We start from the raw sequence: 72089 nt of genomic DNA, 5'->3' as shown, positions 1-72089 counted from the left end.
GTAATATAATAATATTAATTAGCGGAATTAGGATTAATGCTTCTTCTGCACAGAAGGTGAGGATTCTAAAAAAATGTTAGTGCGGTTTCGCGTTTTCTTTGTGTGACCCTTGAATATAACGTAAATAAATTAATCACAGTACAAAATTGCTATTATCAATACTGCGAATAAACCGCAACGGAACAAGATATCGATTCTTTTTATCGTATTTTAAAACGATTGGTCAGTTCAGTTCAATTTGTTTGCGTATGTGTTACGTCTCAAGAATTTTTTGACATCGATATCTAAAAAAGTAAAAAAGGTAATGTTTACTTCATCTGTGGTACCTACTAACGATAATTTTCTTAATACCATCACATCATATGCATCTTAATGTAACGACAAAGGGCTCGTTTTAAAGATATTTGTTTGAGGGGCGGTTCTTAAAAAAAACTCCTGACTAGGTCAATGCTTCCTTCTACGTGTTTTTGTAATCGAGAATGACTTGGGCTGTATGGAGGAATACTAGATTCGAGAAATGACTAACCGATTCGCCGAGATACTTTACTACAAGATCATGGACAGAAATTTAAAAAAATGCAGAAGGGCGTTAAATTCTTGTTTTTACAAAAATAAATCTATAGCCAAAAGTCATAATTCATCGCTCCAATCGACACAAAACAATGGAGGATGGGTTCTTTTCGGTTTTTGTTTTTGTAATTGTTAACCACTTTTTGATTTCGTTAGGTTGTCATGTCCGTTCAGTTCAAAATCAAAACAGCTTGCATGAGTAAACATACCGAGGTCCCTTCTGGAATGGTGCTTTTGATAAATGTGGAAGGTATACTGACCAGGTTACAGCATATTTTTAATGGCTTGTTCAAAAAATGTAAACCCAATTCTTTTCACACCCACGAAGAAATAATTCTAGCTAAAAGGTCTGCACCGTATTTAGCTTTATTTGCCAATTTTAGTTAAAAAATGCAAAAGATGTATAGATAAGCTAATGTTGACCAAAAATGGGTTTTGTAATTAGTTTTTTGACCCAATTTTTTCGATAACCTGCCAAAGTCTACAAGGTGAAGTAGGCGATGTTTGGGCGTTATGTTTTGGTTGTATTTCGGTTGGAAGAAGAAAGTGTATATAAGTGCGTATACCTTACCTACATGTGCAATCACAGCAAAGTTGTTTATTATTGTTGTAATTACCTACTTATTCCTTCAAATAGATTATAAAACTTACACTTTACGTATTTCGTATCAACCTCATTAATAACTGTTTTATTGCACACGCTTTATGTAAAGGTCAGTAACATTATTATATTTTTTATAACCACTTATGCCTGTAAAAGTACCATTTTGGTATTCTCAAATTAGGTCTTAGTGAACGTATTATATCAAAACCGGTCAAAAGGAATAATCTTACCTACTTATTTTTTGTTTTATTACTTACTGGTCGTAATAGCCGGTGGTAATCGGATTTCAAGAGGCGATAAGCACTGATTCACACTGATTGACGGCACTGTAATTGTCTACGCATCAATTGTTAACAGTGTAAACAATGGCAGTAGGTTTTTACTTCCCAATCGAGACGAGTACGCAATTTTCTTTTGCTTCTCAACGCCAATGGTCAAAAATGAGGCAATAGCAACAATGTTTCCAATTCGTTTTTCTAGACAAACCCGGAAGACTAGTACTATTTTACTTTCTCCAAAATTAGGTACATTAGAGACGAAATTTAAATGACGCCGTTTTCATTGATTAAACTTTCATTGTTTGGCATTACTTTCTTTTATATCTATAATCCATTATGTAATGCCCATTGTCTATTTAAAGACTATAAACGAAAGTAAACAGTATGGGTTACCGCGGTCTTATAGAGTGCAGGTCGCTAATATTCAAAATAAAGGCTCGAATTTCACATTATTAAAATCAATTCGTGTGGTAGGTTGAAAAACAGGTATTTAATTGAGTTTAGAATTAATAATTGTTACAGCCCACACTGAGGTATGAATGAAAAACGGCTGTTGTGTATGTCAACAAAATGAAAATGTATATGGGTAACGTGCCGTCAATTTATTAAAAAATTCCTCTCCGTCCGCCTATGCATCACATTTCCCAGTCTTTTCTTACAAATATTGCCTTGAAAATGATAATTATCAGAACGTGGGAAGCACCTTTCGTTATTAAATACGGAAGCAACATTTAGAATGACAACCTGTGCTTTAAAATAGCCCAGAATTAACGAAACATGCGTACAATAATTGATGGGTGATTTAAACTAACTGATTGTATATCTTTCCAGATTGATTAGACAGTTCCAATGGTGATAGAGGAAGAGATGTTATCACTTTCTCGGCTACAATACCGGAAGTATAAAAAACTGATGATTTGAAAGGTTTGTTTCTTCGACTTGCTCTGGTGATTATTGAACTCCTTCTGCAGGAACTCCAAGAATAAAATGCGATTATTTAAAAGACGATGTTCTGACCCCAATCCTCAGTTAGTAAGTCTACAACCAATTTCCGACGTAGCAGCCCCAACCAGAACGGATTCGAATTCTTCTTTAAATTCTACTGACAGCGAGATAGTAAAACCAAAACATAACAACGGTAGGCTGTTAGTGTATAGACGTTTTTTTATCTAACACTCCCAGTACAGGTTTTACAACATGGGGTAAGAAAGTTGGGCGCAAGTGGGACCAAATCAAACGTAGTGATTCATCTGAAATCCTATCCACGTCAGGACGGCGTCGCCACTGGTCTCCATTGCGATTTCGCAGCGAAAGCACCCAACACCACGATGGAATCAACAATCGAAAAGTTTCACGAGTCGACTCATTGCGGAATATGTTTTCGCGAAACGACAGGCATTTTGAACCAAACTCAAACTGTCTAAGCTCTGAACTGTTACCAATTGACGTTAAAAAAATTTACGAGGTTTACAAAGAAGCCAGTAACCGAAAATATGACGACAGAACGACCAGAAATAAAAAACGAACAAAATCCCTAGCAAATAACCTTGAACTAAACGAGCAACAATTCTTGGAGTACTTACTTCTAATTAAACCCACCACTAAAGAAGAGTTTCAGAAACTCATTAACGAGTTATCCGAACAAGATCAACAATTAACCCATAAAATGGAAGTACTAACTGAAAACAAACCGACTTACAAGCATTCGCGAAAATTCAAGGTGGTTAAAAACATATTTTCCAAGTTTTCCTCAAAATCCGACGACGAAGGTGATACTGTTTGTTCAAAATCCAGCAAAAGTGGCAGTCTAACCAGCTTAAGCGAGCTCATTCTGACCAGCTCAAAGAAGGCCTTCTCCCTTTCGGAAATTTCGCGGGTGCTACCTTCGAAACCTGCCGTAATCAAATCTGACGAAAGCGGATATGGCAGTGACGGCACTCGAATGGATTCCCCTAGAGGCTCTATCAAATCCCAAGTCAGTAATCTATCAGAAGATGTGCAAAGCAGCGGATCTTCTACAGATACAGATACCACCATATCAAATTTATCAAGCGACTACAAGCCGACTTCATTGAACGCTCTAATATTTCAAAACCCCAAACCCTTACAATCTCCCGATTTAGGCTCAACCAGTGATTACCATTTTAACGAATTTCGAAGTTCACATCGCTCCAGATACTCCAGTCGGAAAGGCAGAAACTCCAGTGCGGATAAGACAGAAGTCAACACTTCATTTTTTAGGCCATTAGACGAAGACGTGCTGTTTAATACTATTTCTAATTCCTCAATAGCGTACCCAACAGCAACTCTTCAATCCTACGGCAAAACTTGTGGCGCATCCGTCGAGAAAGAGTTTAAGTGCGCCCGTCTAAAATTGCAAAATAGCGAATCTAGCGGAATTACAGTCGGGATTAAAAACGACACTATTAACTCCGGCGTTTACGTAATTACTTGCATTTCGCCGAATTCCGTAGCGGATCGGTAAGTTGCTAGCAATTCTAGTAGAGCTTACCCCTTGGATATCTTTATAGGAATGGAAATTTACGGATTGGAGATGAAGTCGTGAAAGTAAATGGAACTAGGTTACGAGGAATGCCGTTTACTTTCGCTACTAGCTTGCTATCTCCTCTGAACGGAGAACTGGAAATAGTTGTCGCTCGGTATAATTCTGCTAAGATCGAAGACAATCAAATTCGATTCGTTACTCCTTTTCGAGCCACCTTAAATGCTAAATATAATTCAGAATACGCGACGAGAGAGCTATCCAAAATTTCACTATCGGCACTCAACCCTGAAAGTAGAGTTACATTCTCCGAGCTACCTTTACTGCGAAGTTCATCTTCTGTGAGCGAATTCAAAAAAACTGTAGAAGAGGGTAGAACTAACCCTAAAGGTGACCACGCGGCCGTGACTGGAATGCGAAAGTTTTCAATATGTCAGGAATCTTCAACGAGGACGAATAACGGAAATAGTACAAATAATCATAGTGTTCGTCGCGTGATCGCACATTTTCGGAAAGGTCCCGGTATGAAATCTTTGGGATTTTCGGTGGTCGGGGGCAAAGATTCTCCGAGAGGCCCGATGGGACTCTACGTGAAAACGATCTTCAAGTTAGGACAAGCAGCCGAAAATGGTTGTCTCTTTGAAGGTAAGTTACTTAGATCAATTACTCATAACTATTCTACCACTATTTCAGGAGATAAGATTCTTTCTATCAACGGAATGACTTTCGACGGTTTAACTCATAAGGAAGCCATCGCTCTGTTCAAGAATATTAAAAGTGGTGATATCCAACTTGAAATAGAAAGACGAGAGAGCTGTTCCAGCGAGAAATAAAACAATGTTAACGAAAACGATTGCTATTGCAGATGATAATGTTCTAAATTGTACTTATGACTTAGAATTAAAAGACTTAATATTTATTGTAACTATACCAAAAATTAATGTACTGACAGTTTGTGCAATATTTAGCTGCCGTTGTTCAATAAGCGTACCACTAATAAACAGTACCTATAATTGACACTTATTTGTTAGCTACTATTCCTTATCCCACTGTTAAGTTTAGCAAATCCTTAAAAATTATTTTACATTTTGACGAAACAAAAAAATACTCATTTCTGATCCAGAGCTAATGCATGACTTAGATGAAGTGGGTTCCAATTACAGAGGGTGAAAGCTGTACAGAGTTCCAAAATTTGCGATTTCCTTTAATTTTCTTCCCAGGATCAACGTCCAGAAAGATGGAGCGTTCTGCATTGTCTACGTTTTTAAGTATGCCCTTTCTCTATAAAAATACATCCAAAATTCTAATTCTTTGATATCCCGAAGTGAAGGTGAGAACAAAAACTCTGATCTCAGTATGCGAATAACGAATCCAAAACAATTTTTGTAAATACAAAAAAAGAATTCCAACTGCGTTATGCTTGACCGGATAACAAAAATGCTCAGAACTTCATTAGATTTAGTAGATACACTCTTTATGTATTTCGGAATAACAGTTTTTGATACGAGCTTTAGAAAGCTGTTTGATATCGATATTTTCACATTCAAAAATACCTGGACACCAAACTTCGCCGAGATTGTAATTTATTCGCACGCTCGTTTAGGGTAGAAATTTTAGGAATATTTTTGCAAAATTAGAAGGGGCATACCCAAAAGTTCAGACAAATCCGTTAGTTTCATCTTGCACGTTGCGATTACTGGGAGAAAAGAAAAAAACTCAAATCCGAGAATTTTGGACGTTCAGCCTAAGTGGAAGAACTTCCTTAACACCTCCCCCACTCCAATTAACGACAGCAAAAAATACATACACTCGTTGAACATAGGTTGTTCAGTCTGTATTCAATTTTTAACAGGCCAGAGGTACAATTTATACGAAAGTTTGTCTCATTAAGAATAAAAATCAACGCTTTTAACGCCTATGGTGTACAAGGTGCTCCTCTCTCGAGTGGAAATGTAATTGCAAGTCACAACCAAGCTCTTGTTTTAAAAGTCCCGCCCTGTGCTTGCAAGCACCAAAAGCACTGTACATCTGTGCATGCAGTGAAAGGATAGGAACTTAAGGGGAGGTTTGTATTTTACTTTATCACAGGAAAATATTAAGTCCATGCTCCATTTTAGGCTAGCTATAGAAATGTTGGGAAAAGTTTTGCAGGATTTTGGATACGCGAGAACTCGTGTAAAAAAAACACAAGTGGAGAAAATACATGTTAAATAATAATAATAACTTCTATGAATCGGATTTGTATACTTGATTTTGTGACAATGGAAACTTTCCCTAAACATTTCTAAATTGTTCTCAAATATTTGAATAACTTAAAAGTACTGCCTTTTCTTAAGGCCGGAAAAAAGAATGTCTGATATCGACCGGGAAAAAACATTTTCTTATAGAATTTGGCCCGTAGAATCCATAATTTCAAATAATTTGAACATTGGGCTACTAGAAGTTACAGCCCTTTGAATTTTTTTTCGAAATTTGTTTTTTGTACATAACTTTATATTGAGAGGTCTAATCGAAAAAGCACGAATTGTTTTGGATTCTAAGCACCAAAATTAATAAGAAAAAGTATTTTCCCGAGAAATTTTGGTGCAGTCGATTTTTGGTAAAAAAGGAAGGTTATACACTGCTTTTCTTGAGGCCCGAAGAAAAAATTGTCTCAGATCGAATCGGAAAACAAATTTTCTTATAGAATGTGGCCTGTAGAATACATAATTTCAAACAGTTCCAAGATTGGGCTACTAGTTCAAAAGTTACAGCCCTTTGAATTTTCTTTCGAAATTGGTTTCTCGTCTATAAATTTTGATTGAGAAGTCTGATCGAAAAAGTACGAATTGTTTTGGATTCTACGCACCAAAATTAATAAGAAAAAGTGTTTTCCAGAGAAATTTTGGTGCAGTCGATTTTTGGTAAAAAAAGAAAGCTTATACACTGCCTTTTTTTGAGGCGCGAAAAAAAATTATCTCAGATCGACCCGGAAAAAAATTTTCTTATAGAATGTGGCCTGTAGAATCCATAATTTCAAACAGTTCCAAGATTGGGCTACTAGTTCAAAAGTTACAGCCCTTTGAATTTTCCTTCGAAATTGTTTTCTAGTCCATAACTTTTGATTGAGAGGTCTAATCGAAAAAGTACGAATTGTTTAGGGTTCTACGCACCAAAATTAATAAGAAAAAGTGCCGAGAAATTTTGGTGCAGTCGATTTTTGGTAAAAAAGGAAGGTTATACACTGCCTTTTTTTGGGGCCCGAAGAAAAAATTGTCTCAGATCGACACGGAAAACAAATTTTCTTATAGAATGTGGCCTGTAGAATCCATAATGTCAAACAGTTCCAAGATTGGGCTACTAGTTCAAAAGTTACAGCCCTTTGAATTTTCTTTCGAAATTGGTTTCTACTTTCTAGTCTATAACTTTTGATTGAGAAGTCTGATCGAAAAAGTACGAATTGTTTTGGATTCTATGCACCAAAATTAATAAGAAAAAGTGTTTTCCCGAGAAATTTTGGTGCAGTCGATTTTTGGTAAAAAAGGAAGGTTGTACACTGCCTTTTTTTGAGGCCCTAAAAAAAATTGTCTCAGATCGACCCGGAAAAAAAATTTTCTTATAGAATGTGGCGTGTAGAATCCATCATTTCAAACAGTTCCAAGATTGGGCTACTAGATCAAAAGTGTTTTCCCGAGAAATTTTGGAGTAGTCGATTTTGGTAAAAAAAAAGGAAGATTAAGTATTCAAATACTATGCGAAGTATTCGAATACTTCTCAAAGTATTCAAATATCTTGCGAAGTATTCGAATACTTTACGAAGTATCCAAATACTTGCGAAGTATTCGAATACTAAATATTTGTGAAAGTATTTGAGTTACAAATACAAATACTGCTTCCATAAAAGTATTTAATTACAAAGTATTTGAATACTAAAAAGTATTTACAAAATCGAATACTGCCCAGCTCTGTAGAATACATACTTGGGAGTGGTCACACCAGGTCAGATCATAAGTGAGGATAAAGAACCCACCTTTCGCAAGGTACGTGTCATCGATTCACTACTGAGCTAGCCGTGGTATGAATAATTTCATTACAAAAAAATTAATTTTTACGAGATTTATTAATTTATTACCACAAGAGGGGTTTCTAACCCTTGTAAACGTAACTAAGCCGTTACAATAGCCGCCCCTAAACTTAACACCTCCGAAAAAATCTTTGATCCGTCTGCTATTGGCTTGATTGATAGTTAGGAGCGGACGACTAGTTGAAGAATTTGAAACTAATTAATTAGATTAGTAGTGATTGTTATTAAAAATATTTTTTTACCATCATTCTATTTCTGCACATTCCTTCCCATGATAAAGCAACGTAAAATGCAAGTGGTAGGTATTATTCACAAGAAAGTGAACAGTGGCGAGGAAATCATGAGTAAATCACCTACCTATAAACAAATGGGAGGAAATCAAGAGGAGATATAGACTTCAACCCTTTACAAAAGGATTTATGAGTGTTAAATTCAGACTACAAGCTATCGCCACACTAACACTTTAGAACTGGTTTAAGTGTCTTGTAGGAATCTAACTAGGTACTTAGGATCCATACCCTCCACCCCGCGATTAGATTTTACCATTTAAGATTAAATTTTATTTTAAAACTGTTTAAATCATAACATGAATGTGCCACTCGGTAAAATGAATCACCTATTACAATTCACCAAAGAACAAAATTTTTATTTTAATACGTTTGATGAAACTGCACGTGAATAGCCAATAGCACCTTGGCTTAATAAGAACCTTGAGTTCTTTTTAATAAAGCTTTTTTGATCACTAGATGGACAGATGGTTCAGAAAGAATATGGTTATGCAGTTGTAAAAATTTGAAGATTGTGCTTAAAAATCCATGGCAGTAGCCTATAAAATGAGTATAATTATGATAGTATATTCAAGAAACTTTTGGAACACAGCGTTTCCAAAAAATTAAACCAGTAACTTTGCGACATTAAGGTATTGCCTCCCGTGTTTCAGGTTAACATCGCAGACAGTGAATTTTCATGGAAAACATTGTTTTCACATTGTGTTGAATTTGAATGAAACACATGCTTCTATTATTAGACAGCAATTTTCAGTGAAATACCACAGGAGATCGTGACTCAGCCTAACCTTTGACTGAAAAATTTCATTATTCAATGACCTAACACAAAGGAATTCATAATTACGAATGCAATATTCGTTATGTTCGTATTTAATTTCACTTAAAATAAAACTTACTCAGTTAATTTTGTTAGGGGTAGTTCGCCAAATTGAGAAAACCATCTGCACTGCAGCACTGTATCACATCGAATGGTGTCTATACAATTACTAATTCGGCATATTTAATGCGAAAGATAACGTTTTACCTGGACTGGTTTATCGCATTGCCATTAGTCATAACTTCAAATTGAACAGAGAAATGTTATTAGAATTTAAAAAAAACCTATATACCTATTCGTTTACCAACGTTTTCAGTAGACCAAAACGGTTTCAAAGAGAAAAGTTCTTAAACGTGTAGTACCATTTATGGGAAATGCAGATTGAATGCCAAAATAAAATCCAGAATTGGATATCTACACAAGTTTTTAAATGTTACTTTGAGTTGTTTTTAAATTTCATCCAACGCTGCTCGTCGATGTTGAGGAAGACTCAAAATTTTGTTAGTTATTATCTACTGCTACAACGAATGTGCCCATTTTTCTATATTTTCTAAGTTGAATAGAAGTAAAAGTGAAACAATACACCACGCAAGAAACAATGGTATTACGAGTTAGTTATAAAAATGATCTTGGAAAACTGTTCGGTTTTACATTCGAAGGAGATTGTTTAATTTTACAAAATCGGAGATACCAAATACTTAGTATTTCATTCGGAAATTAATCTTGACTTTGTGCATCCAAGTTTACAATGTATTTCTTATAGCCATACTTCCATGGCCGTGTTGATGGACACTATGCCAGATAATAAACGAAAAATGTTAAATAATTTTAAGCAAGCGATGGATTTATTGCTATAAGAAATACATTGTAAACTTCACTGCAAAAATTCAAGATCAATTCCCGAATAAAATACTATAAGTATTTGGTATTTTCGATTTTGCAATTTTTTACTCTATATCTAGCGACGTAAAAATCCATAAGAAATAAGAAAGTTGGCGTAGAAAGATGAGAAAAAATCAGTAAGGGTTTGTTAAAATTATTTTTTGATATCTTTGAAAATAAATGGCCGCCAGGTCGTTAGCATATTCTCGAAAATCACATCTTTCGGTTTTTTGGTCAGAATTTGTGGCAATTTGTGGAGTTATAAGAAATTTTGAAGCGCAAATTAATTAGCAGAAAATTCTGCATAATTTTGCCTATTTGTTCTCTCTCCGGTTTACGAGAGCTTCATAGTGGAAATGATAATCAGGAAATTCTTGACAAAACAGCTTCCTAGCTCAAACTAGATATAAAAAAAGTTTTTGACAGTTTTACCTCTAATATGAACACTGCCAAAATTTTAACGAAATCAAAATAACCGTTTTGCCAAAAAAATTTTAGTTTGGACATTTTATTCTCCGTTTCTTAGCGCATTTTTGCAAATTTATTTGTAAAAGGCAACGGGTGTACGTGTATCTACAAGGCCGTGTAATTTGTCAACCTTATGGACAGGGCTACATGATGTGGGGTTGGCGACATCTGGGCGTCATTTTCGAGCGTAGAATACTAACGTGAAGGTTTTTCAGTTTTTCCTATCTTCTACTACAGTTTTAGTCCGATTCTTTTCAAATTGGTGTCGTCGGAAAGATGTAGTAAACGCGCACAACTCCTGCGGAATTTTGTTTTTTGTCCTAGAGGCGAAATTAACGACCTTTTGCGCGTGGGCACCTTCCGTTGCGAGTTTTGTCACGAATCGCTGTCTCTCTTTCTCGTGTCGCCAATAGAAGCTCGAGCAATAAGAAGTGCCCCAAAAATTAACTATCTTGTGGAGGGTTTTTAGCGATATCTACCAAAATGTGGGTGTAATATAAGTATATGCACCGAAAAAAGAAATGTGGTAGCCTCCGACAAGATCTAACTGATGGTGGAGTGAAAACTTCAAACGCGAATTTGGGGCGAACGGGGCGGCGTCGGAAGTGGGTACCAACAAAGGGAATGTGGTAGCCCCCGACACGATCTTACTGATGGTGGAGTCAAATCTTCAAACGCGAATTGCGGGTGAACGGGACGTCGGAAGTGGGTACCGTCAAAGGGAATGTGGTAGCCTTCGACAAGATCTTTTATTGATGGTTGAGTCAAAAGTGGCTAATAGAATACTGATCTGCCACACAAAAATGCGCTGAAGTCCCTTCGATCTCACACGAGGACTTTGATAATTTTTTTGTAATCAAACCAACCATAATTTATGTAGGTTGTACACAGAACAAGAAATCCTTCGAATAATTTAATAGAAATTTTGCGTTGCTATTAGAAAAATAAAGTTCGATGCCTTTACGGCGCTCCAATTTTTATTTGAAAATCCGGCCCGTTGACAAAGAAAGTCGCTGGGGGGTCGTTTCCACCCCACGCCACCCACACTTTCGTGTTTTTCCCCATAAAACCCCCTCCGGAGGGAAACGGTAAAAGTTACGTGGCCGCCGCTGCGTTTTAGAGGGGTACCGAGGATGGGGGCGTCTAACAGGGTATATGGTGCAATTTTTTATGGAGGGGGGGGGCTGCTGAAAAAACGGGAAAAACACTTATTCGAATCTGGGCGGGAAGTTATTGGACCTACGCGGTCGGTACTTTCGTAATCCGTAGAGGTCAGGGGCGGGCACTTATCGAATTTTTTTGATCTAGCTTGCGTCCCCCCTCCCACCTTCCACGGAGGGCGAAAAGTGCGACCGCTACCTTACACATTCGTAGCGGACGGAGGAGAGATACGAAAAAATTTGACTTTGCGCGCGATTAGCCTGCTCTGTGGAGCGAACGAATGAAGGGGTGTTCGGCTGGGAATTTTTCGAGAAAAAGTGCGCTTTTTGGGGAGAAAACGGATTTTCCCCCGCGAAAAATAGGAAAGGGCGTTACGGGAAGGCACCATACAACCCGTGTAAGTATATGGCTTTGCTGCGAGAAAAATTCATATACCTCTTACGTCACTATACAAATTCAGATTAGCAATCAGAAAATCAAACACTATCCTTACTATTACCAGCTATAAACGCACTAGGGGTCGAGAACTAGCAGGTCTAACAGTTTTATAAGAAAACATACCGCATAACCGCATAATCTTTGGCAAAAGGTTTCAATAGATTAAAAAAAAACTTCATGCAAAGAATCGAACCCGAGTTGCCCGGTTGCGAGCCGAATATCCTTGCCACTAGAACATTATGGCACACATCTAATCATGATTAAAGTGAGGTCGCATTCCAAAAATATGCAACCGGGCCATTTTGTTTCAAGATGGCGGAATTGACTGATTCACGAACTTGACCGAGATATCATCAACCCTTAAAGTTTGGTGAAAATCGGTTCATATGTGTTTCTTGGAAGTGATATATACCTAAACCTATAAATATATTGGTACCATTACAATAGGTAGATAGATAGAAATCTACCTAATATTATTACAAATTAAAATTTACAATGATAGTACCGATGTGTGCCAAAGAATAACGTATAGCTAGGTATATCGTCTATTTTTGTTGTGTAATTGCACTGTTCACAATTAAAGATTTATTCTTATTGTTGATTGTGTAATTGCTCTGTTTGTTTATTTACTTTTAGACTTTGGAAATATTACTTATGGCCAAAGAATACTTAATTACTCTTTGCTTATGCGTTAGATGACGATTTCTTAAATTATCGTTATTGTTGGTTGCATAATTGCACATTAATTTAAAATTTTTAAAAGTAAAAATTTGACGTTCTAAACTACTCTGGCTCTTGAAGGTGTAACAAACGGAAAACCACTTGTATTAAGTACAATGTGCTGCCACCAGAGGTTTCACTGTTAATCTGTATCGCGAATATCTCAAAAAGTTTGAGCGTGAGGTAAGTAGTAGCGACCTTGCATAGTAACTACTTAGTAAAGATAGAGACAGAAGCTTCACATAAAAAATTACTCCATTGAAATGTTTTCTTATTAAATTCTGACTGGGACAAGACCCCAAAATTGGGACTCTAGCGAGCTTTCACATGAAATTTTCCAGGAATCTATTATCTACTCTATAGAAGTCTTTAGTACCTACATTACTTACCTATAAATAAATGGGGACTCAGATTAAATCCACCCAATTTTGTAAACGTCTAAAGTTCCAAGTGCCATTTTACTATTACCTATAGTAGATAACTAGTTTTTGTTACTGATTGCCGGAAGTTGGAGCTAGTTGTTTCCAGAGGGTTCTAGAAATCTCCTGAGATAGCATGGTGCGCTGCTATTGCAAGTTACTAGACTTAAAAAATAGATTTCACATCAAGGACCAAATTGTACGCAAGCGCGATTTTTTCTGAATATAAAAACACTCATTTTTGCCATCATTTTAATATCCGTTATTATATAATCAACAGGATTCTACATCACATCCTCCGAGCCCATTTTCCATGGAAGACCTGTATTTAATCTAGCTTCAGTCTCAGTGTCAAGAACTTCCCGGTTCCCATATCCAAATCTACATTTAAATTTCAATGGTTAAATGGAAGAGTAGTGCATCATACATGATTACCAAATTGAAGTTGATGCAGTATCCTCACAATTAAAATAGATGGATCCTTAGTACACACATTGCACATTTAAAAAACACACAGCTACATTGCTCATCTTGAAGAAAACTGTTAAATCATGCAAATCAGACCACAATGTTAAAAACGTTCACTTTATTATTAAGTCGTATTAAATATGTATGACAAGTTGAGAGACACAGATAAACAACAGCCACATGCGTGTTTCTTGAAATTAACTAGACCTGTACTAAAAATTTGCTAAAATTATGTAGATAGATTCAATGGTGCATTCACATTAAGTAGAAAAATATTCAATTGCCTATTTGTTCGTTACTTTCTCGTAGACGAGCATAACTAAACATATATTGGGTGTTACATGCAGTAAGTAGGGTGCCAATCCTTTATAGAATCCTCGAATTCCCTCGTATTTAAAAGTTTTCTTAATGCAGTCCCACGAACCGGTGTAGCTATGGTGTTGATCTTGTAGACGTGCGCGAATCACTTGATATGGATAGGTTGCCGCTGCGGCAATGAGTTTTGATGTGGCCGCACAAAATAGGTACTCCTTAGTGGTCTACAACACAGAAAGTAGCGTAATTAATTAAGTAACGGGGACATACCAATTTAGTATCAAACGGGACGCCTCGATATCTGTTGTAAAACTCTTTCATTTCCTCATACGTCATAAACTGCAAAGCCCCATGGGTAACGCCGAACATTCCAGGAACAAGGCCCTGTAAAGAGCGTATAAACAAATCCGCATATTGTATTCCACTGTCAATGCAGAGTGGCACTGACCCTGTACAGTCCACGTAACCCTTCGGTTTTATATATCTTTCTCAAGCCATCTAACATGCCTCTGTACGTATCGTTTGTCGAGGTCGATACTCCCGATTCGTATTGTAAGCATAATCTCGTTTTCACAACCCAAATCGGATTCGTGACGAGTAATGTTAGTATTCCTGCTTCTGATGCAGCTAACATATGTAAAGTTGGGCCGAGCTGTTGTTGGGCGTCTCCAGCCTGAATCCACGTTTTAATACTATTGTAGCTAAAAAAAAAAATCGCAGATTGACACTTTGATCGAGTGAGAAGATGGTAATGTGCAATTTTGAAAACTTATCCCACTAACTTTTGATTGTAAATGGATATCAAAAAGGCGCTGTATCTAAAAATTTGGCGGGTGAGAGCAGAAGAGGACAGGAACGCAGCAGATAACAAGAGCAGGATAACCAAACAGAAAAAAAAGACACGAATGAAGGGAAAAAGAGCAACACTGAGAACAAGAATGAGTATGAAAGCAAGACAGCAGGAGATAACAGTGAGAAGGTAAAAAAGTGCAGTTGCATCAAAAGGGAAAGTGCAGCAAAATGTATGTGGACAAATAATGACATGTGAAACCACAGAAGCATAAAGGCCATTTTAGTGCAGCGGAGAGCCGCGAAATCGCACAAAAAATTTTTTCGGAGTAGAAAGAATTGGGACCCACACCATTTTGTTCAGAAATGTTTGAACCTTCAGAATCTCGCTTACGAACATTTTCCCGTGGTCCTGACAAAATTATAGGCCGCTAAAGTTGAAATTTACTCATTTTCCGCGCGCGCGCGACTAGACCACCGAAAGTATTTATTTTCTCGGCAACTAAGCGATATACATCAATAATCCTTTTGTAAAATGAAAGTACATTTATAGCAGAATTCTAAAGCATTCAATTTACCTACCTTGTTATGGACAGTTTTTTAGAAAAATGACCGTCAACTTCCAAAATTCGTGTAGCAGATGAAAAGTGCGCACTTTGAACTCTCATACTTTTTATTTCACGATATCGATTTCCATATTTATAGCTCATTCGATGCTCCAAAGCATTGTGATTATTTTATTTCTATAACATGCCGTGAATTTTTCATAATAAAAAAGTTACGGTCATTTAAGTAAAAACCTACCGACCTCGCCGAGTTGGTAATCGCGAGTGAGACGGAGAGGGAAGATAGTCAGCAGCGTTCGCTAAACAAGAGCGATGCGTAAGATTTTACTTTACTAAGAAATTTTCTCTCCGAATACCAAAACTAGCTATTTAGGCCGTTTAGTTTACAAATGCATTCCGCCGAGTTGCATTGTAAAATCTCAAACAATTCATTAACTCCATGTATCTCAGTTCTTTGGTGAAATATATAGGTACAAATAGGTACCTTTCCCTGTAAATTTTGGGGGTTACTCCACATTAGGTATCTCTTGTGCTGTGCTGTATATTGCAAGATCAGCAGTGACAACGGTATGATTTTGTCCCAAAGATTCAGGCTTGTTTTTTGATTTCACTAGACGATTCATTCATTCATTTTTATTTAATTTCTTCGACAAATAACATTTGTATGGAACAAGTCAATATAACATTAATTAAACAAACGAACAGTTAAACAAACAAACAATTAAATATTGGAAGATATAAAAAATTCTTGTATGTTGTAGAAACACCCATTGACTAGATAATCGTACAATTTCTTTTTAAATTTTTTCCATGTAAGGCAAGTTCGATGGTTAGGATGGTATTGTAGCTCGCTGCTGGAGAATTCAAAAACGGCATAGGTATATTATATTGAATGGTAGATACCGGAACTTACTTAGGAGGATTATCAGCAGGTACTTAGGCTGTTAAAGTCAGTTATCTGGTCGTTATCTAGTGATAGGTAAACGAGGAATTTGGATTTCTTCTGTCGATGTATCTCGCTTTTGAAAAAAGACTGTGCGTTGAATTTTTTTCGTCTGTTTCCACAGAATATGGCCTACTTATTCTTATTCTGTGACTGTTTCCTCATTGATGTCGAAGTTGCTCGCTGTGATAAAATTATCATTTTTTATTTGACAAATTTTTGTGAAATGTAGGTAGACACCCTTAGCAGAACATGTAATATTGACGTTTACTGTACTTGTTATGCCACTGTCGGAGAACATTTTCTGACCCGAAAGACCAATTTGCAAATGAGTGTAACTTTTGTTTGAAAAATGACCTTAAGAAAAACTGTTCAATAAGTTCCGTAAGTATGTACCTAGACAATAAACTTCGTGGAATTTTGTCAATTTTCGTTGTCCGGCCAAGAATTGCAATGGAATTATTTTTTTCGAATTTTCAAAAACTAATTTCAGATTCAAAAACCACCAGATACCAAATTTCGTCGAAATCAACATTTTTTCGCACCCCTATTGAGGGGTGTGTCCTTTTGCGGTAGGAATTTTGAAAAATTATTTGCAAAACCGGAAAGGGCATACAGCAAAACCTATTCAAAGACTTACCACCAGTCTCTGTAACTGTTGCTGAGAAAAAAAGAAACTTTACCACTTTTTTGAGGGTGGCTCCTAAACGAATACATGGATTTTTTTTTTTGGTGTTTGGATCCATCGTTCCTCGAAATGGGGGTTGAAATATATTGTGTGATCAAAACTCTCTAAACCTTCCCCATATAGTTTTTATTCGTTGAAGTTTTTAAAAATAAAAGCGACTATAGTTTCGGCGTACTGCCATCATCAGGCGATGTGAAATTTAACAGGAAAACGGTAAGTTACAAACGTTGAAGACGAATAAGACGAACATGTTGTTTTTTAATTATTAACTGGCCGAAGCCAAGTGAAAAAACCTGAAGGGTGGTTAAACCGGAAAGGTTGTCCTAAGTTTCAAAACGAATTATTATCAAGCCTTGTTAAGAGTTAAGACAACCAACCGGAGGGTTGAATTATTACATTAAAAGTTGACAGTTGAATTTAACACATTTCAAAAGAACCGGGGGGAAAAAATAAACTCCTAAAAGTTTTGAAACTATTGAGATGACTACATATTTAAATTATTTAAGTTAAGTTTAAATTCGAGATCATGCAGACGGCATGTCTAGAAATGATTGACCACCAGGTTTACCTATCACTAGATAACGACCAGAATACTGACTTTAACAGCATAAGTACCTGCTGATAATCCTCCTAAGTAAGTTCCGGTATCTACCATTCAATATAATATACCTATGCCGTTTTTGAATTTTCCACCAGCGAGCTACAATACCATCCTAACCATCGTCTAGTGAAATCAAAAAACAAGCCTGAATCTTTGGGACAAAATCATACCGTTGTTACTGCTGATCTTGCAATATACAGCACAGCACAAGAGATACCTGATGTGGAGTAACCCCCAAAATTTACAGGGAAAGGTACCTATTTGTACCTATATATTTCACCAAAGAACTGAGATACATGGAGTTAATGAATTGTTTGAGATTTTACAATGCAACTCGGCGGAATGCATTTGTAAACTAAACGGCCTAAATAGCTAGTTTTGGTATTCGGAGAGAAATTTCTTAGTAAAGTAAAATCTCTTAAGCATCGCTCCTTGTTTAGCGAACGCTGCTGACTATCCTTCCCTCTCCGTCTCACTCGCGATTACCGACTCGGCGAGGTCGGTAGGTTTTTACTTAAATGACCGTAACTTTTTTATTATGAAAAATTCACGGTAATGTTATAGAAAATAAAATAATCACAATGCTTTGGAGCATCGAATGAGCTATAAATATTGGAAATCGATATCGTGAAATAAAAAGTTATGAGAGTTCAAAGTGCGCACTTTTCATCTGCTACACGAATTTTGGAAGTTTACGGTCATTTTTCTAAAAACTGTCCATAACAAGGTAGGTAAATTGAATGCTTTAGATTCTGCTATAAATGTACTTTCATTTTACAAAAGGAATTATTGATGTATATCGCTTAGTTGCTGAGAAAATAAATACTTTCGGTGGTCTAGTCGCGCGCGCGAAAATGAGTAAATTTCAACTTTAGCGGCCTATAACTTTTGTCAGGACCACGGGAAAATGTCGTAAAGCGAGATTCTGAAGGTTCAAACATTTCTGAACAAAATGGTGTGGGTCCCAATTCTTTCTACTCCGAAAAAAAAACTACCTCAAATAAGGGAGTTAGCGCCGGCTCTCCGCTGCACTATTTCTTGAGCATTGAATAATCGAGTTTGGTCTTTTTTAAAATTTCTGTATAAATAATTAATAATCATCAACCATGTCACATAGGAGTCATAGGAAATTCTGGTTTGCCTCAATTTTGTTCCACCGTTTTCCCAGTTGCCATATTTGGTTGCAATTTTTACTCTCTTTGCACAAGATTGGACTGGCATATTATTTACGCAGTAAATACTAAATTAATTACACATGAAACACCCAATCAAATGGACGGATGAGCATTTTGCAGCTTTCCTATGTCTCTGCCTGTATAGCTAATATAAATTACATGATCACTAAGTCGCTTACTACAACTCAAATGAAAGGATCACATAAGATGGAGATGGAGGGGAATTTTTTCTTCTAAATTTACGTAAAAATTCAATATGGCGTCCATAAGAAATAAGGAAGTAGTAGTCTGTAACTTCTACATCTAGTCACTAGTGTGTTATGGACGCAAGCCTCTTGAGGACCCAGAACAAGAGAGGGATAATAAATAATAATAAAACAATTTGTCATTTTTGGTTTTTCAGTGATATCTCAGTTATTTTCAACGATTTTTCAAAAATCTCAAATGCGTTTTTTTTAGTCACAAAAAGGGGTAACTTTGCCCCCATTAAACCTACACTGTATCTATCACCGTTACTGAAACCCCAGTGGCGAGCCATGAATTTGAACCACCCTGTACTATTGTGTTGTTTCATTATGAAACTTCTCTGAATTAATAATGTCCTGTGTAAGAGTTGAGGTTTCAAGAAAGCGGGCTTTGTTGGTTAATAATCACTCAAACTCAAAAATATTTTGAATACCAAGCATATATTTAAGACTATCCAAAATATAGTCATTGGTCATGCAGGTATGCATCTAGAAAATTTCAGATTACCAAAGCTAGACTTGTGTACAGGGTGTTCCATTTTTGACACTGGATACAGAGAAAAATAAAAAAACTGGCAACTTCAGAAGGACTATATTTTCTTAAAAGAAATGCAAAAAAGTCTTTATCGTGGTTATTGAATAATCTGCTGTTTCCTATACGGGGTCAGGTGAAAAAGTGATCGGACCTAACCTCATTTTCTTAATGTATATTTTAAGTTGAAAATTGTTAAATTTTATTGTCAAAAGTATGACACGTCACGGATGCTGTTCAAAAAAGATTCAAAAGGATTAAAAAAAATCTTTTTTTAATTAAAATATACAAGGTGTTTCATTAAAAAATTAGTTAGGTCCGATCATTTGTTTACTGCACTCTGTATATCCATTTAGGGCACATTATTCAACAATGATTATAAGGAAATTTTGTAATAAACATTTTCCTGTATTTCTCTTAACTAGGAAATATCGTCATCCTGAAATTTCCCCTGTATCACTTAAGCGCGCGAATATTTTGAAATTTTGATTTTACCATTTTGATGACAAAATAATTAGGTAATTCATCTGAAACAGTGGTTCTCAACCTTTTTCAGCTGGCGACCCACTTTTCCTTATAGGAATAACTCCACTGTCCATTGGTCCAACAATTTGTTTTTCTTTAAAGTTAGTGGAGATCACAATATATAGGCACATTATAGTATAACAGTAATTTATTTAACACTAGATATAAGTTGGCAAAATATGCAACAAGTGAATTCTTAGGTGAAGATAAAAGGACAATCAAACCACTTTCTAATTTTTACTAATTTTTCAGGCGCAAAAAAGATTGTGAGTTAATACTCAACTAGATGGTCCCGTCGCCCTCTTGCGGCCAGTGTGGACTGATAGATTTTGTAGTTTTAGATAGGAATCTGCAGTTATAGGGACTTTGAAACCGGCGACCATGTTGCATCAAGTTTCTGTTACATGTATAATATGGTCAGGTTATTGTGTCATACGTGTATTGTGTGTTGCCTACACTACACTACAACGAATTTTCGATGCAACATGGCGGCTGGGCGAAGCTTTCAGCTTCAATTGTCGCCACTGTCTCGGAGAGGCGGAAGAGTCGACCAACCGCATTTTAAACCGTAGTAATACTCTTCGACGTCGCCCAGTTATCTAGAAAAAAATTCGCGATTGGCTTTCAAGTTTAGGCAAGTTCTGGTTACTCGCAGACAGAGAAAGGCCAGACAAAAAACCAATCAAACCAAACCCACTGAGGAGGCTGGGTCCTCAAGGCCTCTGGTCGAACACTTAAAAGCAGAACCCACCAAGTTGACTCCAAAGGGGAGAGCTCAACTGCTTCAACTAGATGAGCAAGCCCTGGTCGTGGCTCATCCGAAGTCAAGGGAGAGGTTTCTGCTAAAGTGAAACACACCGGCAGGGTCAGGAAAGCGGACGTAACCCCTCATCTACGCCACCGTCCCGGTGGACAAAAATAGTCCCAAAGCTCAGGAAAACCAAAGACTTTTTAACAAAGCCAAGGGGCACTGGGTGCTGGGCTGAATACAGAACGTCCCTCACTGAGGCGATTCGGAAGGCAAAGAGAGCGTCTTGGGAAAGATTCTGTCAGACGATAGAAGAGATTTCCATATCCTTTTGTCTACGGAAGGTCCTCACAAAAGAGAAGAACAACCTGTTATGAACAATGGTAGGGCCAGACAGAGGACATCATAAAGCCGAATTTTATGAGGGTGAAATGAGCTTGGTTTAAGGAAAAATTGAAGAAGAAATTAAGTGAATATGAAAGTAATTTGAGATATTTAAAAAAATGTAAGGGAAACATAGAGGGAATTAGGATTTGAGGAGAGGGAACTTCCAAAGAATTTGAAAGTAACTTCCAAGACAATTAAGACGAGATTAAAGCACATTGCAGGTTTGTAAAGTGACACTATGGGTGATATAAAAAATTAACGATCTATCCTATCATACGATAAACTGATATTAATTAATTAAAACAAAAAAAAAGTCTGAATGTCCTCCTGTCCGTTCGCATAATGATTAAAAAGCGCTATGACATAACCTCAATTTTGATACATAGATTGGTAATGACTTTGGGAAGTAGTGAAAATATTTTGGGCTACGGGCGGGTTAGCTTTTTGGCTCGTTAACCTGCTTGCCCGTTATTCTTTAGTTTCTATTTCAAAAATTTAAAAGATTAATCCTCGGATTAATCTGTAATAAATATGTATTTATAATACAGTCAGCTCCACCTAGTAGGCAGGTCTCTCATTATGCAAAGCGACATCTATGCGCATCCCCAAAGCAAATGGGGTGACAGTGCGATATTAGGTGTAAAAAATTACGCTCCCAAGGTCACAATTCGACATCAGTCAGTCCGTAAATAGCAGACGCGTTATCCCTTTGGAAAACCCCGCGGCATTTTTGTATTTTTCAAAAAACAAATAACCTAATGTCCAACTGTTGAATTAGCATAAGTACGCAGTTTTGTGAAAAAAAAATAAAACAAGAAAGCTTTTTATGCAAATGAGTCGCCCGGTTGCAAGTAAAACAAGTTGTAAATCAGCATATGCATGATTAAAGCGCATTTTTGGTAATGCAGGTCAGTATTTTATTAGCGAAGTTTAAAATTATCGATCTCACGAGTCATTTTGGCTGCGTTAAATAATTAATTTTATTTAATTTCAATTGACGGTACGTCTTCATTTTGTAAAACAAATCACAAAGTAAATAATAAGTTTTTATATTGGTAGCGCTATATCTAACGGTAAAATTATAGCACCTCCGAAACCCATATCGAAATTATTTTCTTCAATTATCGATTTCACAAGTAATCTAACTCAAAATAGAGTAGTGCCTGCACATCTACACTATAGCAGAAAGCTTTTAGTGAAAATTTGAAGTCTCTAGCTATTGTAGTTGTGGAGATCTAACGCGGACAGCCGGCCTGCCAGCAATGACGAATATAATAGCGTATTTTTTTCAAAAATGCGCTAAAAATCTATGCCACCAGACCATTATGGCACACATTCAATCATGACATTCCAAAATAATTGTGGGGAAGGGTCAATTTTTGCATGCATGTGGACGCGTGTGCCATTTACAAATATGTTTTCTTGTCCAGCCAATCAGGATAGCAGTTTGTTGTGCATTCTATCTCACTTCACATTCATATAATGCTTATTGGGTTTCTTTCTAGCTTATTATAAGCCAGACCTGCAATAATTTTTTTCCATCCCTGTATAATCTATCATGTAGCACACATCTTATGGTACCGTATAAAAAATAAATCAATTGGGGGCTACTCAAATCCCCCAGTTAGGACATACCCCATATGTCCGTTATTATGCTTTTTTTTATACCTATATGGCAACCCTAAACAAATTTGTGCACACCTGGGGGACAAAATGCATGCTCTCGCTACCTCCCTTGTTTCCTACATGGCAGATTCCACCCATAATTTCGTAACCCAACCGCACAAACAACAAAATGAGTAAAGTACCCCCATTGTTAAGCTATTGTATGGGCTTAAAAAAATGTGAGCCCCTTAAAATACTTACAATAAGAAGTAACAGCCCCATCCGCTTCCAGAGCCCCAAACATTAGGAGCGACACCCTTATATAATCCTTTTATACCTTCTTGTTTCAGAACTGTACGGAATGCATTAGCCAAACTACTATACTGCGGAACTTTAGCGCTTCCATCGTTAACTAAACAGAGTATTACTAGACTAAAACGGGTAGTGTTTTTAAATTGCGATCACGTACCGGCAAATCGAATTTTCATCAGGTCTAGTGGATGTAAAATGAGCGTCGAAATGGCGCCCCCGGAAATTCCGGCTAAAAGATGTTCATATTTAATACTACTTAATACGCTGGATCCTGATCCAGTGCTAGGTGAACGATTCTTCATTTTTGGCACTTAGATGTACGATTCTCTGTTACGAATTGCTAAGATGCTTGAGTTGAATAACGAAAACTCATTTTGAATTGTTTCTTTACATCAATCGTGCAAGCAGTCTAAAAACGAGGCAAATGTCAATTACTTAGTAAACCACAATCGTACTTACATAAAACATATTACAGAGTGACTAGTAGGCCTTCCTTTGTACAATTCCTGGACTTAAATATCTTGCGTCATCCAATATTTACCTGTCTTCAATGTAATGTGGGTCCACAATGAAACTTGCTTTTTTATAAAAAAAATGAATCCTTAAACAAAGTTTGACGTAAGTTTCAGCGTTTTTTATAAATAAACAATTTTAGAATTGTAACAGAAGGTAATTATTAAGAGCGAAATTTTGCTCCCATGTCAAACTCGGATGTCAGATGACAAAGGGTAAACTGAATTTGGCAGTGATGGATGGAGCCATTTTAAAGATGATTAATGGATCCCTGACGTCACGTGGGAATACAGTAACCTGTAATATTTAAAATATGTACAGAGTATTTCAATTTTTTACTGTATAAATAAACAAATAACATTTTGCTGACGTCTTAGAACGATTGCTCTTTAAACTCTAATAATTGAGTTTGTCCACAGCACAACAGAAACAGAGTAATTTGAATTTGTTTATATTTTTATAAACAATATAGTTGGAGATAAGAAAAAAAATAAGTAAATTTGATACCAATTCCGCGTGAAAATGTTACAAAGGGTTAGTTTCAAGGGACCATTTTTTGCAATGCAATAGATAATTTAAAATGGTCATTCTTATCCTGGGAGACATTCCGGGCACAAGAGCTCTAAGGGCTGAACGTTTTGAGGGTTAACGTAGCACCATCGCCACCCCAACACCCCCCGGAAAAAGGACATTTGATAACACTATCCCGAAGGCAATTAGCATAGTAGCCATAATCCCACAGACCCACCGTTACTACGCCCTCCCCCACAAGATTGAGGACACTCACTATGCTTATGATTCTTTCGTAGGACGTATCATATGGAATTTCTCTTTTCTGGAAGATATTCCACACACGAGAATTCTGAACCTTTTCGGGAGAGAATTTTACAACTAAAAGTTTATATAAACATAGATCTACAGGGTGTTAAAATTTCAAGATGTTTCAAGTTTTTTCTTTATATCTCCTGCAGTTTTTGAGATATTTTGCTCAAATTTAAACTAAAAGTTACGCTGAAGAGCTTATATAATTTGACCCTTCTCCAGCGTCTTCAAATACGGACACGTAGCTAGTGGGCTCAAAAGCAAAATAGGAGGGCGCTATTTTTTTGACACAACTTTTATGTAATACAGCAGCGGTTTATTTTTGGATTATGGGATAATGTAAATAAATGTAAAATAAAGTAAATGTAAATAAGTATTGTACTTCATTTACACATTACCTACACAGAGCGAGTTTTTTAGATTTAAACACGACAGTATCTGAAAATAGCAGGATCGGACTGGAAACTGTAACGGGTGGCCGTTTTAAAATTAAAAGAATAACTTTTTGAATTTCTATTTTGATAAACATATGGAAATTTACTCATGTACCGCTACATGTCGAAGCTGAACGAAAATATGTATGGCGATAACAAACCATACTATTTGGATACGTTAAAAAGACTCTTGCTCGAGTTCGCGAGCCGAAACGTACTATTTGAGTTAAAAATTAGTTTTAAAGAAGAGCGATCGCGTATGTACACTGTTTGTGCGTGAGATTTATTATAAATTGTGTACAATTTTAAGTGTTAAAATTGAATTTTTTGCGAAGTTATAAGAGCAGGCGCGTGCCAATTTATGTACGAGAGATTTCATTCCGCGTATGCGGGAAGATTCGTGGTACGATTTTAAGAATTGGCACGTGCATTTTATTGAGTGCATTTTATTCGAATAGTAGTAAAGAATGAACAGATTAACTACGAGTAAAAACATATTAAGTAGCCAGGGCTCCTAAAATTCGAGTTCGTGATAAATGGCTAGTTATCCGTAATTTTATACATGTGGACACACCCTAATTGCAGTAGATTGTGGGACGAAAAAACATTTTTAGCCGCTTGATATAATAAGATTTTTTAATTTGTGTCTTGCTCGAACTTCTGAACCTAATCCATTGGGCAAAATGGCCAATACAAGGGAAAGTGGCATGTTATCACTGTGCATAAGTAAACACGATTTCGAGTATTACTTTCTCGAATTTTGAAGCTGGCTGGTTGGTTCGCTGTACCGCACAGGAGCGATATATTTCCATTTTCCATATTTCTAAGAAAAACTACCTTTTCCAAGGGAAGATAAGATCAATTCGTAGCAGAAGACAAAGAAGATGAATGAAATGGGATATAAATAAACGCGCACTGCCATAAAAATTCATCCATAGCGAAGAAGACGCTCCTTGGTGCTACTGTTCACCCACAGCGTAGGACTACTGTTCGCCCACGCTGTAGCCCTCATTCGCTGCATTTGACATTGAGAGCTGTTACTGTTTTAATAACGTGACAGTCCTGTCAAATAAAAGTTGCTGACACGAATCTTCATGTCTCTCTGGAAATCGGCTGAATTATCACCACTTCCCGTATCACCTCTGCCGTCGTCACCTAAGACAAGAAATCGCCAAACTGCCAAAGTAGTAACAGTTTTATTAAAACCCCATCGCTTACATGGAGTGGATCTACTGCTGGCTGAACAGAAGCCAACCTCGAAGCTACTGTAACTCCGGAGTTCAACGGCGGAAACTCACCACACGCTAATAAAAAATAGTAGTGGTCAGTTATTTTTCGGAATTTGAATGTTGAAGTCATTTAAATTTTTCCTGAAGAAATCGACCCACGAGAATTATTTGTCTGAACAGATTATTTCGTTTATCGATAACAATTAGACCCAATTTGGATCATTTTGTTCAAGTGATTGAGATTTGTATTTAATTTCAGTAATATTATTCCTAAGCGCCATTAAAAGGATGTGGAAATGATTAAAAACTTCCGCAGAGAAAGCATTTAGCAGCTTTTTGTTGATTTTTGTTATTCCACTGAAATAAGAAATTTGTAGCTGTTCCAATAGGGTGTCAATTGAGCCTATACAATCATCCCGTTTTGATAGGTAACATCTTCATCCACAGAAAACGGGGGTAGGTAAGTATTACGTAATTTAATATGAAAACCTTGCTTTCCTGATGTACAATATCGTAATTTAAATGCGCAACATTTAATAAGAAAAAGTGTTTTCCAGAGAAAAAAATTGTCTCAGATCGACCCGGAAAAAAAAATTTCTTATAGAATGGGGCCAAGTTCCAAGATTGGGCTACTAGTTCAAAAGTTACAGCCCTTTGAATTTTCTTTCGAAATTGGTTTCTAGTCTATAACTTTTGATTGAGAAGTCTGATCGAAAAAGTACGAATTGTTTTGGATTCTACGCACCAAAATTAATAAGAAAAAGTGTTTTCCCGAGAAATTTTGGTGCAGTCGATTTTTGGTAAAAAAGGAAGGTTATACACTGCCTTTTTTTGAGCCCCGAAAAAAAATTGTCTCAGATCGACCCGGAAAAAAATTTTCTTATAGAATGTGGCCTGTAGAATCCATAATTTCAAACAGTTCCAAGATTGGGCTACTAGTTCAAAAGTTACAGCCCTTTGAATTTTCTTTCGAAATTGGTTTCTAGTCTATAACTTTTGATTGAGAAGTCTGATCGAAAAAGTACGAATTGTTTTGGATTCTACGCACCAAAATTAATAAGAAAAGTGTTTTCCCGAGAAATTTTGGTGCAGTCGATTTTTGGTAAAAAAGGAAGGTTATACACTGCCTTTTTTTGAGGCCCGAAAAAAAATTGTCTCAGAGCGACCCGAAAAAAAATTTTCTTATAGAATGTGGCCTGTAGAATCCATAATTTCAAACAGTTCCAAGATTGGGCTACTAGTTCAAAAGTTACAGCCCTTTGAATTTTCTTTCGAAATTGGTTTCTAGTCTATAACTTTTGATTGAGAAGTCCGATCGACAAAGTACGAATTGTTTTGGATTCTACGCACCAAAATGAATAAGAAAAGTGTTTTCCCGAGAAATCTGGTGCAATCGATTTTTGGTAAAAAAGGAAGGTTATACACTGCCTTTTTTTGAGGCCCGAAAAAAAATTGTCTCAGAGCGACCCGAAAAAGTCGATTTTTGGTAAAAAAGGAAAGGAAAATTGTCAGATCGACCCGGAAAAAAAATTTTCTTATAGAATGTGGCATGTAGAATTCAATTCAATTTTGTACTATACTTACACGAAACTTTGTTGGTTGTTTCCGACATATGACAACGGACGAGTACCATAAATTACGCTAAATGCATTTTTCTAAATTAAAAGATTCTACAGTAACAAAATAAACCAATGTCAGTACTAATTTTCTAAGTTTACACGAAACTTTCCTCTCATTTTAGGGTTTTGCTATCTAAATTTACTTTAAGATCAATGTAAGAATGCGTATAATTTGTTATAACTTGTAGCCAAACTTGCGTACTTACAAACTATCTTCAAGCTGTGTTTGAATGACCAGACTTTCTCATTTCGCTCAGAAAACATCATCGAGTTGTTATCATTAAAGTCAACGAAAGTAGCTATCTCCACACAACACAAGTATCTTCGATAAGCATTCATTGAGAATCAATCATCGAAAATAATTCGGATAAGAGATCTGATAACAGACAGTGAAATTCCTCTAAATCAAAAATCGTAAGATTTCTTTGGTTTTCCCACGGAAGAACAAAATTGTTCTTCTTCACGTAGCAGACCGGTAGTCTGTGTAAATTGATTTTAAATGAGTCCGTCGACTACGCTGTTCCTACTCATTATTAGTAAATTACTCCAATTAAGTCAGTAGTCAAACCTAGATCGCACTGGTTTTAATTTTAAATAATGGTTTCAGTTGCGTATTAGGTGTAAAAGCAATTAACCAAATCTAAGTGCTATAGTAATTCTGTTCGAGAATATTCTAGAACCCAGTTGCGTAATGACTGAATGATACTGTTTTATTACCACATCAAAGAAATCGCCCATGAGAAATTTGTCATTGTCTTATTACTCCTATGTGGTTATACTGATGTCAGTTACACCACAGCAAGAAGGAAAACTCATACCAAGTCCATGGAAGAAGCGACGTTGAAGTATGGCACATTTTCCCGAACCCCCACGCCAATCCTATTTATTTCATTCATTTCTGATACAAATAACAATTGTGGATTACGGACAGACATATAAGGTAAATCTTAGTAGCATCAGAGACATTGCAAATCATGACCGAACAGCTAGATGAATGTTTCTGCAGAGTCTTTCCATAGGATCTTGTTCGGCAAACATTTTGAATAATAACTACCTGACCCATAGCAATATTTATACTTTTAAGCTCCATGGGAAAAGCCCTAGGAAAAGCCTAAAGTAAAATAATCAGTAATCAATTCTGTATGAAACTAACACGTTGGAATCATTTCGCAGGTAGATAAGTGTAGTCCTTCATTGGGAAGGAACTGTTCATCCTAAACAGGTCCGTAACCAGAATAAAATGTTTTATATTATATTTAAAAAAATTTAGATTAGATACCACGTCGTGGTTATTGCAGGAACAATCTTCTAAATGATATGTTATAACTTTATTTATTTTTGCTAAATATAATTAATTTTCTATTAATGAACGGAATCTCATGGGTTAGATGGAAGAGCACAAATGGTACGTTTCATTCCATTACTGAATCTCGCCCTTTGTACAGTTTCTATGTAATTAACCTATATACTTATTAAAGACATTTATTATTATTACTATTATAAACAATTATATTACCATTATTTATTCATAATACTTAATATTAGAATATCACACCCAACTGACGACCACCAGAATTTAACGATTACCTACTCACAAAACTTTACAGATAACTTTTAGCAAAATTTGTTAGATCTTTATCTTCATCTCAGGAAGTTTTCCGATACGACCCACTGATTTCCAATTATGAGCAAGTGAAGTGAAGTGAAATTAGGCCAATTACTTGGTCTAGCTTTGTGCGGTTATTTATGTACAGGAAACCTTTGGGTGGTTAAATTGATGCGTCACGTGATAAGGAATCCTTTTTCTAATTAGGGTAGTTGGTAGTTCAGAAGTACGTGCTATACAACAAAAGTAATCGAACGCATTTTGAAATGAAAAATTAAGAATCATGTAAAGATTGGTACCTACTACTAACTTGCAAATTGAAAGTTTACGGGTTCAAAACACCTCAAATCGTCACTATATTGGGTAACGATATAGACAGCTAAGAAGGCAGAAATGCAGGATAAATCTTAAATATAGAAAATTAGCTGTAGTGGGCAAACTAAAAGACCAAATTTAAAGAATGTCTAACTCATATTTAATTAAAACGGATAAATTGAACGTAGGTGAACACATGCTTGAGAATTATCACGGAGTAGATAATTTATCCTTAATTAGACAACTTAAGGAAGCCACTGGTGTGAGTGTATATACTTAGGTAAAACAAAAAATAAAATTTGCACTCATCAAGTGCCGGTCACAACAAAATATTCACGTTTAAAGTTGTGTAAGGGTACCAGGCGGTGCCAGTCCCCGACTAATTGAATTCTTTATGTGTCCATTGCTTTTTTTCCTATTTCACTTTTATGTTTAAAGCTTGTTCAGTAGGTAGTTGTACGATTTTGGGATAACCCCAAAAATGTTTCAAAACTCCATTCGGCGTTTTTTTTAAATTTAAGCACAGGAACCGAACCGATGTTTCAAAATTCGGAAAGTAAATTTTCTGAAATATTTCTACCGCCAAATTGCGGTCAGTAGAGAATACCTATTGGCTGCTATATAATTATCCTTATAACTTTCGTACCATTATAAAAAACTAAATCAGATTCGTTACACATGTAATTTGCCGATACCCATTTTGTAACCAATAAGCAATCAAATGCCTAAGTGTAACCTCGTATTCACAGAGAAGTGTTAAGTAGGTACGTGATTTAGGGCAATGACTCAAATAAAGCATTCTAGAAATGACAAATATTAAAAAAATCCCTCATAGTTAATTTATGCGGCTGTCATGGAATGGAAAAATTTAGCTATTTTGAAATTGTTTATACTAATGTTTTTTTTCGTTTATATTCAACTGTCCCTTTTACCAGCATTGAATTGGTTTTTACTGTGTAATTAGTCAATGGACAATACCCCACGGTAGAAGGTTTCTGATCAAATATAATACGAGTTTTAATGTTACATGCTTCCTTTAGATAAAATGTTGGCAAATATATGATTAACATATATTACCCTAAATGTAAAATAAGAAAAATACGGAAAAGTACAATTATTTTGATACAGTGGAATTCCATTGCTTTACTGTTATTATACAAAGTGGCCAAAAAATCGTAAAAAAACCACTGAAATAGACCAACTGCAGAAAGTTTCCCTTTGGGGAGAAAAGGCACGTTTCTTCTCGCGTTTCTTATAAATCTGGCACATATTTAATTAATAAATAGTAATAATTTTCCTTCAAATTATGCTTACCTCAAGTTGGTACGTCAATGTTAGACTGAAACGCAGTAAGTCGGTACTTTGAGCTTTACCTTACAAAAATTAAAAATAGAGGGTTCTGTTTATTGTTTCTACTAATTTGTTAATAAAATAAGCACACGAAATAACTGCGTCATACTCATTGACGTCAAAATGTACGAAAATATACCTCAAAATACGTACTTCTGATATAATTTTGAATTGTCCAACTACCCTACTTTCAAAAGATCACTGCAGATAATGCATACGCATTTTGTTAATTGATGTAACTAAGGGATTTGATTTGTTTTACAATGAACCAAGTGTAATCTTATACTTTCCCTAAAAATTTAACCCAAGAGGGTACCAACCCGATTAAATTCTAACCGTTGGTAAGGGTCTCGAGCACGAATTCAGGAGCTGTCATTTTTCAGATTTGTGCTCAAATTTTTATATTGCACAGATAAGGGATGCAACTGCGTACGTGTAGGAGCACTTTTCCAAAAATTGTTTTACTTACATAATTTTGACCATATTCAAATTGAAATAATAGAAGTTTTTCTAGAGTATTACTATACGCGTATGTATAGTTTCATGCCTTGGATGCACAATTTGGGCATGAAATTCCGCCATTTTGCCTACAGTTTGTGACACCGCTAGTCGACATACGCCAAATTAAGCAGACCTTCTGGAAAATTTGCCTGAAAATTTATACATTATTATTAGTTTCCAGCGAAAAAACCTTACGGGAGAATTTTCTAGAACCCTTGAGGTGCTATCTGGAACTCTAATCAGCACGAATATAAAAAACCTTAAGAACAAAACTCAAAGATTAAAAAAAATGGAACCAAGTATTCTTTCAGCACTAGGAATATGAGAAAGTCTGAGTCTTCTTTTATCAGGTTTACCCCATGACCTCTTTACGGAAAGTTTCAGAAGGTATGTGTTATCATGGTTTCGAATTGACACTGTAACGAGAGCTCGCTAGCCCGTTTAAATTTTTTTGAATTTTAATTTAAATACGTGAAAAATTGCATACGTATCGCTTCAAGAAATTGTAATCACAGAAAAAGCAAAGTTAGTGTAATAGTAAAAATTAGCGCAAAATCGAAAACTGACCCAAGTTCGGAAAGGGTGGTAGTTAATCGAATTTCAAAGAGCCGCAAAAATCATTAGTAACGGTAAAAGAAAAACCTTAGCTATAGTGAAATCCTATCCGTAAATTTATTTGCTGTAAAAATAATTTAACGCCACAGTTTCGACAAAAAAATAAATTAATCCGGCGTTTCGGTGACCTCATTCATAGGAGATTATAGTAAAAAGTTGCTTGCCATAAACTGTCTTCGTCAAATACGCATACGGGTGAATCAATATTGATAATTGTCGCAATTAGAGTGAATAAATTAGAGTTAAAGTGGTGTTTCGATTAATTAACCAACTTTTTTAGTGGTCTAATAATAACTCATATCGGGGAAGTAGAAAGCTAGTTTGAATGCAGGCGATATAAATACAAAATTTCATTTCCCGATCAATCCCAAATACAAAAAGGTAGTGGTCCGAGGAAAATTCAAGAAGAACACTCGAATTAAGAGAACGTAATCTTTTTTGATTTGTATAAAAAATAATGAGCGGTTTTCTTTAAGAGATAGCATTAACTTTTTGATGAAAGTGATCGATCGGTGTAAATTGGTTGCATGGAGGGAATTTTTATTTTATTTAATAGTTATTATGCAAACCTATCTAAAGGAATTTGAGGTGTTTTTATTCTTATATTCATTTTAAATTAGAATATTCCTTTAAGTGAGCTATAGAAGCTGTATAACATCGATAACCACACCATTATCACTGAAACCCTGAACCATTGCTATGGATGATATTATGTTACGTTCTCTTTTGGCAAATGTAACAAAATTACCTTGAGATAAACACACGGTGAGTTCAGGCAAATTACCTTGAGATAAACACACGGTGAGTTCAGGCAAAGTAGAGATGGGCCGGGGTGAATGTCGGTTGTTCTTATATACTATCAACGCGAAGAAAACGGGGGAAGTAGTAAAAGTAAACCGCATAGGCGCCACTTAGTCTTTAGTAAGTTTCAAAAGAGAAGAGAGAATACTACTAAAATGAGGAACAAGGCAGACTAAGAGATCCTTGTTCTGGTCTGGAAAAGATAAAGAAATAAAATACTTGATAGGGATAGAACATAAATGATAATTGACGTCACAGTCGAAGGTGATTTAATAAATGATCTGCAATGCCAATATTTAAATTTTTAGTAAAAAGCGGTTCAACAAATAGACGGAAAAAGTATTCATATCAACGGAGCTATAATTGTTAAATGAATATCAAACAAAGGTAGTAATAACAATTCGATTGTATCGAAAAGCTGTATGTAATCAAATGTTATATCAAGGAGTTGTCGAAAATAAAAATTACCTTTTGAACTACAGATCGAAACGGCCTTGTTGAGCCCAAGAAAGACGCTTTCTGCCAATCTGTAACAGATAACAACACAAACAAACAAATAAGAGGGGTAGTGAATAACGCGGCCCATAAAATATTGCGTAAGTCTGAAAGTGAATTACAAAAGAAATACGTAGATGGTGTAAGAATTTAAATAAGAACACAAATCGTTACTTAAGCGGAATTTAAATCGGTAAGGGAAAATGACGTAACAAACTCCCTCTCCCACTATCGGTTTCTCTTTCTGCTACACTTTTCTTGCAAACACCATTACCGAATAAAACCCGGACCAGGACTCGATGGGTAAAACCCGGACACGAATCCGAACTTGGTTGGCAAAAGCCGCACCCGAATCCAGGCCGAGATTTTGTGGGTACAAGCCGGACCCGAACCCGGACTAAGGCAAGGTCGCGAATCACGTTTGTTGGTGGGTATTTTGTAGCAAGAGACTACTAGATCCTTTACAGTGTTATTATTTATTTAATTTATATGACAAAAGAAATTAATTTCCCTTATTAATGTAACTAATTCGATTCTACTTTTTTCGTGGATTTTGAAAATATTGGCATTTGACGCACAGAAAGTGTTAAATCCAACCGAACAAAGTAGGGCTTGGAAATTCACCAGGATGGCTTCGATGTTTCGATTAACGACAAAATAAACAAAAAAAATCCACCAAGTACGGCTCCGGGTTCGGGTTATACCCACCAAGTCCGCGTCGTGGTCGCATATTTGTAAACGACAGACGCATCCGTATGCATGCGAAAATTGACCCTTCCCATAACTATTTTGGAAAGCGAACTCAATTTAGTAACGATCGAATATGTGCCATAATGGTCTAGTGGCCAGGATACTCGGCTTGCAATAGGGCGGCGAAGGATTCAAAATAAACAAAATCTTCCTATGATCTGAACTAAACGCGTCGCATCCCACGACTTCTCGGCGCCTTAAGCTTTCACATGCATTTACAAAGTCAGGGCTGTCTTCAAGAACCAATCGCTCACATGCACATTGCACATGACGATGTGAAGTATATTATAAACTAGGGATTCAAGGATCAAAGGCATTGTAAACAATTCTACTTTGTACAACTGAAAGATAAAGAACAATTTGGCTGCTAACCCATTTCAGCATTACAACCCCCTAATCTACAGCGGTGATGATCTCATCCCCTGGACCTATCTGTAATAAACAAGAACTATTGAAGATGAAATTACGGTTATAGTTATTTTTCTTCGATAGAGGTAGGTATGTAAACGAAAGAATGTTTGAGAGCCGCCGATCGAAGGACGGTTTATACTTTGAACTCGTAATCTTTACACTTTACGTCGTCAGTGCGGCGGTATTCCGGTGAAAGGCAGCGTCCGTGTTCTATTACTTGTCTGTCTGTCTATGTTCACATATTCCCATACAAAGAATGTAAAAATAAAAGCTGATTATTGTATTTCAGTTTTTTGTCGGGAAGATATATGAGAAAGTTTGTTTCTTCAACAAAAATTCCACTTATTTCCATGTAGTGTTTTTTTTAAATACTTATTTCACAGGTATAGAATGCTTTTAATAATAATAATAATTAATAATAACAACTTTATTGCCCAACAGCAAAAGCCAATTAGAGGACAAATTACAATGTACAATAATAATAATAAACAATCAATGAACACATATAATGTTGCGGCGCAGAATACATGAAAAGCAACAGTACGTGCAAAAAGTGAGATAAATGAAGTATTCAATTTGTTTTTGTGTGTTTTTTTTAGTTCAGTTACATATGCTGCCTGCTTGATAATCCATTAGCCTTAAAATCGGAATAACTTAAAATTTTCCATTTTTAGAGCATTGATTGTTTTAAAAAGTGGCTTATACGAGGGGCCGTGTTTATATTCCCAGATTGGGCTGTTTTGAATTTTGATGTAATTTTTCATTATGCTGTTTTTAAGTCGCATATGCCATGGTAACTTGAGTATGGCAATTCCAACACTATAAATTTTATTATTTGTCTTTGTATTATCCCGCGTTGTATATATGTAGAAATGAATAAAATCGGACTGTCATAAAATTTCTTAAAAAACAAGGAAAACCTCCAAAAATTATTGTTAGCGAAATGTTGGCGGTATACGGCGATGATTGCCATTCTAAGTCATGCGAGTTGATGTCAAAACATGGTCGAAAATCATTGGATTATGATCCCCACTGGACTCTGGAGGATGCAAGACTAGGAAGCGAGAATTAGCAGTTTTACTGGGAGTTCCAGAACTCACGGTTTTCAAATTTAATCATCAATCGATTTGTTAACCTGGGTTCATCCTGAATCGGAGCAAGAGCCGATGCAGTGGCACGTTAAGGATTCCAGCCCTCTCAAGAGGTTTAAAGTCACCCCCTCTGCAGGATGGTAACGATCTTTCGGAACTCTCACGGAATTTTGCCGATCGATTATATAAATAGGGGTAGTACGGTAACAGGAAAGTATTATGCAAACCCTTAGAGATGCTGTTAAAGTGAAGAAACGCTCCACGACAATGTACAAATGCATTAGCTCACACTTTCAAAAGCTGCTGTAGTTGATTGTGGTTTCGACGAAAATTGAACATCCTGCTTATAGTCCAGAAGTGGCATTTATCACTCGTACTATGGAGCTGTTGCTGCATCAGTGAAAGTTACTGATCTACCACCCAGCTTTCCACTGCCTTCTCATTACTCTTGATTGATTTTTCTATTTCTCAACTTTTTTATATGGTGCAAAAAAGCATTTTGAGTGTCACAGAAAAACACTTTTTATCAAAACATTGACCTAAAGATGACAGGAGGTGACTAATTAGGACTCGTCATTTTAGTGACGGCCTACTGACGATGACGATGAGATTAGATATTGGTCCAACTTTTATTCAATTTAAGGCAACAAAGTACACCCGTTCATAGTAATGTTAAAAGTAATAATTGTAAGACAACGTAGTAAGATTGAAGATACCATGTAGACCTAAAGAAGGATGTATATCCAAGCAGGTTCTGGATGATACACGGGTTTGTGAAACTTCTGATCTTTGTATGCAAGCCAATGACTTCACAATGTTTAATCATTGCCGAGACTAATATGATTATTATAGTAAACCAGTCTAGTCTAGTCACTTAAAAAATAGTAACGATAATAGTAAAATGACTCATTTAAATAAGCTGGTAATTGTGTGTCAAGGTTGATGTGATATGATATACTAGTCAGTGTTATGGTCTACGTTTTAAACTTATTCGCTTTGGACTGAGCATTAAAAAGGATATGCAGTGATTTCAAACTTTTGTGTTTTCGATAATAACAATAACAAAAGACACCATGCACTCTTACCTAGAGTCAGATATCAACACATAATTTTCCTAAACTTTATGTTCCATAATTACCAAATTTGATAATGGTTACTAACAAAACTTAAGCTTGATCGAAATACCAAAATTCACAGCTTTACTGAAACAATTACGGCACGTCGCAACTTTGTGCTATCTACACACTCTATGACTTGAGCACTACTGCTCCAGTAGAATTTGCTTTTTTTCCATAATGCGTGGTTCTAATTTCGACATTGAACAGTATTTGACGCTCCTTACGCAGTTTGTTTCATATGCCACAAGACAAGATCAAGTTGGTACTTTCCCCGTTTACTCTTTAAGTACCTTAATATCCGTCACGCATACATGCGAAGGTAGGTAAAAGTACTTTCATTGCCGAAAAACTGGAATATGAGATTAGCAAATTGCGCAAATCTTTTGAACTTGGATCAAAGTCCTTATGTCAGTTTTGCAATCCATGCTGTAGATAATGACGTTTGTTTCATCTCGCCACGAGAAAAAGAAGCACGCTCATCTCAGGTATAGGTAATTGTATTTTGGGTTGAAGCGTTTGAAAGTAATAGCAAAGTCCATGACCTTTAAAATGGGCGGTTTTGATCTGTTACATTTCAGCCATATGTTGAAGTTGATATCTCTTCATGTAACTTGATAACTACTTATCTCTGGACATGCATGACGCAATGATACTGTTACTTTCTTTCTCATCCTCATTTCAATACTCAGTTCCCAAAATGTTATGGCAACTGATTAGATTGTGATGTATTCGTAAATTATTCTGACGAAATATCATCTGAATGATAATTATATCAGCTGTGACCGTTATAAACATATTTATTGTTGTGAACGTTTTTTACGATATAATAGTTTAAATTACTAAATAAATCCGGTGTCCAAAAGTTAATTTGCTATTGTCAACTAAGAAGGTGTGTTTATTTGCATTGACGAATATTAAACGATTAGCAACAGTAGTCTCATAAAAAAATATTTGGCACTTCTGCGATAAAGCAAATAAACGTAATTCTTTGTTTAATAATAATAGAAGTAAGTGACAGCACGCGCGCGTAAACGCGTAGTATCTAGAAAAGCCCCATTATCTATGGTCTTGGAGGAATGTGACTTTTCTGAATTTGCACACGCTATTGTAAACCTTGATGCAGCTAGCACCAAGGAATGTCGAAAGTATAATATACCTACGGAAGTTACACTTCGTTAATCAATAAACGAAAGTTACACCGACTAAAACATTTAAACGTATTGCAAAACAGTTCATCCATCTCCTTGAACAGAAAAAACTTTTTATTGGTAATTATATGGTAATATAAGTACGCAATGCAAAATTCTATAACTAAGTAAATACCTTTAAAAATTATCATACAGATTCCAAATTAAATATGTTATCACTAGGTATTATCTCGGAATTAAATTAGCGATGTAGGTACCAGTGTTACTGAGAGCTCTAATCTAGTAAAACAATAGCTCGCTCAAAAAATATTTTCTAATCTAAGACGCGTGAAAGTAGGTACATTCCCTCACCTAATTATTGTTTGAAATTTTACTTACTCTCGACTGCCGTGCACTTAATGAGTAGCTACTAATTATTCGAAGCTAAATTACTTAAATATTTGTTTTTCAACGTCGGCTCCCTCTAGTAGACAAAGTTGTTTACTAGACTAATTCGTATCTTTTTAGATAAGTGCGATTTTGCCAAATCAAGATTCATATTGTGGAAAGCCTCCGCATCTTTGAAGTCTTCTCGCGAACAAAGTTTGCATGGTGGAAATTTTTAGAGCAGCGTCGACTTGTTATCTTCAACAGTCATCTAATTTAAAATTGACCCATGACGATCTTGCCCCCTCTTCCCGTTCGCCTTCTTTCATTTGTTGAAGTACCTCATTTTTATGTAATTTAAGATTGATCCATGAAGGTCTTCCCCCTCTTCCCATTCGGCTTCCTTGAGTGGTGAACCCGAAATACTTGAAGCTCCTTTGTAACTGATCTTATTTTGTTCCATAGGTTATAGGTACTATACATTTGCACGTAAAGAGATAGGTAGGTATCGAATTGAAAAAGAGACAGATAGCCAAGGCTATGTCTAGTCCTCAAATTATTAGTGCACTGTTTGGTGTCCGCCCAGCGTATAAAAATTTCACTTGTTGTAGTACCTCATCTATTTTTATCTAATTTAAAATTGAGTCATGAAGGTCTTGCCCCCTCTTCCCATTCGGCTTCCTTGAGTGGCGAACCCCAAATACTAGAAGTTTCTTTGTAACTGATCTTATTTTGTTCCATAGGTAATTGGTACTATACATCTGAACGTAAAGATAGAGGTAGGTACCTAATTGAAAAAGAGACAGATAGCTAAGGGTGTGTCTACTGTCTTGACCCCACATTATTGGTACCCTCTTTGGCGGCCGCCCAGGGTATAAAAATTTCACTTGTTGAAATACCTCATCCATTTTTATCTAATTTAAGATTGACCCATGAAGGTCTTGCCCTCTCTTCCTGTTCGGCTTCCTTGAGTGGTGAACCCGAAATACTTGAAGCTCCTTTGTAACTGATCTTATTTTGACCCATAGGTTATTGGTACTATCATAGAGTAAATACAATTTTACTCTATGGTACTATACATCTGAACGTAAAGATATAGGTAGGTATCTAATTTAAAACGAGACAGATAGCCAAGGGTGTGTCTACTGTCTAGGCCCTACATTATTAGTGCCCTCTCTAGTGCCCGCCCAGCGTATAAAAATTTCATTTGTTGAAGTACCTCATAAAACTATTTTATTTGCTTTTTCTAATAATTTAAATAATAAAATAAATGCAAATACGCATCTGCGAGTATTGTTTTAGTGGTATAGTCTTTCTTAACCTTATGAAGGAAGAAGCAATACGTTTAGATGCACAGAGACAGAAAAATATCTTACAAGTGATAAAACTGTCGTCTGTTGCACTCACGTGGGTTTGAACTGATTTTTCACACGTTCAGAATGACGTACAGCAAACCTTTGGACAAATACATCAACAATCATAAAAACTTTAATACGTATCTCGACAACTAAAAATTGTTATCATGACATTCAATTGCGTTCGGATTATTGTAATAAAGTTTTTCTTTTTATTAAAGAACACGTGCTCTCAGTGATGAGATCTAAAAGCTTTGGATGGACGAACTGAATTAGTAAAAAAGTTTCCGTCAAAACTATGTTAAAATTATACACCAAACCAACCAAGTTAAGAATAATAATATTGTATATCATAACGGAAACTAAGGTTTTTTTTAAACAATTACATAATTTTAATTACTTCTGATCCAATGATGTGATGTGATTTTATCCATTTAATCACATAAATGCCCCAGAATTGCTTCAGGAAATTAAACTCAAAGTGCCACATGTTAAATTAAGGAAAAACGATATCATCTTTTTAGTGACCACTCCGTCATCGCCACTATCGAGGAGCCTGTTGGCTTTAAATAAGAAGTGCCGTGAGAGAGACATCGATGTATTTCACGGCTCTTTGAATGAATTAATTAGTCATATAAGATCGTAATTACTGTGTAGTTTTAGTTTTAAGTACAGCATCCCAGTGCCATGTAATTGGAATAATTGTATTCTGTATGGTATCTGGCTAAACAAATAAATAAATAAATAAATAATTTCGTGTAAATAGGTAACACTTTGTAACGAGCGTTGGATCTGATTTTTTCGACTTTCCCGCAAAAAATGAGCAAATGTTTAAGGCTAAATTAATGCCAAGGTTTTAAAGTGTCTTCCCAAACAAATGCGGGTCATGATAATGTTAAAAATTTAACGCGATGATTGGAGTTAACACAATATGTGTCATTTTTACGCAAGGGTTTTTAATGGGCTTTTGTGCTTTTGGTGTCGTGGAAAATCGTTTTGTTGTTAAGGTAATTAACAGCCGGTCGGGATTGGTAGCGCAAGGTACACTAACCAATAAAAAACTTAGACCGCGCTATTTTCGAATATCATTCGTAATAGTGAGCATAGACAATTTTACTCAGTAATTAAATAGGAGATCAGAAAATAGATACAGGAAGTCTCTTAGCCATGATGGAGAAATCGCAAGATTTTAATAAAAAAATACGAAATAAAATAAAAATTAAAAAAAAATTGCCTCGGTGTGGAATCGTTTCGTACCAGGAAACGTGAGATTTTCCGTTATTAATCTGAGAAGTTGCATTCCAATATATATGAAGAATTACGATTATGTGAATAGACAATTTGTAGTTATTAATGATACAAGTTCTATATCAACCTCACAATGAAGCGCATGTAACGCTTTTCGGAAACTCAAACTTGATGTATCCGTACCTTAGACGACACACGGTGTTTCCTGAAAAACGATTGAAGATCGGGGAAACAGAAATAGGATACGAGCACACACTGCGATACACTACTTATTACTTAACTGGTATATTTTTAAGTGGAAATCCCAAGGGTAGGCCACAAACATAGTTTTTTCTGATTTCTTGAATAGCACTATACATCACCGGAACGCTGAATGAATTATAAATAATTAAATTTTCTCACTGAAGCAACAGGGTACTGTAACGAGAGTATTTAGGTTTGGATTTAATTTTTAATTGCCCGCAGAAATAAGTAAAGTGGAATTCTAGTTAAAAAAATTATCGCAGTTTTAATATTAACGTAGTTTTATTTAACAGCACGAACTATTCAATACTTCGGCGTCGAAATTAGAATTGCCTGAAACACAATTCAATTTGCTTACATAGCAAACGCCCTGTCTTCTTCGAACGTTTCCGAACGTACCCGACTATGCTAGATAGTTCTCGTTTTTCAGAAAGATTACGTCACATCCATCTACGTTCTCTATCGACAATGACTAATCTTGCTTGGCGTCTCGATGTCTAACGAGATTTCTGGATTGCTCGCTACACTACCCCGCTCTTTAAACTGTTGCGTCTCAGAACACAGACGACGGTGGTAGCGGAGACACACTCCCAGGCAACTCTGGTTCTGTAACGCGAACTTGCACGACAACCCCCTCGTGTATCTTCCATTCTTGAAGAAAAACACCCCTCGGGTTTTGACCAATAAATATTTCTACCCCGGTGCCCTGGGACGCACGATGCGCTAGTCCAACTTATTAAGGCCACATCCGATCCTTGGAGTTGCCAAATTGGTAACGCCATGAATTTGTACGTTTCAAGTGCTATAGCGCGTTTATCACAAGACCGGCCTTTTGTTATCAGATAGTAAAGAAGTCGTCCCTGCTCCAGTAGGAAACACGCCTTCCCAACCTCGGGATGTTGAAGGTAGATTTCTATTAAGCGCCCAAACCGACAATACTTCTGGCACTAACACCGAACCCGAGCTCTGTCCTGTCCGCAGAACGGTTCGCCATAAGGGACAAATGTAGATATTGATCCCAATCACGCTAGTAATCGGACACAACTTTTGATAAATACTTCCTCATTGTCCTATTCATGCGTTCTATTATCCCGTCTGACTGTGGGTGCAGTGCGCAATAGTTGACACAGGCTTTGGAATAGTGCCGGTTCAAAATTTCGTCCCTAGTGCGAGTGTAGCTCTAGGGGTACTCTGAATCTGCTAAAAATTACTTTTACCAGAACGTCTGTCACAGTCGCTTTTTGATTCGGTAGAGCATATGCTTCTGTCCCTTGGCCACAAAGATGTATTTATTTCCAGCAACTGTCTCTGGGAAGGGGCCTGAGATATAAATGGCTTTTTCTTTCAAATGGACTATCCTCATTGATGCTTTCTTATTTCCTACTGTTCCGTTGCTTGTGGTACAAACTACACATTTTCTGTACCATTCCTTCATATTTTTTTTGCAATTTACCCAGTCGAATCGTTCACGCAACATAGCCATGTATCTGTCGTAGTACTTCAGATTTATTGCTGCACCATAGTAGCCGTGCCATAATCATTTTCAAGAAACCTCTTCAGAATACTATCTTTTATTCTTAAAGAGTCTCACTGGCGCTACATTTTCTTTTATTCCAAGTCCCTATGCATCAAATTTCATTTAAATGCCCCCATAAATAAGAAAGTTGGCACTGCGCATGCGCAAAACCAGATTTGGAAACTGGCTATGTAGGTATCAAATTTGATTTAAATGCTTTCATAAATATGAAAGCTTGCAATTCGGTTTATAAATGGTCCAGATGCGAAAAGGGCACTGTGAATGTTGATAGATTAGACTCGACTTTTGGAATTGCGTTTTATATGGCTAAAGCTATACGCATATTGAGTTTCATGCGATTCCGTTCAAAACTCACGAAGATGTCAAAAGGGCATTTCTTATTTTTTGGGCTACATTACCAATTCACGAACTCCGATCTATAAATTTGATAAAGAATCCACCTGCAACATTTCATCGTAATCGGTCCATTCGTTATCGACATATCGTCCGTTCACGGACGGACAGACGGACAGACACCGCAAAATAATAAACTCGCTAGGAGCTCGTTAATAATGGGAGTACTAACGTACTAACGCGAAAAGAAAAATCCATAATAGACTATGTACTACTCACAGGACAGCATATGGAAATGAGGTACCTACCAAATGTTAAAGTGAGAAGGGGGCCGGAAATCTACAGCGAACATATACAAGACGACAACGGAGCACGAAATAGAGGCACCGCAAAAATGGCAACATTTTAAAGAAATAGTGCTAACCAAGTATGTGGGAAAATAATAATAAACAATATCAATACACAACAAACTAGGTGGTGGAACCAGAAAATATAGGATGAAGTAATTATCAAGAAAGAAAAATGGAAACAATATTTGGCAAAGAAAACAGAAAAAAGTTATGCAGCATAAAAGGAATAGGGCATTAGGGGGAAATTCGGAAAAAAATGGAACAAAACAGAAGAGGTAACCAACAATTATTTTATAAAATACTGATGAATTAAAGGAAAACAAAAGAACACACGCTAAGACATAATTACAGGAGAAAACATTCAAATAACCAATGAGAAAGGTATAATGGATAGATGGAAGGAGTACTTCTAGCAAAAAATCAACCATCACAAACGAATACAGGATAACATAGACGAAGTATAGAGGAAGTAGTAGAGATAGTGTTGAGAATTTCTTAGTATTTTCACAAAAGACCTTTTAGTTGTTGAGAATTTCCTAGTATTTTTATTTAGAAGAGACCTTCTTGGTATTTCGACAAGGCCTAACGGTAGTTTTAAGATTCCAGGGACAAGTATCCCTAAATGAAGCAGACTCGGTTTCGAACTGCTGAACAGTAAGCACCTTCTTGTTCACCTCAATGTATATATTTCTTGTTAATTAAATGTCGTAAATTGTTATTACGCTACCTATTTGTTTTATTTTGGTTAGACGCCGCAAAGTTCTACAAATCAATGTAAAGTACATTATTTTTTTGGTGATAGCCGCAAATTATCACAGTGGGATTGTGGACCCCACGAGTTCAGTAAATTGCCACTGCAAAGGTAATTACCACACAACATTTGGTCCTTCGAGCCGGATATACATATGCGTGTGCGCGTATTAATCAAAATCGCGTATTCCGTGCATTAAGTGAAGTTCAACTTACAATACAAGAAAAAATCTACAAGATCGAAAAGTTAAGCCGTCTACTTGGTCTCATCCGCAAGCTGCCGTTGCCTCTTGGTCCTTCCAGGTAAAATTCCTTTCATTAGTTCCTTTATGTAAATTTCGCCGAACTTCAGAGATTGCATTAGTGCTAAACTTGTATTTTTAAATACGGGTACTTCGAAAATATTTCGTAACAATAGAGTTCTTAAAATTTCTCGTTTACAGTAACTCTTGTTAACAAATCTGCATACCGGCTTCCATCAGGTCCTTTTTCTTTAATATTTTACGATTTAAATTTCGTTGTGTTACAATTATTTTATTGTCTGTTGGTCGCCGCTATTCTAGTTAAATTTAAATTAGCGTATTGTGAAAATATTGTGTTCTATTTCATTATGGCTGACGAATTAAAGAAAGCCAGGGGTCAAATTAAATCTAAGCTTACGCGATTTCAAACATTTATTTCAAAACTTAATAACGATACGGTTACCGAGGAAGATGCAATTGAGCTCCAAGATAGATTGGAGGCTATAACGCCCTTGATGAAGGAATACGATGAGACTCATAGTAAAATGATTAATTTGGTCTCTGATGTGAGCGACGACGAATGTCACCACGCACAATTTGAATCTGCTTATTTTAAAGCGACTTCATTCGCGAAATTGCTGCTCAACAAAGCAAAAGTTGAACGCATTTCAATATCTCCGTCGTGCAATTCCGATGCGAGAAGCGTTAACAGTTCTTCCCACAAGAACCCATTTTTTAATCTGCCTAAGATATCAATTCCTAAATTCTGTGGTGATTTAGAAAACTGGATAGAGTTCAGGGAAATTTTTAACAGCCTCATTCATTCAAATGAGGAGCTAAACGACGTTCAACGACTACACTATTTGAAGTCAAGCCTTACTGGCGACGCAAGCCAGGTAATCAAATCGCTACAATTTTCCGCCGGCAACTATCAAGTTGCTTGGAAAGCAATCTGTGCTAGGTATGATCAGCCTCGCATGCTAATACGCAATCATTTAAGATCTATACTAGATTTAGAATCCTGTGTCAAGGAGGCGTCTCCCGCATTAAGAAAGATCTCTGATGCATTATTCAAACACGTCACCGCTTTACGCTCGCTAGCCTCCGACGCCCAATTATTTGAAACTACCATCATATATATAATGTCTCACAAACTAGATTCTACCACATTACGCCAATGGGAAAGAAACCAAAATGATGCTGGTACCGCAATACCGAACTTTGACGAGTTCAAAACTTTCTTAACAAACACTGCAAACTTGCTAGATAGCTTGCAATCCAAATCGGATTCGAAATCTACCCCTACGCCAGTATACGCCAAAGGAAAACCTCAAATGTCAAAATCCTTTGTGATGAATTCTCCAATATGCATATTATGCAAAGACTCCCATACACTCAATTCTTGTGAGCATTTTCTAAAATTTTCTCCATCTCAAAGAATTGCCAAAGTTAAAGAATTAAAACTATGTTTGAATTGTCTGTACAAGGGTCATATGATAACTCAGTGTACTTCTAAATACAGCTGTCGCACCTGCAAGGGGCGGCATCATTCCCTGCTGCACCTAAGCTCTGGTCCTGCTAGCCAAGAGGCGCCTACTGGGCGGAAAATAGAGTCCAATCCTTCTAGTAGCAATAACGATGAACCAAGTCAAAGTATTGCTGCATTTTGCACGAACACCATTCAAGTTCTTCTACCAACCGCTTCAGCTCAAATTCTTGATTCTACTGGAGCGGCACACACAATTCGTGTTTTATTAGATTCTGGTTCGCAGTCTAATTTCATTCGCGCTAGCATTTGTCAGAAATTGAAGCTGAACGTCGAAAATGCTAACGTTACGGTGTCAGGTTTAAGTAAATTATCCTCCACTATTCGATCAAAATGTCGTGTAATTTTACGATCTCAATATTCGGGTTTTCAAGAGGACGTTTCTTGTTTGATTCTTGAAGAGATCACTGGCACAATGCCTAGTTTCCGCTTTAACTGCAACATCAAACTGCCAAAACACATCAAATTGTCTGATCCATCATTCAATACTCCCGGAAATATTGATATGTTAATCGGATCGCCTCTATTCTTTTCTTTATTATGCGCGGGTCAAATAAGGTTAGGCCCAAACATGCCCATTCTACAAAAAACCCAACTGGGTTGGGTAATTTCTGGCCCTATAGGTGCCATCCCTTCTACCAAATCGCAATGCAATTTGAGTGTATTAAACGATCTTCCTGAACAGTTAGCCAAATTCTGGGAATTAGAAAGCTATCCCTCTGACAAGGTACATTCAGCTGAGGAGACGGAATGCGAGACCCACTTTACGAAAACCGTCTCACGAGATGAAGACGGAAGATTTATTGTCGACATTCCTTTTAAGGCTCCTCTCGACACCCTAGGAGAATCATACAATAAGGCTCAAAGACAATTTTTCGCTTTGGAGAGGCGTCTTCAAATGAATCCCATCATTTTGGAGCGCTATACTGCCTTTATGGAGGAATACCAAAATCTAGGCCACATGTCACTTTCAAATGCATCCTTTAGAGGCATTTCGTATTATCTTCCCCACCATGGAGTGATGAAGGACTCAAGCCTTACCACCAAGCTTCGAGTGGTATTCAATGGTTCCTCATCGACTACGTCGGGACGGTCTATCAATGATTTTCAAATGGTTGGCCCAACCATACAACAGGACCTCTTTTCTATATTGGTGAGATTTCGAAAATATACTTACGGGATTTCCGCTGATATTGAAAAGATGTACCGACAAGTTCTAGTAAACCCAGATCAGAGACCCCTGCAACGCATTTTGTGGAGACCTGTTCCCTCAGAGCCGCTTTTGTCCTATGACTTGAACACCGTTACGTACGGTACAGCATCTGCTTCATTTCTCGCCATCCGATGTTTATATCAAATTGGAATAGACATCGAAAAATTCGATTCCAAAACGTCAAGCATCATCAAGTCCGACTTCTATGTCGATGACCTCTTAACTGGCGCCGATGATCTTTTTGAAGCCCAAGTACTCGCCTCTAAAGTCTCACATGCCCTTCGTGAAGGCTGCTTTCCGATTCGTAAGTGGATTTCCAACGATCCAAGGGTACTGGCTCACTTACCCGAGGAGGACATCCATCCAGGCTTACTGGAACTGGGATCCCATGATCATACTACCACTCTGGGACTAATTTGGAATTTTCAAACCGATAGTTTTACCTTCACCATCTCACCAGCTCCCATAAGTAAGATAACCAAGCGTACTATTCTTTCTCAAATTGCTCAAATTTTTGACCCGCTTGGCCTTCTCAGTCCATGCACCGTTAGTGCTAAAATACTCTTACAACAATTTTGGCTGGAGAAATTAGGATGGGATGATCCGGTGCCACAGCCCATTTTATTGAAGTGGTCCTCTTATAGGAGCGAATTAATAGAGCTTACTGAACTCCAAATACCCAGGCACTCCATATGCGTTCGATCAACTAACATTCAACTGCATGGATTCTGTGATGCCTCTATCAGCGCATATGGCGCGTGTATCTACCTCAGATCTGTTGATCAAAGTAATAAAATTCATATAAGTTTGTTATGTGCCAAATCGAAAGTGGCGCCCCTAAAGCCCCTTACCATTCCCAAACTAGAACTCAGCGCTGCTGTCCTGTTAGCTAAACTTGTTGAACAGGTAATTAATTCGCTAAATATGAAAGTATCCGCCACGTACCTTTGGTCAGATTCTACAATAGTGTTAGGATGGGTAAAAACCAGCCCTAATCTATTGAAAACCTTTATATGCAATCGAGTCGCTGATATACAGGAGCGTACTTCTTCCGCAATCTGGAGACACGTTCCCACCAAATGCAATCCTGCTGACTTGCTATCCAGGGGAGTCACGCCAAAATCTTTAAAGTCCACTCAATTATGGTGGAATGGGCCCGACTGGCTCGCAAGCTGTGAATCATCATGGCCAAAACCACCTGATTCACTCCCACACCTACCTGAGTTCAAGCTTCAAACTCACTCGCTTATTACTACAACATCATTTAATCTAATCGACAAATTTTCCGATATATCTCGATTGGAAAGAGTTGTTGCATTTCTGTTGCGATTTATTAATAATTGTCGCGTGGTCATGAAAAATCGCATCACTGGCCCTCTAACAGTACTCGAAATTCGAGCCGCTCTTTTATGCCTGATAAAAATATCTCAGATCGAATCCTTTGGTGAAGATCTGAATCAGCTACGACGAAATCGCCCCCTGAAGCGGTCCTCCTCTATAATAAGTCTGAATCCATTTTTGGATTCAGAAGGTATCCTGCGCGTTGGTGGCAGACTTCGCAAATCAAATTATCAATTTGATAAGATTCACCCTATTGTACTCTCGGGAAAACATCGATTGGCCAAACTACTCACTCTCCGAGAGCACTTGAGATTGTTACACGCTGGCCCACAGCTTCTTCTGTATTCCCTTAGGAACCAATTTTGGATTATCTCTGGAAGAAGTCTAACTAAGCAGACGGTACACAAATGCATGAAGTGTTTCAGATTCTCTCCCAAACTGGTAAAACCCATCATGGCCGATTTACCTCCTTCTCGTGTACAAGCTGCACCTCCATTCTCCACCGTTGGCGTAGATTATGGAGGTCCTTTCCTCATTAAAAACCACAAGGGCCGAGGTGCCAAAACCTCTAAGAGCTATTTATGCCTTTTCATCTGCTTTGTGACCAAAGCAGTTCATTTGGAACTGGTGACTAGTCTAACAGCGGAGTCTTTCATAATGACATTCAGGCGGTTTGCTTCCCGCCGAGGAAAACCGTCTCACGTGTATTCCGACAACGGAACCAATTTTGTTGGATCCAATTCGCTACTGAAAGATTTGAGCTTATTTTTAAAGAGTAACGGCGATCACATCAATAAAACGTTTGCTGTTGAAGGCACCACCTGGCACTTTATTCCTGCCCATAGTCCTCATTTTGGAGGCCTGTGGGAGGCCGGTATAAAATCCGTAAAATCACACTTAAGGAGAGTATTAGGTACATCCTTACTCACGTATGAAGAGTTTAGTACTTTGCTATCTCAAATTGAAGCGACTATCAACTCCCGTCCGCTTTCTCCCTTATCAAGCGATCCCAATGACTTCCAACCCCTCACGCCGGCACATTTTTTGATTGGAAGACCACTGACTTCACTGCCAGATCCAGACGTCAGCAGTATACCGATTCCACGTCTCAAAGCATTTGAGCTAGTTCAACAATTTCATCAACGCCTGTGGAAGAGATGGAGTAAAGAATATGTAAACGAGCTACAGCAGCGCACGAAATGGCGATCTCATCTGTCCGACCTCAAAAATGGCACCTTGGTGCTCTTGAAAGAAGATAACCAGCCACCTCTACATTGGAAGCTGGGTCTTGTTGTAGCTGTTCATCCCGGTGCAGACGGAGTAGCGCGAGTTGCATCTGTGAAAACTATAAATGGAGTGGTGAAACGTTCTTTTGCAAAAATTTGTCCTCTGCCAATCGTATAGTTATAGTGAAGTGCAAATGATTAATTTGTGCAGTGATGATAGTTTTTTCTTGTTCTTGAAAATTGTTAGTTGTTAAGAAACCATGATGTACACTCTAGATTCAATTTGTATTCAGTTTTCATTGTTATATTGTTAGGTTAAGTAAATGCAGTATATTATTGAAAGCCTTCTTTCAAGGCCGGGGGCATGTTGAGAATTTCTTAGTATTTTCACAAAAGACCTTTTAGTTGTTGAGAATTTCCTAGTATTTTTATTTAGAAGAGACCTTCTTGGTATTTCGACAAGGCCTAACGGTAGTTTTAAGATTCCAGGGACAAGTATCCCTAAATGAAGCAGAGTCGGTTTCGAACTGCTGAACAGTAAGCACCTTCTTGTTCACCTCAATGTATATATTTCTTGTTAATTAAATGTCGTAAATTGTTATTACTCTACCTATTTGTTTTATTTTGGTTAGACGCCGCAAAGTTCTACAAATCAATGTAAAGTACATTATTTTTTTGGTGATAGCCGCAAATTATCACAGTGGGATTGTGGACCCCACGAGTTCAGTAAATTGCCACTGCAAAGGTAATTACCACACAACAGATAGTGAAGAGTTTGAATTATGGAAAGGCCCCAGGACACGACAAAAAAACAACTGAAATGATCAAACAGTTAGGGTACAACGGCATGGAAATGTTACAAGAATTATTTAATAAGGCCTGGCACAATAGAAAATGTCCAGAGGATAATCTTTCTGATACACAAAAAAGGAGATACAAAAAACTACAGAGTAACACTGCTACGCACGGCCGCAAAAATAACAAAAAAAGATTAGAATGAATCATAAAATTAATCAAAATGGCTAGAGGGCACCTTAATTCAGTGTTTTCAACAAAAAAATTCCAGGAGAAGCCCTTAAATTTTCCACAATCTTCATTTAAAAGTTCGCTTCATACCCTAGAAACGTGGGGTTACGTTATGTTGTGTTACTGGAGAACCAACAACTGCCGTGGTTGGGACAGGTAAATAAGTATGGGAATCACGGTCACAATTTCAGAGAGGTAGAGGGAGACCAAAAAAGACGTGGAACGACCAACTCCTGAAATTCCGAGGTACAACACATAAAAGCTAAGAGAAACTCAAAAAATAAAGAACACAATTCTGTAATAGGACGTTAATATGGTACAATTATAGTAGAATAGAAATTAAGTTGAAGTGTAAATACGATCCTCACACTCTAGGATAAGAGGATATTTTGATAATATATACAAAAAAAGTATATACAGGAACTAAATCTTACCGGTGGACGGTGGTCAGATCCGTAGACGTGCCAAGTTAACGTCAAAACAGCATTCAATCCCATCACACATTTAACATGTTTATTTTAAAGTTACAAAACAAACTGTATGGTGTATATTGATGCTTCGCAATTGCATTTTTTCATAAACCTAAACTAATTCCCATGAGAATAGGTATAAACTAACAAATTATACTCTTGAAAAATTAATTAAATTTTCGGCCACAATTTCCACTTTCATATGCAAACATTTGAGGCGCAGTCGAATACAAATTTTCGTTCGATTCAATTCCACCAAAGTAATATTGGAATAGATCATGAAAAAAATTCAGTAGAACATAGCAGACATGTGCAGGTACCGTTAATTTTAGATTTGTTTTAATTCAAGGACACACGTAACAAGATCTACAACTCTTTACTTATACACTTTCATGCAATATCAAAACGAATTTTTCAAAATTAAAAAAAATAAAAATGTTCCTTACCACACCTATTCCACCCCAAGAGGCGGTCACGAATCAATTGATAACAAATTACGCTTATCACTAGAAACTAGTTCATTCGTTGACGTTTATACATTGCTCATCTTCCCCGGTGACATTACTCCCTTATTGTTGTTTTACGTTCTCGTCCAAAATATGTCAAAATCATTATTTATGTACCAATACGTTGACAGAAGGACGCAATTTGATTGATCGATGCCCAACACATGACACCTGTAATTGTCGAGGTGCTGATTGTTTTTTGCCCGAACGATGAATTGCGCTGGCAGTAATGGTTTTGTGTTATTCTTTACTAACCGAGCTGACTGATACAAACTAATGTTGTCATTAAGTCGTAGAACATCACTCTACTAAACTAAACAATTTAAAAATAACACCAAAACAATGGCAAACAAATTTAGAGTAACGTCTGGTGAGAGAAAGTGTAGGTATCACACGACTCCATTCAAGCACAAGTGAAATTTTTTAAGAGGGTGGCCACCCTAACCAATGGGATGAAATGTAAAGCTTGAAAATGAGTTTACATTTGGACATTCTTCGAAATAAATAGGATATGTATTTTTTTTAACTTTTTGAGAGATTGATTAGTGGGGGTTGCCAATTGTAGTTGGACGTGCAAAAAGAGTAGGTTGGGTCGTAAAAGCAACAGGAAAACAAATAATTTGCAGGGTGAAAAAGTTTCGTTAGGTCATCACGCTCCAAAAAGTCGTTTTCTAGTCAAATTTTTCGGATATCCCAATTCTGGCGCATTCCTGGATACATTTTGATATAAAAACTAATAAATCCAAAGTCATTTTTGGCGTAATGAGAAAAATGCTTTTACACGTACACGGAGTGTCCATCATACTTTCAACCGCCAGGTTCGAAAAAGTTAACAAGAAATATGTTCCAATAACATGTCTAATTTGTATTGATAAACAATTAAAAATTGCACAATGGATCGGATTACATTTTTGGGAAGTCTCCAGAAAATTGACGCCCGGAAAATTCGCCCCTGAAATTTCGCTCACGAATAATATAACTGTTTGTTACAATACAGGGGGTGAATACTCTCGATCGTATTAATTAAAATTAATTTTCTACTATATCTAGCTCAAAAACAAATTCTAATTCAGTTAAGTCAAGAGTCTGTTACTTTAGTTTGACTTAATCCACTATTTTCCTGTCTAAAGGTATTACGGTTAGGACGAATACGGAAAGTATACTCTTATAAGAAGTTTGGCGAATTTATACAAAAAAACCAAACACTTTTAGCTAATAAAATTGAACTCGTTTAGAGCAATATTCCCACTTTACGTGATAAATGAAATTCAATGGATAGAAGAATACAAACTCCTTCTAAATGAGTCCAAACAAAAATATTACGACGCTGCTCCCTTCCACCAATTTACAAAAAAATTAACTTCTTTAAGAATTTTTTCATTCCTTCAGGTATAATTACTTAAACATTATTAAATAATATATTTTTAAATACGGAATATATGTAAAAAGCAAGGTCATAACATTTATTAAAATATGAAATGTCAAGTTTAAAAACAAAAAAATCTTAAAGAGAACCGATTGTTATTTTTATACAAATCAAAAATTTTACGTTACCTTAATTATAGCGCTGTTTGTAATCGATGGTTATGGTACAAAACAACACGACCCTTCTCGAAGGGATGGTGCTTTAAATCTGAACAATATAGAATGGAAGCTGGATCTCCGCAAGTTGAAACATTGCAGATATGCAATAATTTCATAGAGCAGAAATCCAAGTTGAAGTTTTAGGTAGGTACCAATGTTGATTAGTAAACAAGCTAATGTGTGCAGAAATAGTAGTAGAGTGGCAATGTGACCCTGGCTCAATAACCATCCACCGTTTCTATCGATATAAGAAACTCGTATCCATCGCAGTGGCACTGTGGGTGGCCCCCCACATAAATTGCCACACTGCCCGAGAATAAGGCCTGAAAGGGTTGAACCGAATCACAATCAATCACAATTTTTGCGACGAAGAGCTGCGCAAAAGCACGAAATAACATTTGTAAGTGCCTACTATACCAAATTCATTATTTTTTACAGAGTAATAAGTATACATATATGTACAAATAATTTATTGTTACCATAATCATTACGTTATTTAGTATGGAATGGAACAAATCATTTTGCGCAAAGAGTGATGTTACATTTCGAACAGTACGACTTAGGGGTCTACTCACATTAAGGAGGGGGTTCAACCAATCGGACCTTGTGTCCAAAAATGGCCCAAGAGATTTAGTAGTACGCTTGCTGCATGCCATTATCTTCATATACAGAACTGCTACAGTGATATAATACGTTTGTCATAGCGATATCAATAATATGAGTCAAAATGGGCCAATACCATTCCATCTCACGTCCAGTCGTATCTATTGATCCACGTCTCCCATATATTTATTGTACCCATTGAACAACTTGGGCTGGGTAATAGGCGATCTGCAGTTCGTTTCACGTTTCCATCGTGATGCATTAGCTAAAGGTTCCACTCCGTCGTAATTGGTTGCAACGATGACCCATTTATTATCATACCATCTAACCATAAGAATGTTTGATGTGGTGTCGAATTATAGGTTCCTCGTTGTTCTTTGGACATCTCTTGGACACTTTCCAGTGGGCTTTCGGACAGTTCCTGTGACTCGGAATCCTAATTTTCCTAGATGCATAAGTAAACCACGATTGGCGAAAAAGTTCTCGAAGAAAACCACGTGATTCTTTGGATTTGCCACGATAATAATTCCGTGATCACGTTAGAATCCAACGTCAAATCTCCTATTCCATAAATTTATAGGTAGCAATATCCACTGCCTCCGCATAAAGTCCATAATTTATAAACTGTTTCAGTCCATGGTGTCCACTATCATTTCATCAACGGATAAATGCGACGAAAACACACCAAACTGTAGAAATACCGTGTTAACCTTTTCTATTGACGAACTTTGAAACATGTATCGTTTTTATCAAGTTCACCACTATTCACAAAGTGCAGTATAGATTTTATTTTCAGATAACGGTTCTTGGACATCCCATCCTCCACGATTTTGGCACCTGGATCTTCATCGCATGACCAGTACATTCGTTCTGATGGTAGCCGAAATAGGAAACAAGTCACCCTGCTAATATAGCATAACCTTAATTAACATTTCAACAAAACAAAAAAACATGTATAAATTAGTATAAGTATAAATTAAATAATTCAATGCCAAGTGCAGTTATATTCGCACACCTCGTCCTCAGATGAGTACATAAAAAAGGCATTACTAGAACAGTGTACACTTTTAGCAGATCCCTGGGTAACTGGAGGCAGAGCTTAGAGATAAACATTAACATGATAACTCGATAAAAAGACAAGTAATGACATAGGTAACATAAAATAATAACAACAATATTAACAGAGCAACCATCAACATAGCACATAGCATAAAAGATCGATAAAACCAATTCAGTCGCTACATGTCAATAAGGGTCAACTAGAAGAGTCGATTAGCAATATCAGGAAGAGGGTCCTTTTCTAAGACACATAAAAATATATCTCTGGCGTATGCCAGGCGGGCTATGGCTTGTATATCTAAGATAAAGGCGAGATTGATGAATTCAAATATGTAACATATTCGAAACAAGTCACCCTGCTAAATATTAACATAGTATAAGGTTAATTAACATTTCAGCGAAACAAAGCGACATGTCCTGGTAAAACATTAGTATAAATTAAATAATTCAATGCCAAGTGCAATTATTCAACATCTTGACCCTCAGACAACTCGTCCCTAGATGAGGATGGCCCTGTAAAGGAATGGTAACAAACATTGTCATATTTGAAACAAATTCAATTATTCTATACGGTGCACAGTACATGATTAAAGGCAAATATTCCAGGTTGAAAGCTATAACTGTAAATGGGGAACGGTAAACCAACTTATGTACAGAATAAAATACAATTTAATCCTACGCTATGAGTAATTAAATATAAATGTGGTGAGCATAATTATAAAACTTCAATCGGTGGATGTAACTAATTATAATAATGACAAAACCCTATCGCTTCCCTGGCGTTTGCCTAATGCATCCTGTATAATGACATTAATTGCCTAATGCATCCTGTATAATGACATTAATTTAACAAATCAATATTCACTTGGTATGTAACACACTAAATTTAAAAAGGAGACAAACAACGGCACCTGATTAACTAAAGATGGAGCACCCCTGGTCACTAAATGATACATTCGAACCACAAAAACGTGCTTCCTGTCATTTTACGTTTGCTTCCGAGGAATAACAGCGTTCTTTCCCCTTCCGCCCCTTTACATCCACAACAAGGGAATTCCTCTTATGTCTTTCGAATGGTCACATATGATTATAAGGCAAGATATTTCACATTCTAATATTTATAATCATTGGATTAACCTTAGCCATCGTTTGTAGGTAGCACAAGGGAGAGAAGCGCTATTTTTCGTAGTTAAAAAATGGATTATAGAATTTAATATATTTTGAGAGGAATAATCAAAATTTCACTTCAGATAGGTCATTAATTATTAATCATGAATTTTGTACGTTCGTCCGGCTGTGTACATGGTAACTCGCTTACGGTTTCGAATTTTCCAATTCTATTTTCAGTAATAGGGACTAAGTGATTAAATTTTGGTCATTTAGACTTTCTGTCTGTCCGTACGTGTTTGTCCCTCGTTGTCCACATTGGTTTGAAACAGTTTATTACACCAGGTTTCGCAGATTCTGTGTTACCATATACTTTTCTGGTGGATATCTGCCTTAAATTGAATAAATAAAAATTTGGTCATATCTCTACATATTGTTACTGCAAAACATTGTTTAAAATAAATGCTACATCTAGAAGGTTGTTCAAAATATCTCATGTATGGCCCTTTCACCTAAGAAAAATAATAAAAAAGATGCGCAAAGAAAATTAAAAAAATAGTTAGCACCGTAACTCACCCAGAATTGTAACGGTTATCTTCACGCTTAAAAGTGAAAATTTATCAAAATGTCAAACTATCAAAATGGTACGGTGTTTAATGTTAATAAATCCTCAGATGTTTAATCCTCCCCCAATTAACATGTATGCTCGACAATTTTATGAAATAATCAAACGACCAAAACGAAGGTAAACCGGTAGGGTTAATTTTCGATTTTGTCATTGAATTTGGTATGTTAAGGGTTTTAAAGAGATCTTAGTATGCGACAAAAAATTATTTTAGTTAATAGGATAATGCCTAAGTATTTAATATTTTACTTGAAATGTCTGGGTGTGTCTTTACTTTCTTAGGTACAGACCTAAACCTCTTGGATTGTATGACAATTAGCGCAGGATATTTAACTCTAAATAGCTTAAATCTCGATTAGTATAACGGACCAAGCAATTCCTTGACTCCATCTGGTACTTAATTTTCAGTCAACATTCCGGGTGGTGCACGGTAACTAGGAACATAGGGATTTAACATGGGAAATTAGTTTTATGCAATATCCTGCCCTCCTGTACATTTTACAGAAAAAACTGTAGAGTTTAAAGTTGTTCAGAATTAACAGGTGCATACAAAATTATTTTTTATTATACCTGAATCACAATCTCCGTTTTAAACACTCAAACGCGTGCGAAGAAGGGCCTTTAAAACACACGTGCTTTAAAGTTGCTAAGTAACGATACTTCAAGTATGACTTTTGAAACTGTCATCTGAATGAAATAAAAAAATCCTCTTAGCTCGCTTTCTGTAAATGCAGAACATTTATTTGGCTTTTGTACCTATCCTTTGGTTGAAGCTTTCACAAACGCGCGTAATTTAGGGTATGCTTCCAAATCTGTTCCACTTTTTAATCGCAGCATTGCTTTAAAGTTTTGAATGAATGCACCAAAATATAGAAGATTTAAATACCTTTGACATTTCTTTCATATATGCCAGCATTATGGATGCATTTAAGACTGTATTCGTAAGTAACTTCCTATTCATCCATGGAAACAACTTATCATATTCTTTATAATAGGCTTTGCTGGAGTTGAATTTTACACCTACCAACGTTTGTTTAGACTTTACAACAATCGATTTAATGGACGGTGTATTATGTTTTTCAACGGAAATCTTTTAATTCACAAAGACGATGATTTTTATAAGCAAACGTCAAGTGACATTTCCATGGCAATCGTGAAATTACGAACACCCAGCCCACTTAATTAGACATGTATTCGAGTATAACGTCAATATGACTTCATTGTATTTCCTATTTTTAAATTATACTGCAGGTATAATAAAAAATACTATAAGATACACGTGTATAATTGGTCTTTAAAGCACTTGCAACGTTAAAGGCACTCCGCTTTGCGTCGTGCCCTTAAACTCGTTGCGCGTGCTTTAAAGACTTGATTATACACTTGTATCTTAATATACTATTACATGTTTTATTAACGTTTTGGTATACCCGCAAATTTAAAAATAAATTTCAACATTTCTGTTATTAGTATAGCAATAGCCATGACTTTTGTTGTTTTATGAATTGCGACTAATAACAGAAATGTTGAAATTTATTTTTAAATTTGCGGGTCTACCAAAAGCTTAATAGAACACACGTAAAAACAGTTTTGTATGCAACTTTTAATTCTGAACTCGACAGTTTTTTCTGTAAAATGTGCAGGATTGCAGGATATTGCATAAAACGAATTTCTTATGTTAAATCCCTGTGTTCCTACTTACCATGCACCACCCGGTATATATTATAATATATACTAAGATCTCTCATGAATCAAGGCGGTACCAAAAAGTGATTTTTGGAATACGCCTAGCATTTGAAACTTCTGCGAACAGTACGAAACTCTAATCAGAGCTTCGGTTTGTAATTTGTACTCAATGAAACTAATACAATATGACATGAAAGGACATTGACCCCACTATTTTATTTCAATCAAACTTCCCTTGCAACCAGTATAGGAAGGCAAACGCAGATATTGACTGAAAAGCTATCTGAAGATTCCATAATGACAGTGTGCTACCTGGACCCTGGAAAACCAATAGAAGAATTATTGCAAAAATGTCCCGGAACATATTATAAAATATAAATGACAACATGAGGTGATCAAGCCATAAGGCTTATAAGTTTTTTATGGCAAGCATGCATACTGTAAAGTAATACGTAATTTGACAGGCATGACCAAATACAAATGTCTGAGTTCCGTGAAAGGCTAAATTTAATTTCTTTTGGCACTGGATAACTGCATCAGAAACATTCCTGATTTGAACACTTTTCGCGTTCCGTATAAATCCACCTTTGTTACAAGAAACTCATAATTTACTTTACATTGTAAACCATAATTACATTTTAAAGCATTTACATATTATTCAATATTTTATTACGGTAAAGTTTGCAAACTATAATCAATACGGAACAATTGAATACCTACGCCTAAAAATATAGAGAAAAAGGTGAAGAAAGGAACTATATATACATATATGACCCACCGGGATTGAAGGGACGGAATAATTCTAAATACATGAGGGAATTGAATCTCATCATATAGGTACAAAACAAAACAAATATAGAAATGAATTTCTAAAAGAAATAAACAGAGAAGCTCATAAAATATGGCCGACTAAAAGAAACGTCGATCGAATATAAAAAGAAATTTCTTTTTCTCGTCGCCCCGCGATTGCCGATCTATAAAATTGCACCCAAAATTTTCATGTTTATATTTAGTTTTAACTTTTAATATAATATATTGGCAATATTTATTATATTATGGTATTATAGAGAAACATTATTCTACAGAGTTGATGTTGATGTTAACAGGTCAAAAACAGTTTTGCTGTATATCGTTATGTCTCTGATAACTTACTTACAAATGATCTTATATAGTTTTTCCTAATGACAAAGCAGCAAGTTCAACAACATATATAACAACTTATCGAGACATAGTTGTTTAAATAGGGATACAACAAAAATCACCATTTGGTACATTTAACAAATACTCTCATAAATTTTGAAAATAATAACAATATTCCATTTATCTAATGTTTCTCAAAAATGAGCAAAGTTTTTCTTTCGTAAATAACACAGTGAAAATTAAACATTAAGTGAATGTAAACAAAAGCGCATTTCATTCTAAAGCACAACCACAAATAAGTCAGAGGCAAGTAGCTTATACACTTAATAACTGGCTTGTGGTTGTGACTGGAGCAATGGCGAGGGCCAGTCTAAGAGTGGTACAGGCTGCAAATCCAAATAAACCCATATGTAATTGGGACCAACACGTAATATGGGACGCCGAATTTTTGCCCCTCTGAATAGCCGCTGGGTGCTCCCCTAAAAACATACACAATTAACTTTTCTCAATGATTGTTTTAACCTACCATTCAAAACATGTAGCAAAACACTTGACGATTCCAAATTGGACGAACTACATGTGTAATTTCCCGAATCTTGGGGTACACTGTGATAGATGGTGAGGGTGCTTACTGTCGTGTCCGAACCTATCCTCTCCATTCGGATATCGATGGCGTTTCTATCGTAATTTAGCACCCTTTCGCCATCGTGGTACCAAAATATGTAAGCCGGTTCCTCTAACGACTGGGTTATGACGCATTTTAGCGTCACCTTGCTGTCCGATTTAACGAATATGTCGGACTCCCCCAGTATCTCGATTTTTGGAACTGCAAGTGAAAAATAGGAGTTAGTAATTTACAAATAATTTGGAACATGTCATTTAAAAACTGAGAAATTTTAGCGATTTAGTAAAGTTTAAAATGGCGCATTTCCCTCTTGCACTTATTACTGAAAGAACGTAAATAAGTACAGAGGAAAGGCATTCGACTCTTTATTAAACCCACATTTTATACTCTGTCACATCAATTTGTACTAAGTTCATGTAACGTACCCTTGCTTATTAAGAGCTTAAATACACAGATTTGATTTGTGGAAAATATTTTACAGGGTTAGTATTGGCGCTGGGGTGAGTTTTCGTATATTGTTTTACACCTAGTTTGTCTTTAAAGTATAAGGTGTTGGTTGCCAATTCAAAAAGGCTAATTAGTATGATAATTAAATTCGCTGAGGAGGTGAGGTGTGGCCCATCCCCCGACCGTATAGGGACCAGACGGTTATTTTTCTAAAAGTTATAATATTTAAAATAGATTTCTGAATAAATGAATAATGTATTATGACATGCTGTGATACAAGTGTCACTCAATCATTATTAACCACATGCATGCGCGATTCAGAATTTTCTCATGAAAAGCTTGGCGTTATAATATTAGAGGAAAGTTTCTCACATATTTCCTCATATACCTTTTATTGTGCATTTTGAGTTCAAAATAAAGCAATCAATAAACTAATTAGTTCGTGATGGAAATGCTTAACATTCCTTTTCATATCATTTTATTTATAAGGAATACTAACTAATCGCGTTCTTGAATTATTGCGCTGTTATTCAGAAGCAACACGGCCTATATTACTAACGTTTTGAAGGTGGAGAAATATTTTATGCTTAAATGCCTGGCATAATTCACGGGATTAGAAGTTGCAGATAAAGCAGTGGATGGAATTTTTGAAATGCTTATTTATCGTTATTGTGATATCCAAAAAGTCGCGTTAACTGTCAAATTTGCAGGCGTCCGTAAGTGGCCAATTACTGACCTTCTCATTCGAGCTTTGCTTTGTGTAATTTATGTACCGCGCACAAAACTTTTGGAATTTATGTGGCAACTTCATTTGTATACGATTAAACGGATTGAATTATTAAGGGACGAACATATTTTCCTCTGTGGTAATTGCAATGAAATTAACTGTGCAGCAACTGTGAATGAATACTGAAATTTTGACTCGACCCGTAATTGATGAATCTCTAGTTTAGTTTCGCAGGCAACACTACATCCTGATAAATTGGTAAACTTGCAAAGCCCCTTAAAATTTGTTTGAAATACTTTTGAGTTTTTTCAACTCCTCTTTTCTTATACGGCGCTAATTGAAGCAGATTAATACGTTGAGCCGGTCGAATTATATTCTACCGTTATTTCGTCCTGTATTTTTTTATTTCGAAATAATTTGTGTGACTAAATAAAAAGGGCCATTACGTACATCAGCACGAAGTTATAGCTTACATTTGAATACATTTTATTTTAAAGCTGTAGATATAAACTTTCCTCTTTAATTAAAAAAAAAGTATTTGCTAAGTCGAGCTGCTAGATATTGTACTTAGTTATTACCAAAAAGTTTGCTTTAGCTAAAGGCCAGAAAGTTTTTCTACAAATAAATTCTAAAATTCGGAAAAAATAACCTCTTCAAAAGGAACTGTTCAGTGATACACTGTAATTATCTTTTGTACTATGCTAATTATGTTATTCCAGACACAAATTTCCGTTTCGTCGATTTCCGTATTGTCCGACATAGGTAGTAGGTACTATTATCCTACAATTACGAGGACCAAGACGTCTTTGATGATGACAGTTTCAAATGAAGTAGAAAGCAAATCTTTCATTGGAGATGGAATTTTTATTCCGCCTTGCGACGCCCCGCTGGACTCCCCTCTCTCCCAATATTGTAAATCAATTTGAGAATTGTACCTATCCAATTTATGAGTTATTATTGATATCCTAAGCAACAAATTTTAGAGCTCCTTTAAATCACTAGAACTCTAAAATTTATTATGGGGTGACCGGGTCTACTTGGATCCAGCAATGGCAATAATTGCAGGACTAATTGTGATTGAAACCAATGTTCATTCGTTTATTGTGTCGCGAGATACCTGCCAGAACGGTATTTTCGTAATTGACTGGTAATAAAGCGTCATCCGGTTAGTCGGATGGTTCGCTAGCTCTTAGATTATATATTCAGATCTAGTCCCGTCTGTGTTTTCCTTTACTTATTTCAAATTAATTTTTATGCGCGAGCTATTGAAAAGTGTTCATTCATAGCTCCACCCTCAAAGGGCCAAATAGATACAAACGTTTGGAGCGACCAGGTCGATTTCAAAGCCTATCCTCTGCTTACCTTTACTTATGTCAAATTAATTAAAACGATTTAAGAGTTGCTTACAAGTAATTCTAATTTTTGAGCTCAACTCCAAGCAAATACTCCAAAATTAATGCAAGTCTTTGAATAACTGAACACCTGTGTCTTTTTCGGCGACAAAATATCTGCTTATCGCGAAATTAAGTAGCTCTACACCCCTATAACTTTTGGACCGTTGTTACATGAAATTTGAAACGGTACCACACCGAAATCAAAATAAAATTGGCCATCATTTGTGATTCAAGGAATCGTAAACTTTGCACCGACAAATTTAATCTGAGCTTAGCTCCTAAAATCTATGACGATTATTGTGACAATGGTTGTCATGGATGGAAAATAATTTGAAACAAAGTGTCACACTATTCCAACGCAAAAAATAACTGCCAAGCTGTCATTTTGTCGTATGAAGTTATCAGTTTTAACTAAAAAAATGTGTTGTCATTTGCAATCTACACAATCCACATTTGTGTTTTAACACTGAAATAACATGTAGGATAATACCCAGTGGCAAACTCCTGTAACTAAAGGTTTTTGTGTCGCCCTCAGACTAGGCGCGCACTTGCGATTTTCTGTCTTTTAGTCGCAAAAATAAAACACTCATTTTTAAACGAAGATATATGCACTTACGTTAGAAAATCTCAGAGAGTAAACAGATGCAACATGCTTTATTTACCTAATACCCAATACCGCTTCTTCTTTTTATTTCGAGAAGGGAAGGACAAGAGCGATTATAGCAACAATTTCTTCGAATTCTACTTGCGACCGCGGTTTTTAAGTCGCGCGACAGAAAATCGCAAGTGCGCGCCTGGCCTTAGATGGTTTACACATTGGCGATCCTTAGCGGCGACGTTGAGCTGCTGAATCAATAGTGAAATGGATTCCGACGAAAAAACACCTTTTTTTGCTCTATTGATCAGTTGCAAGGGCGAACAGATTAGTGCGTATGACAACATTATCATAATCGAGTCACGCGCACCCATTGCTATAGGGCGGCTAAAAATCGCCAATTTGAAAGTAGTCTAAACATGCATATCAGAATCTGCTAGATAGATCATTGGGCAGGTGTCATTGTAACCTTCTGTTAATTGTACTGCATACTGCATTGCCGAGTATCAATTTTAGTTTTAGTATACGATTAGTCTCCCGGTTCAGACGTTAGCATTGCTACTTTGCAATATATTATGCATTATTTGTTTGTTGTTTTTTTGGCCTGTTACATATTTACAGAACGCGCCCTTCTGAGCTCAGAAGGATGTGATCCGAAGTTCAAAGATAAATTTTATGATTTTCGATACAATCGATTTGTAATGATTACATTTGCTTGAGATTCACTTAACGATTATAACTCCGTTGATTCGACGGAAGCCTTTTTTGATATTAATATTTTCCCCCACTTCGTGTTTCTTTGTTTAAGTTGGGAAATGCTCCTTATGCACACCCTAGAAGGAAGTTCCAGAGTAGAATGGGGCTTTCCCATTTGCTGGGAATACTCACAAAAGTCCCACCTCGGCTTCAACTACTAAGGTCATTAACCTATCACTGGTATTTATCATACAAAACGTTTACAAAAATATAGACCAACAGGAGCTAAAACAACATTTAGACAGGTATACTAATCTTACAGTTTATCACAGGTTATCACAGCTCTTTCCAAACCGGCACTCAAAGTTCGTTCAATTTTCCAATGATCCTGACTAGAAAAATTTGTTTCAACCCCTTTTACTAAAAATTAATTTAACTTCAAATATTGACATAGCAGATCTACATATTACAGTGACCTATTCGTAATATTTTTGAGATAATTTAATTAAATCACCATCGTTCGTGATGTCAAATATTGTTTATGTTTTATCTCTTTCAATGATTTTATTCTTTTAGCTGCCCTACGAGACGCCACGAAGTTGTTTCGGAAGCGCAGAGGCGATTACTGCCTTCCGGGACGGATACGAGCCCTAATCCGGGTGAAGAACCGATTCAGAGCGCGCTTCCAGCGCTCGTGGGATCCGTTAGATCGAGCAAAATTCCGAAAACTTCAAGAAGAGGTCAAGACCGTCATCCACGATGAGTCCTGGGAAAACCACCTGTGATCCTATAGCGAGGGGGATTGCTCTGCGCTGCCCCGGTCCACACCGAGATCATTCCCGCTGCACGGAGTTAGAGGACTGGTGTATACGGACGCCGAGAAGGCCGACGAAAACGCGGATCTGGACTTTATCGATGCCGTCAGCCGAAGAGTCAGAAGATCCCTGCGTCAAGACGACGCCATCAAAAATAGCAACCCGAGAAAGAGTAAGAGTTCTCGCTTTTATTCTGAACGCGATGCTAAGATTGCGGCACTTTCGATCTTGACGGAAACGTGCCGACGTAATTATGTTACAGAATCATCAGGGCCAGTTCCCACAAAACTTACGCCCGATCAGCCTGCAGTCGACGATCGTGAAAGTAGCGGTGAGGCCTGGGGAGGCTGTAGGATCAAACGGAGGAAATACGCTTCATTCAAGACGAACAATTAGGATTCCGGAAGGGTCACTCGACGGTGCAGTTGTCTGCTTAGTGAAACCTTTCTAAAAGGTCCTAGCAGCCATTATTGTTTCATGTGTTTCGAAATAAATTTTTGAATAATGTCGATCAATTAGTGTGTTTATTCGAATCATTTGTGCGGCCCAGATAGATTCTTCATGGCAGATTTTTATATTCGTGGCCAAGTCTTTCAAATTGAAAAAAAATTTTCTGCTAGTAGATGCCGGATGTGTACGAGGTGAGAGAATAAAATTCAATTTTGATTTGTTTTGAGCTAACTGAACAGGTGTTTTGAGGGTTGCGTGCGTAGTGACCGCACGAAATTCCACCGATCAATAAAATTGATCAGAGAGATGATTTGGAAAAGCGTAGCAATATTTTATAATACCCCGTCCATGGAACCTCATCACATATTTATAAAAAATGTTTCTTCTTTTACTAAATAGTTAATGTGAGAAAAGGGTACGTGTAAAAGCTTTGATTAAATCTCAAGTAAACATATCTTAGTGAAATTGCATTATCTTTGTAGGTACTTAAAATCTAAGCGTAGTAAGCTACCTGATTGCGTTAGTACGTTTCATGTTTAATTTCTTGCAATTACATACCTGGAAATAGCTTTTACATTTTAATTGGCTTGCCTTTACGACAAATGAAAAATCATAAATAATAAGAGAAGCCGTTCATTATGAAACGCACCGAAATCTACACTTTGAAGGGCTTGTAAGGGTGCTCTTTAGGAGTTCGCTTTCAGACCAATTAAGAAGGAAGTACTCTTGTACTGCAGCCGGTTACTGTTATGTTATACCTATACTCACTATGTACAAAAAGTGCAGAAAATCGTATTAGCGACAAATAAATCTTTTTATACCAAACGAAAGTGTTGCTTGGATGGATTGTGCTACTGTAAACAGGTGAAATAGTATCAGCTGAGAGTGCACCTCCCAAATACTGTGTACAGTAATTTTTCACTTGCTCATGCGGGGTAGAAAATCCTATGATGTGACGAATCGGCCCTTTGTGCCACTTTGGGATTTAGATTTGTTATTTGAATACACTGGCGCTATATTAGCAGTAGTCCATTCTCATTTATGCAGCGGAGTTTGTTTTACGGTTAGGCCCTACACCTACTATTAAAGGATGGTATACGAAAAACAACAAAAAATAAATCTACGTCTAACCTTAGTGGAAAACACGTCTTATTGATAAATCACGAACCTCGTATCGAAACTTTGAAATGAGATCTAACCCAGTTTTGATAGACCCTCAAGGAAAATTATTTCGTATTCTGAAGCGAAGTATCAATTCTTGTCAAACCTCTTCGTTTTTTTTTGTAAGAACGCCTATACTCATCACGATTAAGAAATTGTTACCATTTATTTAGACAATCTGAATCTCGAATTTACCGTTCTTATGTAAGTAATGAATTATTTATTAATACAGTTTTAATAAGGGCGGTTCTTTGCAAAAAATACAATCAACATAAAATTTACATGGAAATATTTTTCTCGTGGCTTCAAAGAAAAATAAGTTAACTGTTTTTCACTTAGCTGGGGTCCCCATTTCATAAAATCGGAATTATGCATCAAGGATAATGGAAATGTTTCATTTCCATACTATAGCCTAAAGGAATAATTCTCATTTATGCTGTGCTTTCAACCGAATTGAAAAATACACTATTGAAAGTGTTTCAGTAGACCCGCTGAAGGAATAATGATTAAATTTTTGATAAATTTTTTTATCATCATCTAGGGTAAGGATTTTTCATCAGTGCATTAGACAACGCACCACGCGACCCTTAATATCATTTCCACAAATTATTTTGCTGTAATTCGGAAATTCCTGATTCTTCGAGTTGCGTTTATTGTGCAGGGTAACTCGTATTGAAAATGTTCTAGAATAATTAACACCTCTGGCTTTATATGCGACGACGGCACCTTTATGTGACGGTACGCACCGTATCATGTACTCCTTTGTGTTTAGATATACTGTAGTCAATTACGGCGCCGACGATGGGCCGTGGCTCCTCGATATTAACGAACACCCTTGGTTTTTCCGTAATTATCCAGGTATTGCAGGGAAATTGGTTGGATAGGTTAATTAAACTATTTTATGTTCTGAAGTACATATAATGCTCCATTGAAAATGAAGGATCACTTACATAAGTTGATCTAACAAATAAAAACTCTTGCAAATATTTTTTTTTACTCTCGGAGATATACACTAACTAATTTTTTCAAAAATTGACTTCCCGCGCACTGTGTAACGACGGTCGCATACTGTGTTGATGTGTGTCATCCGTTGACTCATTGGATTTTTCCGATTTTCTATCAAAAAAATTGGCATGGTCCTGGTCTGACATCTTCATTTCGTCATAAATCCTTTGTCTTTCTTTATATTCTTCATACTATTCTATTATATCTTCATATTCTTCAATAATTATCTTCGTATCTACCTCTTGCAAAGATTCTTTACCTTTATTATGTTTGTGCCCTTAATATTTGCTTCTACTTTGTATATTATTTCTTCTTTTTCTTTTTTATTAAATTGATGATTGTTGAGTCCCGATGCTCCTCCAGAAATGCATGAAAGTTGCTTCGGTATATTGCTACTGGCGTCCCTGTTTACGTATTCTACGAGGTCTTCACTTCCGGGACCATCCAAGGTGGAACTTCGCCTTGTCCAAAGGGTGATACGGGCGTTATATTAACTTCCATCGCAGCGAATTATTCGCGGGCTCGAACATAGGTCTAGTAATTGTGGACATGTCCAGAAAACGGCTAAGTTTATAGTTGGGATGACTTGGTTGCGTCCGAATACCCGCTACATTACACTAAGAATTCTATCGCATCTGCGAGACAGTGGGAGGATTATGAAACCTGCCTCGGAAAGCATTATATCGATGGGACTGGTGCGCACTTATTCCCGCGTGGTGGTGATGGTCCAGTCTAGCTAAGGTTGACCTACGTGCAGATGAGTATGCTACACAACCATATTCCATCTTTGATAGTAACAGGGAATGGTGCATTTGTACCAACGTTAGGATCAGCCCCCCTCCCCTCTTTGGTGCCCGCAAGCATCTTAAGTATGTTAAGGACCAATCTCTCCATCTTAATTTGGTTATCAAAGACGAGACCCAGAAAACGAAGATCTTAAGACAGGGATGGGACGATCTTTAAAGAAAACTACAGGACCATGGTGAGGTTTTCTTAGCCTACAGAAATGGATACATTTCGTTTTTTCACGAGAAAACTTGAAACCAGGGCTTTCGGCGGTACTGATTATTTGGTTTCGATTGGTTGGAGATGCCTAGTTATTCTTCGACAGTTTTATCAGCACAGAAAATGGCCTAGTCGTCAACGAAGAGGCACTTGTGTACGGCAGGGTCGATGCAATGTCGTTTATGGCAATCGAAAATAAGGTGAACCTTCGCTAGCCTTTGGGAATATCATTCTCAAGGACCTTCGACGTCGTGAGAGCGTTCCCATATTTCACCTCTCCAGCTATGCAACTTTCACAGAACATCGTATCGGCATGTCATATCATAGGCCTTTTCGAGATAAAAAAATATAGCCACAGCCATTAACGTCCCTTTGTCGCAGGGACCACACGCCTTTTAGGTGTGGGAACCAGCTATAGTCCCCATGCTCGCCAAAACTCCCCTTGCGGGAGTGCTGGTGACTCACTAACGTAGAGCCATTCATCCTCTCAGCACACTCCATTTAAGGATTTCGGGATAAGTAGACGGGACAAACAAGGTAGATTTATAGGATGGAATTCTTGGAATTGGAACAGATTAAGCGTACTTCAGGACAGGGTTGGACTAGCCTCCTTCTGTCCCATTTGTCGCCTTCTACGACCTCCAGGGCGGGAGTGGGTCAATTCTACCCCCAAACCCACAGGGGGTCTTGTTTTATTATTATTAGCTACATTATTTTGTTTCTATTTATTATTACCCTTATTATTGTCTTTGTCTTTATTTATTTCTTGTTTTAATATCGCGGATCTCAATGTCCATTTAGCTTTTATCTCGAAAATATTTTAATTGTGCCCTTAAATTTTCAGTTGTTATCCCTTTCCATAGTACTTAAATCGTTTATTATTTTAGGTTTATGAATTAATTCCTCGATTAATTCCGATTTTGTAAAAGTTTTATTCGGTCGTATTATTTCCGGTTCTTCTTTGTTATTAATATTATTATTATTATCGCCTAGCTTGTCTCAATGGGATGATGAAATTTATCAATTTCACAGAAAATTTGTAAGGGTTGGTTATTTTTGTAAACTGTTTCATTCTTTAAATTGACAATGGGATCTCTTGCTTTAAAACCTAAAAGACTGTGGAAAATTTAGGGCTTATTCCGCAATTTTTTATTGAAAACGCTTAATTAAGGTGCTCTCTAGTCATTTTTATTAAATTTCATTATCATACCTACAAAAATTAGTCATACCTAAAAATGATCTGATTTGTTTCAATGTTTTCGGGATTGGAATTTGGTGAATGGGTTCATTTTTTTCTGGATCCGGCCTTATTCCATTTGGGGTGATTATATACCTAACCTAAATATTTTACCTGTTTTGATAAAAATTTGCATTTTGTTTTGAATTTTATGTTTGCTTCTATAAATCGATCAAATACTGTTGGTAATGATCTTTTATATCGGTTGAATCTCGGGTTGAATTGTGTATTAAAATTTCGTTTAAATATACCTAGCAAATGTCACCTATGAGACCTCCTAATGTAAAATGTATGAACCTCTGGAAATTTTCTGGTGCATTACAGAGACCAAAAGGCATTGCATTCAATTGTCTCTATGTTTGAAAGGAATTTTGTAGGGTTTTTTTGCGTTTGGTTTTACATTGTCATCTAATATAATTTTATGTTTAATTTTGGTAGTTACGTTAGCCTGATCTGCGTATCTGTTAGTGAATATAAAAGTTCAATAGTTTTTCTATCTAAATCTCCAAAGTCACAATTATCTTGAATCCAATTTTTATTTGACATGTCTATTTTATTGACCTTTTGGGGTTTGTTGTAGTTTTTTAAAATTTGGTCGCTGGGTCTATAGTACTTAAGTCTTATGTTTTTCTGCAGTACGATTTCTTTATTTTCTAAATTAATTGGTCTAGCTATAATTTTTTGATTATTTTTCTTAATTGTTCTTGCACAATTTACAGACCTGGGACTATTACCTGGGCTTCAAGTGATATAAAAAATAAATTTTAATACATTTTTTGTTGATGCCTATACAATTCATCTCCGCTTTTGATCTTTTAATCTTATATAAAAATTATTATTATCAATTGTTTCTTTATCTTTTGTAATGTTGTTATTTATTCTATTATCCTTAGTAATTGTTAAATTATTATTACTTAATTTGTTATGGACTGAAAAATAATAATTATTATTGTCTTATTCCTCCATACGCTGTGGGTTCTGGCTGGGGCCAACTGCACTATAAATGCGATTAAGCTAAGGGAATTTTCTTAGTAATTCCAATCGCCGCCCTTAATTAAACTAAATCCCAAAAGCCTTAAATTTATAATATTTGATCAGATGGATACGATCTACTCAAGTAGCCGTTTTGCTTCGAATGTGTGATTTCCTTGTCATAAAATAGCGCCCAGATTTTCTCAGATTCCTTTTGGTTGCAAACATTCAGTGCACATTCAAGTTTTGTTTCTCTTCTATCGTCAATTCGGTATTCACTTGACGTCTCTAACAAAAATGTGGTGCAAACTTAAAACATAAAATCATACGAAACAAATTCGCCGTAACGAATTTTTCTGCCCGCCTAACTCTTTCCCATAAACTACTGAAAGTCCTTTTCCTTAAATTCTGGAAGGATTACCTGCACCGAGTGTGCGATAACGATAACGTTCAGAACGCAACATCGTTTATATTTCTCTAACAAATGTAGTCTGTTGCCCCTAAGGCGTCTCATAAATAAGTATTTAAAGAAATAACGAAACTTTTCTTATGTTTTACTTTTGAGATCTTGTGTCTCAATTTGAAAATGAATAATTTAGGGATGCACACTTCCATTGAAACTTTTTTAAGTAGGGCTCCGATTTTGTTGCATAATTTATCACTCCTTCCACAAAAGTGGATTTAAGAAAAAACCTTAATGAGCTCTGCTTTACTTTCATTAAGTCGAGGAAAATATTGTCGTTTTATGAATGACACGGTCTGTATAATTTGAGTATTATTTTCGGGGGTCCCTAACAAGTTCTGGTGCAGAGAAAAGGTATGCGACTCCAATTAAATGTTAATGTAGCTGAAATAGTTTCGAATATAGCGCTCTATATACCGACTTATATTATCAGGGTCCGTTTGGGATAAAAGGAAAATTAGATTAACGCTCTTACGGAAGGAGATATAAACCTAGAAAATCCAGCGACTTTACTTACTTATTTCTAATTGTTATTAATTTATTCTGAATTGATACCGAGATTTTATTCTTTATCAAGTATTACAAAATGACTGAAGATAATTGTGTAATTATTCGCTAAAGGGGCTCCATGATTTTAACCCTTAATTATTGTTTAATTAGACTTTGTACGAACTGCGTTGTAATTACGATATAAAGCTCAATTTCCTTCAATTTCTAATTACCTCAATAATCTAATTCTACATCGATTACCTGCCTCATTTGTTTACAGTGCGTCAAGTGATACAGCCATTTGTTATTGCCACTCCAAAATCGCGCCTGTTTGGGAGTTTACTTCACTTACTATTGAAATAGGTATGTTGGATTTCTATGAAAAAGGAACATTGCAGAGCATATTTTAAGGAATTTTGTTTGAGCGATTAACCTCAAGCAAAGGGAACATAATGAGGGTGGTTTCAAGAAAAAAGAAACATGAGATAGGCACACTAGCCTGTAAGAGTTTTTTTTATGAATTCCTGA

The 72089-nt window shown here is 36.4% G+C and overlaps 4 protein-coding genes across 6 annotated transcripts in view; 2 read left to right on the top strand and 2 right to left on the bottom strand.

Annotated features, from left to right (window-relative positions):
* LOC116165818 (discs large homolog 1-like protein) overlaps positions 1 to 4972 on the top strand; it is a 20129-nt gene extending 15157 nt beyond the window's left edge. The window contains exons 1-6 of one of the 2 annotated variants that reach the window (XM_031480509.1): positions 168 to 301; positions 2284 to 2376; positions 2424 to 2590; positions 2640 to 3933; positions 3984 to 4600; positions 4649 to 4972. In XM_031480509.1, coding sequence (XP_031336369.1) covers positions 2440 to 2590; positions 2640 to 3933; positions 3984 to 4600; positions 4649 to 4788 — 2202 coding nt within the window. In that variant the 5' untranslated portion in view covers positions 168 to 301; positions 2284 to 2376; positions 2424 to 2439 and the 3' untranslated portion in view covers positions 4789 to 4972. Of the gene's footprint in view, positions 1 to 167; positions 302 to 2283; positions 2377 to 2423; positions 2591 to 2639; positions 3934 to 3983; positions 4601 to 4648 lie in introns of those variants that run through there. The other variant, XM_031480508.1, reaches the window with a different exon arrangement.
* An 8809-nt stretch (positions 4973 to 13781) lies between these two features.
* On the bottom strand, positions 13782 to 23876 carry LOC116165529 (mitochondrial folate transporter/carrier). Its single transcript, XM_031480057.1, has 6 exons — positions 23569 to 23876; positions 23267 to 23518; positions 23059 to 23209; positions 14442 to 14694; positions 14264 to 14377; positions 13782 to 14217 (listed from the first exon to the last, which is right to left on the bottom strand). Exons 2-6 carry the CDS (start codon positions 23409 to 23411, stop codon positions 13963 to 13965), a joined length of 918 nt encoding a protein of 305 aa, XP_031335917.1. The 5' UTR covers positions 23412 to 23518; positions 23569 to 23876; the 3' UTR covers positions 13782 to 13962.
* Positions 23877 to 45493: 21617 nt separating this feature from the next.
* On the top strand, positions 45494 to 49855 carry LOC116165746. Its single transcript, XM_031480412.1, has one exon. It carries the CDS (start codon positions 45494 to 45496, stop codon positions 49853 to 49855), a length of 4362 nt encoding a protein of 1453 aa, XP_031336272.1.
* A 9361-nt stretch (positions 49856 to 59216) lies between these two features.
* Positions 59217 to 72089, bottom strand: part of LOC116165584 (neurotrimin-like) — a 355447-nt gene continuing 342574 nt past the window's right edge. Inside the window, exons 3-4 of one of the 2 annotated variants that reach the window (XM_031480145.1) lie at positions 60007 to 60306; positions 59217 to 59959 (exon numbers count right to left, since the gene is read on the bottom strand). In XM_031480145.1, the coding sequence (XP_031336005.1) occupies positions 59796 to 59959; positions 60007 to 60306 (464 nt within the window). In that variant the 3' untranslated portion in view covers positions 59217 to 59795. The remainder of the gene's footprint in view (positions 59960 to 60006; positions 60307 to 72089) is intronic. The other variant, XM_031480146.1, reaches the window with a different exon arrangement.

This window comes from Photinus pyralis, unplaced genomic scaffold, assembly GCF_008802855.1.
Source record: "Photinus pyralis isolate 1611_PpyrPB1 unplaced genomic scaffold, Ppyr1.3 Ppyr1.4_LG3a, whole genome shotgun sequence".
NCBI lineage: Eukaryota > Metazoa > Arthropoda > Insecta > Coleoptera > Lampyridae > Photinus > Photinus pyralis.
Note: the sequence above shows the minus strand (reverse complement) of the source record. Positions and strands in the feature narration are given on the sequence as shown.

Coding starts and splice junctions, on each gene's coding strand:
- LOC116165746 (XM_031480412.1), top strand. CDS start 45,494: ATGTCTCACAAACTAGATTCTACCACATTACGCCAATGGGAAAGAAAC.
- LOC116165529 (XM_031480057.1), bottom strand. CDS start 23,411: ATGAAGAATCGTTCACCTAGCACTGGATCAGGATCCAGCGTATTAAGT. Junction 23,210..23,266: donor GATGAAAATTCGATTTGCCG/GTACGTGATCGC, acceptor TACTCTGTTTAG/TTAACGATGGAAGCGCTAAA. Junction 14,218..14,263: donor TCCCGTTTGATACTAAATTG/GTATGTCCCCGT, acceptor TCTGTGTTGTAG/ACCACTAAGGAGTACCTATT.